The sequence below is a fragment of the Anser anser genome, assembly GCF_964211835.1.
Source record: "Anser anser genome assembly, chromosome: 3".
Taxonomy (NCBI): Eukaryota; Metazoa; Chordata; class Aves; order Anseriformes; family Anatidae; genus Anser; species Anser anser.
The window spans coordinates 96,891,162-96,963,250 of NC_139722.1; the positions used below are offsets into that span (position 1 = coordinate 96,891,162).

The 72,089-nt window shown below is 43.5% G+C and overlaps 1 protein-coding gene across 2 annotated transcripts; it reads right to left on the minus strand.

Moving 5' to 3' along the window:
* Positions 1 to 8,475: 8,475 nt before the first annotated feature.
* PKDCC (protein kinase domain containing, cytoplasmic) lies at positions 8,476 to 42,360 on the minus strand. Of its 2 annotated transcripts, XM_083831447.1 has the most exons (7): positions 41,503 to 42,360; positions 28,993 to 29,115; positions 26,002 to 26,273; positions 22,595 to 22,674; positions 21,556 to 21,663; positions 12,437 to 12,610; positions 8,476 to 9,712 (listed from the first exon to the last, which is right to left on the minus strand). In XM_083831447.1, the coding sequence occupies exons 1-7, from the start codon at positions 42,184 to 42,186 to the stop codon at positions 9,627 to 9,629; spliced, it is 1,527 nt and encodes a 508-aa protein (XP_083687573.1). In that variant the 5' UTR covers positions 42,187 to 42,360; the 3' UTR covers positions 8,476 to 9,626. The 2 variants fall into 2 exon arrangements, with proteins under 2 accessions (XP_083687573.1, XP_083687574.1); XM_083831448.1 differs by lacking the exons at positions 8,476 to 9,712; positions 12,437 to 12,610; positions 21,556 to 21,663 and adding exons at positions 21,684 to 21,901; positions 22,163 to 22,305.
* Positions 42,361 to 72,089: the final 29,729 nt, after the last annotated feature.

The following is a 72,089-nucleotide window of genomic DNA, read 5'->3' on the forward strand; positions in this document are numbered from 1 at the left end:
CGATTTCCTGCTGCTGTATGTGTACGAAGCCAAAGCTGAGGAGTTTATTTTCAAGGTGGGAGATACTGGATCTACCACAGCTACCAAGACAAATGATATGATGCTCTTATAGAGAAAGACTGGAGATGGTTTAATAATTTAACCTTGCGAAAATCCTGAAGTGCTGCTTGACAGAGAGTAGGAAAGTGTCAGAAGGAGGGCCATGTCTGTGCTTACTCTGGGTCTTTCCCTCAGGGTCAGTTGTTGGCCACTGTCAGATGCTGCAGATGGGGTGGCTGGCTTTGTGGTCAGACCCGTCAGGGTCATTTCAGAGTAGATGGAAGTTGCCTGAACAACAGACTCAGTGTGACCACAGTTATGCCATTCATGATTGCAGTAAAGGATACCTGATTTCACGTGATCCTTTGAAAGGCAGCAGGACCTATGGAAAGCCAAGTGATGCTCAGTGTGGGGAAGGGTGCTGGACTTTGTGTCATCTGTCCAGTTTGCTTACTGGGCAGCATTCAAAGGAAGTCCAGCTTAGCTCTAAATAATTCATGTGGTGAAGCTGCAGCATTCTTCTCACAATGTAAAACCAGGGCTGAGAAAGCTGCAGTGCTCGCTGTGGGTCACAGGTTGGAGAGAGAAGGGAATTAGAGAGCAAGGAGTAGGTGGAGCACTCTGACAGCTCCTCGGGGGCACGATGACCCGTTGAGACCCGTGCAGAGCCCCAACACATAAAGAAAGCCTTTTGCGACATCTGTGTAGGGCCACGGTGAAAGAGAGATTCAGGATGTTGAATCTAGTGCTGATCACTCTCTCACTGGTGCATTCAGCTCAGGCTCTGCACAGCACAGGCTTTAGAACAGTTAATTTATTTTTAGCCAGCTGGGTTATTCTCAGCAAGTAAAAATGAGATTTTATTTTGATTTGCAGTTTCCAGGGACTATTCCCCCTCTGACAGATAAACAAATAGGTATGTAGCCATTCACTAAATGAAAGTCCTCAGTTTGCCCAAATTATTGCACGTCAGGTTGCAGCTAAAGTCAATATTCTCATCTTTCCATCAGGCTATTTGATTTGTTATAAATAAAACCCTGAAGCAGACAAAGCCAGAAGACACTATGTCCCAATAACTTTCCCCAGACTGGCACAACTAAGTACTATGATGTTCACAAAACACATTTCTGACACTGAGCTTAACGTGAAGAAAAAATGGATTAAAATTTGACCGGAATCAACAGCGAGACTGTAACAGAAATGGGAGTGTAAACTCAGGCTCCTATTATTGTAACCTCAAAGTTTCTCTCAAATTCCTTCTTGGAAGTCATGCTTGCCCTACTTAGAAAGATACTAAAATACTTCTTATATAACTGCTCAGGAAAGGCCGTACATAGGGAATAAATTACTGAGCTGGCATTAATTTCATTTTACCCTAATGCTCTGCAATATGACATATTTTACATCAGCTCCACTGCGTAAGGTTCTTCTATCTATCAACTTAAAGAGAAAAGTTTGACATTAAATTTATTTCTTGGATAATATACTGGATGCTTCTGAAGTCTACACTGAAGCATGAAGTGATAGTGTCTGTTGAAGCCATCAGTTCTTATTGACAAGTCTGGTTAAATTATCAGGTTGTATGTAATTTTATTTGAGTGTAGGAAAATGAAGGTTATAGCCAAGAGCTTGGTGGGGTTTTCTTTCCTGAGATGATGATTTATTCATTTTGGCTTCAATAGCTACGGTGTCAGGCGTATTTTATATTTTTCCAACTTTGACACTTCAAACATTTGATTTCCCTTTGCAACTTCCAACCTAAAACATGTTTCCCATTATACATATTCAAGTGACTGCCTTGCACATACTGACTCATGGGGCTGGTTTTTATTTTCACAAAACATATAACCCTATTTGAATAAAATACAGATGGTGTCCAATACATTAAACACAGCAAATTTGCCATTCCTTCCTTCATCCCCTCCATGTTCCGTTCCTCAGATTTTCTGTGGCTCTATGAAATCTTATCAGCCTGAGCCTCAACAACTCAAGAGGGTAAGGCAACAGAAATTTGATGCCATTCATATTTGGCTTGCTACAATAAATAATGTGTTGTTTTAAAATTATTATTATTTTTTCCATAGGACTCTACACTCAGACCTCTGCTTTAAAAGTGAGATGCATGCCCCTCAGAAGGTATTGAACAGGCAGCATCACATGGTCCTTTGGTAGAGTTTGTATCAAGGGCACACAACATGGAAGATGCGGACGCTTGGCACCAAATGACTTTTCTTTCCAGGTGACAGCTGGAGCAGAATCTGTGGCCTTTTACAGCATCAAACAATTTGGAAGGAATAAAAAAAATGTAATATACTAATAGCACAGTAAATTACCTGAGTAAATTAGCCAGCTGAAACTGGTTGAAGAAAATTTGTTCCTGGTTTGCTATGAAAGTGTAAGAACCATAAAATACACATGCACAATGGTTATTTGGAAAGCACAAGATCTAGATTTTTGAATAAATTCTGTCAGCATCACTAGATGGCATTGGAGGGTGGTTTATCTCGTCATAGCAGAAAGGTAGCTTTTGTCAGCAGTCTAGAGTAAGTTTTGTTAGGAACACTGGTAGTTAAGAAATTTATTCCAAGCAAGCTGAAGGCATGTTCTATGCTACTTCGGTGAGTAAACTGCAACACAAAGCAAGAACCAAGGCTGGCTGACCTGTTACTGAATTACTGGAAATTCACAAACAAGGAGGCCACTACCTGTGAGGCAGAACTGGAAGAATGAAGCTCAGGCAGAAATAAATTGCAAGGCACTGAAGAAACTGAGAACTGATAGTACATGGGCTGGTGACTGCAGGGAGGTAAGAGTTAATCTGTTCCTGAGATTTAGGGTGGTATTTTGGTACTGCATACTTGTTTCTCCACCACACTAAATTTTGACCACCATACCAATATTTATTATATAAATGGTATCTCTGTTATATAGTTCCCATGTCTCTTTCTGATTACTTTTAGAATTATATATATTTGCCATCCTGTGATGTTTTTGCTTAGCATCAGCATCCACTTGGGAATTACTGTTAATTTTAGTCAATTGAATTAGGTGCAATTGAATCAGTTGCACCACAACTACAATGATTTCTGAATTGCATGAGTATTATTACACTCATACAGTTCTCTTTTATTCAGACTTTTTAGTAGTAGCTAAAAGGAACCAAAGAGAAGTCTGTTCTTATGTAACCACATGATTCAAGGAGCTTGGTCTTTAAGAAATGAACCATATATCAGAATAATTATAGGTCATGAAACATATGCTGCAATATAAGGCAGCAAAATGTAATTTCTTTCACATCTGCCACCTTGACCCACAGCCTAAGTCATTAAGCATTAATTCTCCAGGAGGAATATGCAGTCTGTTTGCAAACTCGTTGCCTATACAACAAAGCAGACATTATTTTTTGCCTCTGTAGTATTCTCTCTGCTTAAGATCTGTTATCTAACTTTCATCCTGAATCAGGAATCAGAGCCATATACAGATGAAAACCTGATGTTTAATTGAAGTGTTTTCATTCTTGAAACAGGCATTGGGTTTGCCACTCTTGGGACTAAAGGCTGGGACGGTAAAATACGTAAAAACAGTAGTGTTCATTAGTAGATCAGATCAGTAGCTTGTGTCCAAGAATGAGGTAAGATCTGCTAATAGGTCATACAAGGTTTTAATAGGTCACAAACTCACACAAAGCCAAGGTCTTGTATGAAAAGTGAAGTACATACACTTCTAAAACTGCCACTGTGCCCCTGGTCATCTATTTGTCTGACTGGCTGCTTCACATTCCTTCTAGTGTATTTATAGAAGCTCCAATTTGTAAATACTAATATGAAACATTATCTTCATACATGCTGGCTACTTCTGAATGTTGAAAATTGAATTGTTGTTAGGACGTACTTGAACTCAGCAGAAGGATGATAAATGAGGATGACTTTAAACCTGTTAAACGTAAGTGTAAATATGTTACTTACTCCTTTCCTGAGGTTATTTATTGAATAGTGTGTCCTTAATATGTTTAGTTTTGCTAAAGCTTCCACCTTAAGAGTAAGATTATCATTGTTCGACTCTCACGGAAACCTATACATGTGCACATACACATGTATGTGTACATATATAGGGGAAAAATCAGTGTATTTTTCCCCACTTATATGGTCAAAGCATTTAGATTCAAGAGACAGGTTTTATTTAGTTCCTACTCCATAGCTGCTCATCTAACAGTCTGATTCTGTTTTGTGAGAACATAAATCAAGGATTAACTGAATTACCCTGGTAAAATCAAGCTAAGTAAGATCAGATTCTGGCTTTATCATTTCAAGTAGTTGCTGGATAGTTTAGTCTTCCTTCTTAGCCTCACAATCATTTGCTGAAAAACTGTGGTGAGCAGGGATTTTTTGTTTACAAGCCACAATTCCTAATAAATGTGTTGTTTGGCCTCTGGCTTGACATCAAAGATACTTTCATAATCAGGATGGCTCCTACTGAATTATATTTCCCTTCAGCTTGCATGGGAAGTGGGGCACCTATTAAACAAAGGCAATTGTTGACCACATGCAACTACAAAGAGAAGAGATGTGATGCTTTGCTTCCTTCACATTTTTAAAAGGCAGCTCTGAAAATCTTCCATGTCAACTTGAAAAGAATTACTTGTAGTTACTTGCAAGCAACTTACCTGTCAGGGTTAAAATGCCAAGGTCCACGTCTGTGCTGAAGGATGGATACAGACCCTACACGTACTGGGAGCTCTCAGAGGCAGTCAGCCTGAGTCAGCCTGATGCATCTCACATCAGCTTGAAACTCTTAAGAGAAAAACACACTTTCTCTTAAAAAGAATCAAACAATCACATCTCAAAAAAAAATATTAAACAGACTATGATTGTAAAGTCTTCATATACTGCATGCTTTTCACAAACCTTCCTCTTCTTCTTTGAGTCCCATTTTCTTATTTCTGCGATTGATTGATGAAGATTTTGATTGAGTCTTTTCAACTCAAATCTGTCTGACTTCTTTCAACAGTGTTTCACATTTTGACCCAAAAGTTAGAGACATGATTACCTGGATAAAATTGCTGCTGCATTTTTTCCTTTGTTGTTGCTGTTCTCTGGTAGTAGGTTTTATTTAGTCTTTAAGTATATTAAGTATATTTAGGTTTTATTTTATTATTATTATTAGGTTTTATTTTAGTCTTTAAGTATATTAAGTATATTTAAGTATATATACAAGATAAGACTCTACATTGAAGTTTCTACACCCCTGTATTCATGTATTTCTCTCTGACAGGCAACATAACATGATCTCTGGTTGATCGCTATCACCTGTAATGCTTTGAATTACAAGTTCTCTAAATAATTTTCTTAATCTAAATTATTATCAACAGAAGTGTCTTATTCGCCCTAAATAGTAGCAGCGCCTGAAGTCACGGGGCCTTATAAGCATTTATAGGGTCAGCGCAGCGCAGCTGCAGGACAGCTCTGCAGGAAGCGCTCCATGACCATGGCAGAGAGCCCCCATGGGTAACTTCATCCTTCAGGATGCTTGTCCAGAACTGACTGGTTAATCAAGTCTGTACTGTTCCTCACATGGTATAAACACGAGGTTGCATTAACTTGTTGTTAACTGTGGTAGAAGTGGTCTGTTAGGGCCAATTTTGGAAGGAGAATAGCTCCTTCACCATGCGCTGTGGACCTACTATGGTCAGGTCTAGCTCCAGCACAGTGATCCCCAGCAGTTACCACACCACACGCAGTAGCTGTTCGTAGGAAGACCTGGCTTCATGCTGAGCTGCTGTCCTGTGCCCCAGTCTGCATGCCTTCTTACAAATCTTATGGGAAACTTAGTGGTCATGGCTGCAAGCAGCACTAAGGAAAATACCTCTGTGAAGCAGGAAAAGGCAGGGAAAAGTAAATTAGGCAGCAGTACTTGCACTAAATTCCTTTATTTTGTGTTGGAAGAATATCTGAAATTTTCATTGACTTTGCACTGCACATCTAACCCCCTTTACTCCCTATACAAACTTACCTGAGCTCCTCAGCTGACAACAGAGGCTTTCAGGCTTTTTTGTTCTCAGGCTTTCTGCCAGGGTGATGAACACTCATGGTCCTGTTGCAAATTTCACCACAGATTTCTCTTAGATGTGTTTTAACAACCTCAGTTTCTAGAGCTGAATACACAAGACCTCAGCTTTCTACTTTAAAAAAAAAAAAAAAAAAGATTGGCAGAAAAGCTTTGTGAAATGACGAGACAGAAAACAGTAGGCTCACAAATGATACAGTAAAATAGAACACATTCTTAGTCTGGTCTAAGCGAAGACCAAAACTCGTAAGGCAATTTTATTTCCCAGGAGACTGAAAGGGCCTGACCACTGGAAGATGGCAGCACCCTTTTCTGCCAAGCAGGTGGGAAGGTCCCACTGGTTCTCTTGGTGGGAAGGTCTCTCCTCCACGTCTTCCTGGGCAGTGTTACATACCGCAGCTGCCAGTGGCTCCATCCACGCTTTTAGCACGTCTCCACTACATCCCTCGGGATGTCAGGTCAGAGGTGATGCTGAGCAGCGCCTGCTTCATTGCCTGAAATCTGTTCCCAGCACCGGGGACAGTGTGACCCCTTCATGGGACCAGCACAGGGACCATGTGCACATCTTGGAGGTGCTTTGAGCTGCAGCCTGGCCAGGGCATTGCAGCCCCAGGCTGGAATGAGCGCTCAGCACAGCCCACAGAGAGCCGCGACTTCGTGGAGCTCTCACTTCTCCAGATGAATTCAACATCCTGTTTAGCACTTCATTTTGTACGTAGCCAATTGGTTTTTCACTGGGTAAATAATCTCTGTTCAGTGTGACACGGACATAAATAAATGTACACATACACACATGTGCATGCACACACACAGACATCAGTCATTTAAAGCTATGTGGGTGTCTTCTTTCATATTTCTACCTTGTGGCTGGAGTAAGCCAGGAAATGTAAAAAGCAGTCAAAATGTTGGGGGGGTGGGGGGGGAGAGAGAGAGAGAAATGCCTTTTTCCACAGAAAACATGGTACAGCTCCCAGGCTGAGGGGTGCAGACCTGCCAGCTCCTTTTGTGCCTTGCCTCCTCCTCCTCCGTGGCTTCTCAGGGGTTTCCATGCCACAAGCGCCAGTCAGGCACTTTGCTGAATCAGACCCACAGCTGCCAAAGACACTCTCCCCATAAATTCAGACTTTTACCAGTGCTTATTACAGCTATTAAACTCACTTACTGTAGTATCACGCCTCTCTTATTAAGATTTTAATCAGCATTTCCATTGGAAAGCCTTACTCTCAAAGAGTTATAAAATTGCCTGTATAAAGTTGATTACTGCTGTAATCCAGAATCCAGCTTCTTGGCTCATGGCTATGTTTCTTTCTTGCTTACTTGATCTCCGTTTGCAAAAGCTGATGTAAATTGGTTTGGCAAGTTTAATTCCAGAGATAAAAAAAAAATATCTGACTTCAGAGCTGTTTTTTTCAGGCGTGCAGAAAACAATGAAATGAAACTATCCTAAGTTACCTGCCTACAATATTAAGGAATTGCCCCAGATATCTTTTTTCTTTTAACTGTTGATAAATTTTATCTAGGAACGTAGCTAAAGGATTTAAGCCATCCACATTGTTTTTAAATGCTGAGTATTTTTGGAATGGTGTACAGCACTTAATGGGAAGGCAATCACAGGAGGTTAAAGACTTTCAAAATACATACCAGCACCTCAGTGCCAACAACCCAGATCACTTCAATGAACTGTGCAGTATGTGTTGGCATGATTCATGTAGCAATTTTAGAAGAATCTGTAGTGTTTGTTTATTACCACAGTGTGATTGATGGGTTCCTAAGTGCACTGCGACACAATCAGCTGAGCTATTACGGGGGGCAGTTTGATAATTTGTGAGTTACGGCCATTACAGCATGTCACTTCAGTGAATTGCCAGAAGTCGTTAGGGTATCAGTGACCTCGGAGAAACCGTGGTGAGACAAGACCTGCTGCCAACCGTGTCACTATCAGACCATCCCTCCTGCGTAATCACTCAGGCTATAACACTTCTTCCCGGCTTCCCCGCTCTCCTGCCATCCATCCTTCCCTCTCTCTTCTTGGTAAAGCGCAGCAAGAAAAACATCATTTAGCACCACTGCTAATTACTTCAGGTTCTGTTCTCATCCTCTCCCATTCCCAATGTTAAAAGACTGGTGCTGACATGACTCAAACCACAAAGAAAGGTTGCTGAGGCGTTTTATAACGGCCACTTGCTTTGTGACAGGCAAGCCCATAGATAAAGCTTCTGTGAAACCCATCCTTCGTGGAAGACACTGATGCAACCTCAGTTTGTTCCTGGAAATAGTATCCCATGCGTAATGTGACTTACAATGCATTATGGTTAAGTCTTCACTGGATTTCGGCATTTATTTGCAACACAGGAAAACTGAGTATGAAAGAGATCATATTTATCTTTTATTTATTTTTTACAAAAATAAACAATTTAAGAAACAAAAGCACATTTTTTCCTGGCTGTACAAACTACAAAACAGTATGACATTGGTCACTTTAGCATTTACTTTATTGCTTTCACTGAAAGCAAATTTTCTAGACACACCATGCCTATAAAAAGCATTTTATATAGAATTAAGGCTAGCATTCAATTACCATTATTGAGGTCATTTACTTCATTCACTCTAAGAATTAGCAAGCGGTGCCTTAGAAAACCAAGGATTTGATGATAAAAAAATATGAATAACTGCAAGATATTCAATAAAATAGTCCTGTTCAACCAGATGGATTGCTTTACCAGTCTGTCAAAGATGTTGCTTCATGAACAATTCAGACTCGATTCAACAAAAGTCTTAAGCACAGGCTTAATTGTAAGCATATGCTTAGGCCTATCCCTATTCAGCAAAGCACTCAGCGCTTGGGTAAGTCCCTAGCCTTTCAGTGGGACCATTCATATGCTTATGTGATTTGCTAGACCTACAAAATGGCTCTTTTAAATTAAAAAAATACGAACCTTTGTGATAATATTGGAAGCAAAAAAGAAAATTAGCTACAGTCTTGCAATTCTAAACATAACCAATTCCTTCATTTTGACAAACATGTTGCTATTGCATATTTGATAATGTTAACACGAATGCTGATTGTCTTCGGTAATGTTTGATACTTAGCTTACAAACTGATATGCTTCAGTTACTCAGTTGTACGTGCCCAAATAAATATCAATGCAGAGAATACAGACTTCTCGTAGAAATGATCAGTTTCCATCCCTGTACACACACGCACAGGTCAGAAAGGTCATGCTAACCTTGGTTAGAAAAGCTAGAGCTGCCAGCTGATTTGTAAGCAAAATTACATCCCAACAGTGTATCGTATTTTGTACTTTGCTTTGTTTTAAAATCACATTTTCAAAGTGTTGTTTTATTGCACATTCATCCTGGTCATGCAGGTTATTTCTTTAAAGTTTTGTTTAGCACTCTATAGATTAGAATGAGTAATAGTGCAATTATCTCCCCATCCACAGCCGTCCTATACATAACAGCTGCCTATATTTATACACAAACAGCTCTTGTCACTCACGCATCAGACCGAGCCACTTTAGCTGTCAGTCTGTCACTTTCACATACGTTATCTTGTCAGGATCAGGCATGATATGATTTGAGGCCGTCTTGAAGAAGACAAGCTGCCGACCTGCACGGAGTAGGAGAGGGGAGGGAGGAAAAAAAGGTAACTAGAAGTGATGAGCAAAAGGTTGCCTGCTTTACAGTACTGACATTTCATATTCACAATCAACCTGTACACCATTTAGGCACCCCAACACTGAACTTTTTCTTAACTTCAACTGTTATAAAACTGAAATGCTTTCACTTCAAGGTACACTGATCTCTCCTGGGCTCTGTATGTTTATTCTTATGTGATTATGGTCAAGATATGGCTGCATATAGCTAACAAGGTAAAGGAAAGAGAGGTCTGAAGATTTTAATACAAATTTAACATAATCTTTAAAGAAAAAAATGTCTTTAAAGACTCTCCCACTGATATAAATGGGCCTGGGTTCAGGGCTTAAATAAAGGGCAGACATTTGGTTGTACAGGAGCAGAATCATCTTTGCACGTTTGAATCTTTGCCGTACTGATCAGCACAAGATACATTAAGCATTACTTGCTCTGAAATAGCTCTTGTTGATCACTTTGTAGCTCTGGGTTTTTTACACATTCTGGAGCAAGGCATTTACTCCTCATACAAAAAATAAATAAATCCACATCCATTGAGAACCCCTTGGCAGTGCAAGACACCCTGCCAATTCCAGCGTGACTGATTTTAGTGAGGTTTCACTCACTGCTGTCCATGGGAGCTGCAGTACAGGTCTTGTACTTGCTTGCTGAACCAGTATCTTATTCACATCCCTATCTACCTGCTCTCCTTCAGACACAGCAGTTCCTTGGAGCAGAGGCCACAGAGGTATTCTCCACAGCTATTCAACCTCTGCCTTCACACTCTAATATTCAGAAGAAACAATTGCTCTTTACTCCCAGCCTGCCTCTCTAGGGGGCTCCCATAACACTATTTTCTTAGAAGTATCACATGGCAAACAGGATGCCTCAATTACTAACCAAATTTCCATGCTGCACATTGCAGGGACTTGTGTGCTTATATGTCAGGGATGGCACAGAAAAGGGAATGAAAAAATAACACTTGAAATATGGCTGCTATGTCTCATTTGCTTTTAACATCAAAATCTGAGACAGGAGCTGCTCTAAACTTCCTAGGAATTTCCATGTGACGTAAGAATTATTTTTTAGTATGTGAGTTAACTTCAAAAGTCTGACTACAGATAGTCTGACATGATGACCTAGTAGTCACTGGTTAGCCACAGGCAAGGTTAATATAAATTAAGTTACTCTTGGATCCATATAAGTCTCTGTTCAAATCTCTCAGAAGCAGAAGAAATACAGAAAGCTGTAGCAGTACTGCCTAAAACGCCCTGGTATGTGTAGTTTCTCTTTAATCGTGTTACTTTCAGAGCTGGAGACCTGCACTGAGAAACAGGCACATATACAACCCTGACTTTGGAGTGTATTTATGTTGCTCAGTTAAGTACAACCAAAGCACCCAACTGCACACAGAGTAAATTTTGACTATAAAGTTAAAACCTGCTGTGATCGCAGCTGTACAGACAGAGAGCTGAGTCTTAGAACCTAAATAACTTGCCGTGCTGAAATCTGTGGAACAGCAAGGCCTTAAATCAGCTTTCCCAAGCCTTGGCTCGCATCATCCACCTTCCTCTCAAACACAGGAGTAGGGTAATCAACCTGGCTCTAGCCAAAATTACTTGAGATTGCTCAAGCAGGAGAACAGCACTGTGTGCATGGAGAAGATGCAGAGCAGTCACAGGATGAGAGTCCACAGGACACACGTGCACAACCAGTCATCATGGGAGAAAAACCTCACACTGGCTTCAGTGGGGGCTTTATCTCATGAGATGACGACAGAAGAGCACGAATTTAGTCCAGTCCACCTTATACACACAATCATGTCTCTTTCTAGAAGGCACTTGTAACATTTTCGCTTCTTGGAGTGCTGTGGAGCTCCCTGAAACAAGCCTCGGTCTGGTTCAGCAGCCACGAGCTAGGATCGATGCTCCACTGATGTTAATCAGCACAGACTGGCTGCCTTCAGGGGAACCACACTGAGACTGCCAGGCCCACAAACCTTTTGGAAAGTGTATTTATCTTTTCAAGAAGCATATTCTGGTAGACAAGAAAATGAGTTGTGGTAGCAAATGGGATTTTCCCCTCGAAGTTCCTGTAGTTTCCCAGCTGAAATGCACTGGGCATTTCCACCTCTAACTGGTTTAAACCCTCCCCTCCTCACTGTCCTTCAGCCAAAGCCCTACGGGCAGTACGCTGTTCCCACCAGCACGAGAACATCTCTTACACCAGCCGGGAAGTCCCAGCTAGATGCGTGGGAGAACCTGTTTGGTTTTGTGTCAAACTGCAACAACGATATGGATTGGAAAGGTTTATGTAAACCCAGATGTTGCACCACGGCCTGCACATTTAACTGCAGAAACAGGTCACAGATTTCTGTTGTTATCTCTGTCGCTGTACTTCAAAATCAAATTTTGTACTCTACGGTTTGGAAACCTATGGTGCATATCCTAAAGCCCTCTGGTGCCTGCTCCTTTGGGTCTACCAGCAGATTCCTGCTCCCCTGAAGGGAGGCAAGAAAATGTCCCAGCAAAGCCCAAAAGACCTCCATTGAAGCATCAGAAACTCTTCTCTCTTGTTGCTGTCAATGGTGGCTCCCACAGTCCAGCGCAGCACGCTCCCCAAGTGGTACTGAAACGCTTGAAGCAACCAGCATACATGACTCAGCTGCTGCTGCTCCTCTTCAGCAGCACCTGTGACCTACCTGTCCAAGTCGTCTGGTTAGTCAAGACGAAAGCTTTGCACTGGGAGTAGCTGTCACAGATCTCGATGGCTTCATTGACGTCAAACACGGAGAGGAGGCAGCCTTTGTGATGGTAAGATGGCCAGCATCTGTAGTTCTCATCAGGAATAAAGGCTTCAGGCACCCGCCTGTACTCTGCAAATAATCAGAGTAAAGCAATCGGTCTGAAAGCTCTAGCAAAGTGCTTGTTCTTAGCAGGCAAGGTTATTTTAACAGCTTAGGAGAGGGGTATATATGATGGAAAAGGTGACTGTACCAGCCTCATTTCACTCCCAAACGTGTTTATAGCTCTGCACCTTACTTTCCTTTTCCTTTCTTCTCACTTTTTTTTCCCCCTTTCCAGAAAGTGTCTGTAAATAAACAGTCTGTGCACAAAATGCTTTCCCCTTCCCCACCGCACCAGCGAGGCTCTGGTCTTACCAGGAGTTTTAGGGGAAGAATGTCCCATTGAACCAAGAGCATCCACTCGAATGAACCGACTGGCTGTCCTACTTCTGCTCAGGGAGCGGGACTGCCGGCGGGGGGGAGCCCCACCAGGCGTCCCCAGCCCTCCCTCGCGCTCACAGCGGCACGCTATTTTCCTCCAGCCCCTTTATAGGGGGAAAGAAAAGACAGCCTTTTAATTAAGCAAACTTCTTTGTTTTGCTTGCTCAGATGAGCACAAAAGGGGAGTTGCTCGATGGGCCTCCGGGAGGAGGAGGGGAAAAAAAAAGCTCAGGAAGCATGTCGGCATGGTGGCTGCCCTGGCCTCCGCGCTGCCCGGTGCTTTGCTCGTCCCCTTGGCTGCCGTTCAGTCTCCCCTGCCTTTATGAGCTCCCCTTGTTCTCTGTTCACAGCTTCTCTAGGTTTCCCAGCCGCTTATGGGGGTTTCTCTAATGAATGCACCAGCAATTTAAACTAATCATTTAGACACATCTCTATTTAGCTTCCGGACACACAAACGGATGGTTCCCTCCTGTCTCTCTCCCCCACCCATCCTATTCAAAAAATAAATACATTCTATATTTCTTCTCATTGTATCTATTATAGAAACCAGAGATGGCTGCCCTGACTCACAGCCTATTCTTAAGTCACTTTCATTCAGGCATTTTCTTTCTGACATTGCAGATACAGCCTGCGAATATTTCAGACAGCACATTTTACAAGTGTGCCTGTGAGTCTAAACTGCTGGTATTTCAATTGGGAAAAGAATTGCACACCCACAAGTGCTCATTAATACCGCGCAGTCTGACACAGTGTGAAACAAATGCAGTAAGTACATTCTTTTTTAGGCCTGACTCATTAAAATTATCATAAGACACACTCACAAACAGGAAGCAAAATCAGAGCTGATCATGTCCAACTTACACCAAAGGCAAAAACCCCTTTCATTAATTCAGGAAATGCAGACACACTCATGAAGAAAAGAAAAGACTAATTAGTTTCACATTAGAAACATTCATTTCACCATCAAAAATATATATGCAGTCCTTTTGAAGAAATGTCGCTGCACGCATCAAGCTGCTACTGACTGGCTAGGTAAAGATCCCTTTTTTTTCTAATTGTTTTATCAGCCGTAGAGCAATAACCAGAACTGAATGTAAGTGAATAATGTTCTCTTATCTCTGTACGGTTACTGCTGAATATTGATCGGTGCCTTACAACCAAGGTCAGTAAAATGATGCGTGCAAATGAGATGCCAAAAATTGAGCCTGGTGAATCATTTGGGCAGCTTGTAAATGTTAAATGACAGAGGAGGGCCAGCAATGACCATAATGGCGAAAGCAGGGTCCTGGCTCACGTGGCAGGAGGGGATGCAACCCTCCCAGCTGGTACATAGGGGCCCAAGCAGCCAAGGTGGATGCAGCAGGACCCTCAGGGGAGCATTCTGCTGCAGAGGAGCAGGGGGCAGGACAGGTGAGGGCGTGCAGCCATTCCAACCCAGCCAGGTGCTCCTGCTGCCCCGGGAAGCCAGCACGGGATTCTTTCTGAGATGATCACGGTCAGAAATTACCCAAAACTCAACACAATGCCAGCTGAGTGCTGGTCTGTGGAAACTGCATTTTTCTCCAAAACTCACTTTATCTCGAGTAGGGCAAGGTAGCTGCCTTCACCCCCTGCACACCAAAGGCAAACATCCCTGGAATCTCCTGTTTACGCAGCCACAAATTAGGGAGCTGACCCCTGAACCCTTATTTGCATGAGTTGAGAAGAAATACGCTTTTCTCACATGAAGTGCAAGGAGAGGCAGGAAGGGCCCTCCTGAAGCATGTCCCTTGGTGGAGATGTGTCCTGGCAATCACCAGAGCCTCCTGCTGCTCCTTGTCCCCCACCAGCCCCAGCCAGCTGAGAGAACCCTCACTGTAACAGGTCTGCATCAGCTCCTCGCATTCAAATCCAATTTATACCAGAGGGAAATACGCTTGTGTATGAGAGACCTAAATGCACAAGGAACCCAAACATCAGTATTCATTGCATCAGTTTAAAGAGCTGTTCCCCTCTTACACAAAACCTGCTCGATAAATCACAAACAGGAACAAAGCTCTCCTGTGCAATCGCTATGCACTACCTTTTGCACCCAAACCCTTTCAGCCCTTTGTTTCTTGTTTTTGAAAGTCAGTAAAGCCTTCATGGTATGCCGTGCGATATATACCAAAACAAAAACATCATGGCACAAAATTGTCTGGTGTTACGAATGCAGGGCAAGTCAGATATCAAGGCCAACCACGCCAGATCCCAGTGATGGAGCTGGGCTTGCCCCACAGCTTTAAATGATCACCCTCGTTGCCCCAGTCCAGTTACTCGCTCAATTTAGCAGTTCCCCACTGGGTTAGAGACAGCTCTAGCTCAGGTTTTTGTCCTGCCAAGACCTGAAACTTGCTTAAATGGAGTCCATGGAATTTGAAGGCTCACGGCAGTAAATCACATCATAAAAAGGTCAAAGTTCTGGTCGATTTCCAGACTAATGGTGTTTAAAACCAATAAATACTTGCCTAATACCATAAATGCAGCCATAAATTTACACTTTTGCATACATATACATAGTTTGACACAGAGTATATAAAGTCTATCAAGGCAAGGAATAGATCAGAGAAATGCACGACACTCTTACTGCTATCACGATAGATAAACAAAAAGCCTTTTTTCCATCTACTGATTTTGTGACGGCTGAAGCAAATAAATGTAATGCAGTAAGCCCAATCTTGATGTCACTTATGACAGATTTACTCCAGCTTAACATACGGGAGCTGATTCGCTGCTCTCAGCTAGACAAATAAATCCTACCGGGAAACATTTTTCCTGCCACGTAAACATTTTGATAGTTCAGAATATCTTGCTATGCTGCATCTGGGCAATTCTCAGAAGTTTTGTTTTGCAATATTTTTAATAGTTTTAAAATATTTTTAAAAGCTTGCTCTAGACAATCAAAACATGCTGTTTCAATTGGTCCAAAATCTTCTTAAAATTTTCTTACAGGAATAGCCATCCCCACAACAGCCACAGCAGTTTTCAAAATGTGTGCCTTCTCAAGACAGGTAAGACAGGCAACTTAAAACACAATCTGTAGCCTCACTGGCCAGTGCAAGAGCTCTGAGAGAAAGCCAGCACTTGAAAATCTCATTCTAACATCTTTCCATCAAAAATCACCTGTGTTGTCCCAAAGCTGACTATAATCTATAAACATACTCATTTTCACTCTACTAGACTGAGTCATATAAATAACTCCACAAGTATATTATAAACTATGTGAAACCGCCTGTGGTTTCCCCCTTTTAGGTTGTTTGAGTCACCCTAAATCTGACTTTAATCAGTCCTAATGACCGTTTATTTCAGCCACAGCAGCCAGATTGCACTTTTACTACCAACTACAGCTACTCGTTGGAAATTTGCCCAGTTTTCTTTTCTAGTTATCACCTGCCAATACAGCATGGGTCAGCGACATTTATGCAGTAACGTTCATCCTTGAAAAGAAATCAGAAATCATGTTACTCCTTTTCCTCCTTCCTCCATTCCTCAACAATGGGAAAAAAAAAAAACAAAACACTGGCAGTCGAATCTGGATTTTCTTTTAATTGCTTTGCTTACAAGTAAGCAGAAAAGAGCCTCATCTTGCCAATCATCTCAGTGAAAACAGCACCGAGCAGTATTTTGCTACACAAACGGTCCCACAGATTCCCAGGGAAATTAAGGAATGCAGAATCAGATCCTAAATAGACAATAACGCACTTATGTTTTTAGCATGTTTCGTTTTCTGCTTAAAACTTCCTCATGCCTCAGTACCTCACATTTAAACATTGTTCTGACGAAAAGCCTCACGCAGCCTTACGTACAGTTGTGCTACGGAAAGCTAGTTTCTGCGTACCAGAGAAAACAGCCCGCTAGGTGTATCCTGCGTCTCTGTTTTTAATCATTTCTGACAAACCCCAACTGTTTGGAAGGACAGGAAGGCCTGCCAGGACACGGATTTGCTGTAAGACCGGGAGGTAGCACCGCTGCTCTGGCGTGCGTTTTCGTCCTTTGGCTGTTTCACGCATGCAGCCTGCAAGCTAACGCTGCCTCTTCACACGCAGCTATTGTGCTCACAGGAGAGCCATATTTAAATTGGTACGCGTGGTGTCACCGCAGCACAAGTAAATAAGAACGGCATGTTCTGTGACATTTTATTCCCATTAACATTACACGGTGGGAGTCATCCCTGCTACAGTGAGAAGCCCTGCTGCACCCACCGGCCCCCGCAGCGTGCACCGCTCATCCCGGGCAGCTCCTGCAAGCCACATCTGTCCCAACCACCTACGCATGCAATGAGGTTGGTGGATGAGCCTAAAGGTGCATGGGGTCACGTACGTCGGGTATCTGAGCTCAAAGCCAGGTGCCAGGCTGCCCACGTGACAGCCCTCTACAAGAGGGAGGCATCTTGCCTGTGCACCGTTCCCCCTCAGCCCACCACAAAGCAGCCTTGACATCCCTGGGAATGAAACGCCAAATGCACAAGTGCAAGATAAAGCAGGAATCCCGGCTGCAAGGACTGCCATATGTTCCCAGCTGAGCCTGCAAGCGCCGTCACCAGAATACTTTTGGTCTCCGCGTTTTGGCCTGCCGTAGGATATATGAACGGCCTCCAACAATATTCCAGTGACCTTGCAAAATTTCCCTCTCACACATACACATGTGCACAAACACACACACCCTGCTTGACTCCAATAATTCTTGGGTAGATTTACAATTTCCTAAGCAGGTTGCTATAGTGACCCTGCAGAATATTTTCTCAAAACACTGTTGTACTGTAAATGTTTACATACAGCGTAATCCTGCCAAATTGTCTTAAGACAAAGGAAAACACCGAGTGTCTTTGCTTTATGTCCAGCCTTCCAGCTTTTTTAGCATTGTGAACGTACTTTCAACTAACAACAGAAGCTAATTATGCCTTTCTGTGGACTTGCACACCCTTAGGCCTAATAATGGGTCATCTATTAGCTTTAATGAATAACAAAGCTATCGGATTTACTAGTGTTAGCTGATTTCACGCATTTCTGAGTAAATTCTGAGCTAACTGAAAGGCCGGGGCTTAGCTACAGAGCCAGACACCCAGTTGGTACAAATCAGTGTCACTCGACTGAAGAAATACAAATTTTGATATTGAAGCAGGGCTTTGCTGATGAGCATCAGCAGATTTCTTATAGTTTTCTTAATCTTGATAATTAAAGGAACAACTTAATCATTTTAGATAACATATGTCAGAGAAAATACATGGTTTCTGTTTTAATTCACGTTCTTCTGGATTCTAGCAGAAGAGACCAAGAGTCGGCAGAATATTAAAAAAAGTATTTGCTCACAGCGTTGTTTTAAACACTGTAATGTTCCTGTATCAACATTAACAGTAGCGTGATTTATGATTACAGAACACATACGTAGCTATCGAATGTCTCCCGTGCCTCTACTCTGTTTCTTAGATACTAAAGCAAAGTCCAGAGCATAATATAATTTACAGCACTATAAAATGTTTTACAACTGGAGCACAGTGAAAGCCTAATATCCAAGACCTTCTGTAATATGACTATGTCATCTTGTTAAACTTTCTTTATGGGAGCACTAGAGTTGAGAACTTTCTTCGTGTCACTTCCCCACCAATTATCAGTATCACCTTTCTCACTTCATGTTGTTCACAGGAAGAGATCTTCCTTTCAAAAACATAGGTTCAGATAGATAAACTGTTTCCTAAAAGTTTATGTTTTAGTTACAGCCTTAGGTCATCTGCCCAAGATCATGATCTCTTCTTTCCTAGTTAGAATTTACAATGTCTCATCCAAGACAATGCATAATTCAAAACATTTAGACCTAAGACAAATTCTGAAGCACCATTACTTGAATCGTCTATGGTTTCTTTTTTAAACAAGCAAACAAGTTGCAATTCTTGGATTTGAATTCTCCTCTAAGATTTCAAACTAGATCTTACACCCGGAAGACCTTCTTTTGTCACAACCCTTCAGATGCTGGTGGAGACCAGCATAGTTAATTTTTATCATGTTTATTATTTGAGAGAGTAAAATCCTCAGGAGACAGTTGCCCTGTGAGATTTTCATCATGTGAAGCAAAATTGATGTGAACTTGTGCCTGCCAGTCTTGGCATACCAGCATACAGATGCAAGGCTCTGATTAACTCCGATCTGGCCTCAGAACCAAAATCTCTAGGTTTTATCTTAACCTGGCACTGGATTGAAAAACACTCTCCTTGAACTTTCATTATGTTGCAGAACAAGACGGAAAAGGTTTAAAAAAAATCCCGTAACCTCAAAAATATTTTGCTTTGCTTTCAGAGAATTATACAGGGTCCTCCTAGACCCCAAACAGGGCCAAAGCACTACCTTAGCTGACAACGTGGGAGATTGTCGTGGTTGTCCCTTTCCACCCATCTTCCCCTCCCCTACCCATCAAGAGTTATACAAAATATTCGACCTGTTCCACCATTCAGCCCTTGTTTTGCTGGTCAGGAAGCCAGCTCAGCTGGGAATGCCTGCCCGTGGGAAGAGGACGACCACTCGGACAGCAGTCCTTCCCAGCACCCCTATCATACTCTTCTGTAATTCCACTGTACCACAGAAGAATTCCTCATTTACTGAATAATCCCTGGACTGAGGATATTAAAATGAATTAAAATGATATTAAAATGAATTCTAGCATGGTATTACAAGTCAAATATTAGTTGAGGGAGGAATGTGGTCGGGATAAAAGGCATACGAATGAGGAGGTAGAGAGGGGTATTTTCACCCTCACAGTATAACTTCTTCATACTTTTCTGGCAAGGAAAAGGAACCTTAAAATAGAAATAAATTACAACTCCTTTTCTGTTTGGTTAAAGTAGCTTTAGAACAAACAAGAAACAGGCCTGCACATCTTAAAGACACGTCAGCTAAGGCTGAAAACATATCTCATCTAAATGTAATTTCCACCAAGATATCTGATTTCTCAGGTTTGCCATTGGTTGAGATCTTTTTCATCTCAAAGAATTCAATATTACACTCATGGTCTTTAATTTAGTGCCCTTTTAGACTGGCCAAATACGATACACAAAGTATCTACGGATTTTCAACATCCTTGCTTATGCTGCAGAGTGCTAAAGGCCATGAGCAGTGTCCTAAAAATAAAAAGGGCTACTTGCACAGAAGGGCATTACTAGCCATGAACAAGGATAGTGGATTCTGCATCATATTATCCAGGACTCTATGGAATTAAACTAACACAAAATATAGTAGCCAAATACACATGGAGTGCTTCTTCATATGAGTAGAAACTTACATTTACTAGTGCTGTCCTAACTTCTCCTCCCTGAGACACTTTTATAAACATGACAGACCTCTAAAATTCAAAACTTCATATTGTCCTGATATGGCAGTTAAATCTGGAATCAACCAGCATCACAGAAAAACTTCAGCCCTCCTGGCACTTCTTCAACAAAGGACGTGTTTGTACTATCGATTGTACTGCTGAAAATAATTTTGCTGTGTTGACAGGCATCACTCAGCACAGACCATGATGAAAAGCTGAAAATTAGAAAGTTAAATGAACACCTGCAACAATTTTCCTGCCAATTTTACAACAAAATAAATATTGAATTATTCTGATAAGTGGGTCAAATTCATCCCTGGTGTCATGGCCCTTTGAGGTTAACAGCACTAAGACAGGAATGAATTTGGCTCCTGTGTCTCTTTCATAGAGAAAATGCTTCACTGAACTTTTGAAACCCTCTGTGCCAACATTCATCTTCATTTAGAACCCATCTTTCCTTCTTTACTGTGCTTTTGCAGCAAAACAGCAATTTTTCTATCAACTTGCCGTCAATTATGCTGACAGTTTGACATGAATATTGTACATACACAAAAATAATTTGCAAAACAGATTTTTCAATTGTTATATTTAACAGTAATTTCCTTCATACATAATCCTCTTTGACATGTTCAATTCCACAACCTATTCTTCCGGGAAGAACATGCATCCCTACATATCCCAGCTGTTTAAATTGCATCTTATATACCTGTGGTGCTGCAGAGATTTTATTAGGGAAAAAAAAATGCTATATGCAACTTCATTTTGATCCTGTCCTTTTTTATCTTTTTTATTTATTTATTTTTATTGCAAACAGTGCTTTTCTCTTGCGCAATGAGCAAGAACTTTACTCTTCCGATCTACAAGTGCTTAAGTTGCAAGAAACTCCCGTAAGTCTCAGGAAATCCACAAAGGGTTAGGGTATCTTTATGGGATTCCTATTTCAGTCTTGGTGTTTGGGTGGGTTCAAATGCTCCAACAGCAGAGAATTGTGTGGGTGTGATGAAACACATTTTCTGCAGACCCACTATGGAGAGCCATGATCTGCTGGGTTTCCTTTTCCCCATATAGCCTCCTTATTCCTATGGATGCCCAACCACCTCAATCAGTGAGAAGGGCTTCAGATGGCACCAAGGAAGCATAAAGTAGACAACTGATTATCATGTGCATGATTTTAAGGGCCTGTAAGCACCCTGTTTTCTGCACATTTTCCCTTTCCAACCTCAAATACAAGACAAAGCAGAGTCTCTGTTTTCAAGTTTCAAGAAAGAATACTTTACCAGCTTTCGGTATCCGGGTGGTGTTCTGTAGGTACTCTCCACTCTTATACAGATTCAAAACTCTTTCTAACTGAGCAGCTGTTTCATCTATTCCCCAGTGAAGTTCTCCTTTAAAAGCACAGAAAAAGCATGATTCAGATGAGAAGCAGCCTTCACAAGGTTAAAGAGAGGCTGCATTCAAATAAAGCCCTAAGCATCAGAGCCCAGCAGTGCCCTACTCCATGACAATGTTGTGATGTGGACACGAAGTCTATTAGCTACTACAAAGTGACCACCAAATTGGATTTCATACCTGACATGAGCTAGGCATGTCAAAGGCTGGCTTGTCCAGATGGGAAGCCCAGGCCTGCAGGCGAAAAAACGCTGTGGTGAGCTCCCAGCACGGGATGAACCTCAGCCAATACAGGGAACTCCAAAGGATTTGCTTGCTAATTAGTTATAGCCTGGCATCATATAATTCCCCGTGGAATACACACAGTGCAAGACACAAAGCCCCTAGAACAATGCACCAAAAGCCCTCAAATCAGAACTGCAGGCGCATGTGGCTACTCTTGTCCCACAGGCACTACCTTGGCTATTAGTCAAGGTCTATGGTAATTTCACTTGCCTCTGGCCTCTGAGGTATAAAAGCACCAACAGTACCATTGGCAACGGGGAAGTATCGTGTCTTTATAATTACAATTCCTCTTGCTAGAGGCAGGGACTCCTCCAGATGCCACAAGGAGCTCCACACTAAGGACCGAGCTCTCCCTGTGGGATGGAAGAAACACAGAAATTGTGCTCTAATGCAATTCACTCCTGTGCAGAGGTGTCAGGAAGAAACACAGACATCTGTGAAGCGTAGTTAAAACCTCAAAATTTACAGTTCTCTGGTATATAGAGCCCTTCTTGCCTTCTCTTATGGGGGGAAAGTTACCCTGGATATAAAAATAATCTAATTCTCTTACAGGGAACACAAAAACAGCATCTTCTACATCCCCCGTGTGACACTCACACTGAAAAGAGAAATATTTGGCATTACCCCATTCAGTGTGATTACCTGTGGCATTGACTATCTTATCCAGCAATGGTCTCAGTGAGGATGGCGCACTGTGTGGCAGAAGATACGTGAAAAAAAACCTGCAAAGGAAAAGTAATCCATATTGAGAAATAAAGAGATTACAAACATGCGATAACTACCAAACAACATCAGGAATAAAATTATTATTGCTTGTAAGCTGTTGACCTATACAGGAAACATAATCATATTCTATAGTGAAATAAATACATAGCTGAGAGTATTCACACAGCTGTCTGGCATACCTAGACCATGCTGTTATGTACAAGGCTGCCTTGTAACTATGTGTAAATGTTCCGTTAATGCAGAAATTTGCTGTGAAGGCTCATGGATTGTGATTCTTTGCAAAGCTGCCTGTACCTTGACATGCTACAAGGATGCCATGAATCTCACAAGCCTCGGGGTTTTTTCAAGGCTTAAAAGTGCATAAATCAGATTTCTGCTCATTTCAAATAACTGACTTATTTTCTTTTCTAGCGTTTTTAGACTGTAAAAATTAACAGTCAGGAGAAAACCTGTTGTTTCTGTGCCACTGCAATTCAGAACGTCTTCTCTGTCCTCATCATTTATCTAAATTCAAGACACATTCATGTGGATAGCCGTATTTGGATGTATACTCTCCGTTTTAATATTTTTAATTACAGACAGAAAAACAATATGCCTTTATTTCACATCACTGAAGTATACTTAACTACACATTGTTCCTTTAAATTTCTATTACTCTTCCAGTATTACTAACCATTGCAAACTCAGTGTCATAGCAACGTAAGATAGAGATGGACAGTTCAGGATCTGACAATATAAACAGAACTATCAGACATAAATATTAGGTAATGAGCAGAACAGTAACACAATTGGGAAATTGCCCTGCTTTACATCTAACCTGCAAAGCAAAGTAAACGTTTTTTCATATACAGAGACCACATTGTCAAACAGAAACCTACAGTGACTCATACTCAGGAGCAAGACTAGCAGATGTCTTACACAAGCACAAATTAAAAAATCGAGTTACTGATAGCAAAAATTGATCGCAGACAGAGGTATTATTGAGCTGACATAGTTCACTTACACAATTAATATTTCCTTGAGATTTTAAATCCCTTTTAATCCCTTACAAAAATAATATTTATGGTTTTCACAAGCAGGATTATCCCCAGGTAGGTTTTCCTAGCCATGAGTATGAAACAGCCAATGTAAATAGACATGGAACTCTAAAGAGCAACATCACATTTGTAACGAACAATTTATCTAGCAAATTTAACCTCATTTTTCTGCTTAGAGAGTACCCATAAGCAGAGTCCAATTGATTGTGAACAGCTCTATGCAAAAACTTGGTAGCTGCCAGTTATTTTCCTAAATGCCAAATAGATGCAAGTTGCGGAGCTCACTGTTTTTCTGTGGCTATACAACTTGTCCTAATGCAAACACCCACATGTGAAATTCAGAAGTGTACAGGCACTGGCGCCTGCACAACTTGATTACATGAACATTTGTTATTCATAGATTGTAGGGTCAGTGGCATCATTTGTGATCTGCCTAACACAGACTGTCAGATTCCTTTCAATCTGCTCCTACAGCCTTTTCCTCATTTCTTTTTTCTTTGGAGAACTATCTGATCCTAATTTAAGAATTGTCAGAGATGGAGAATTCATCTCAGCTGTTGGTCAATAGTTCAAAATATTAATTATCCTTACTTTTAAAACTATTCAGTGCTTTTAGGATTTTTCCCCTGGACATTTGGGGGAAAACCCATAGAGACATGTTTATGACAGAAGGTAACCATCTGAAAATTAAGACAGGCCAAGGCTTGTAGAGTTTTTTCTTCCCAAAATATTTCCTCTCTTTTAATTATTTATTTAAAGAAATTGAGTAGGTAGCCTAATTATCTTTTCAAGGCTAAGGCCTACTATATTTTAAAATTACAAGGTTTTTATGCATTATTTGACAGACTTGTACTTTTGACTTCTGCCTAACAGCAGCTCAAGGAACCCTTTTGCTGAGCATAGGCAAAGAGTACTCTTAATTTCCACCCATACAGCCACAGAGTGCATGAAAATATGGAATCTAGTAGCCTACACCTAATCAATTAAAGATTTTGCCTTCTAATACAAGTGCATAGGGTCTGTAGCCAATGCTTCATCATTGACAGTTGCAGCCTCCTATAGCCTGAATCTGCTGTTGAACAAAAAACGATTGTCTCCATCACATGAAGTAAAACCAGGGACTGAAACCACCGGGATACTTTGTGCTGCATGCTGATGTGCGGTTCAAAGGAAATGTGAAGAGCTGTAATAGGAAAAGACTGCTTCCTTCAGTGAGGCCAGCAACCTGCCCCAAGCCCACCACACCGCAGACATATCTCCATTTAAGTCTGCGATGGACTGATGCCTATTTAAGGTTTCTTAGCCAGACCAGTAAAATGGTCTTAACCAAAAGTTAGCTAGCTAAGCAGGATCTTTAAGCCAAGCAAATGGAAACGGAAAATTTTGCAGGACACACTAAAATCTGCGCTGCACAACTGCAGATGGCTGTCATGTGGTGCAGCCCATTTCAGTGTGGTCAGCTAATGCAACACACATGCTGGTAAGCACCCTGGGACCAAAGCAGAAGACTCTCTTTGGAGAAGAGTCTCCTCGCTGTGGTCTGGCAAGGAGTGAATGGCATGATACTTGAAAGGGAAGTCAGTCTAAGAAATGAGCACACCATTATGGTATTGCTTTGAGATCCTCCATCCTCGTATCTGGATTCCCTTAAACATGGAAGATGGATGCTTCAGCCAAATGCTTTCTTCCATGCAGCTGAGTGGTCCAGCATGAATTGTCACCTCTGCACTCCCATGTTGTAGACACTACGAGCATGTCACGGAGCCCTGCCCAGCATGGTGGCACTGGGGACTGTTATCACCCTACCAAAGGCAGGCTCCTGCAAGGCAGGGGAGCACCGAGACAAAGTGCAAGATGACAGCTGAACTCTCACTCTGCCTCTGAAGCCAGCCCTTTCCTAAACTGGTGGTAAAAAATGTGTGATAACCTTTATTAACTCACACCAGAGAACAACAGTGAGAATTGCCTCACTACAGAGTTAATGGGCCCCCATCTCTACAAGCACCTCGGTTGTACTCATAAAAACCTCTACTTGTATGAAGAACTCAGTGGAATTAAACCAACATAAAATTAGACTAAGTGGTGAATCACACTCAAAGCATGCAAATATATTCCCAGTATAAATGCTATGTTATGGTATTTTCCCAAATGAAACGATTATTCATAGATCTTGGATAATGGATCTGAGACAAAATGTATTTATTGATGTGAATAACCATAGATGCTGCTGCAGGCTTTTTACCCATTTTTAATTCCATTTTACCTTATAGAAAACTGATCAGGTACCTGTAAGCATTGTAGAGATTCCTCTTTTCATTCATGTTTTGGCACCGACCCTCAACAGAACAAGGCAGAGTGAAGTTTCTTGCAGGGAACTCCATAAAGCAGTCACTGTTACTGGTGCAAGAGCTTTCTTCAATACTGGCATCATCTAGATCTGTCACCTTCAGCTCCCCATCCACGATCACAAACTGTCGAGGGCGAAAATCCAGCAATGTCACAGAGCCAAGAGGAGAGTGAGCCAAATAATGCAAAAGCCGAACTAAGCTGAGACATATCTGAAATACAAAAACATGAGTACCTTGTGTTATTTTCTCAGTACAAAGTATATAAATGAAACTCCTTTAGCTGAAGATAGATTCATAAATACATGACTTAATATGGGCATTATAACTTATCCTCAACACTGAACGTTGCAACTAAGGTATTTTTCATAGGATTAACATAGTTGATTGTAAAGCCCTTGGAGACTTGAAACAAAAATAAGCTTCTTTACCAGTGCTTTCCCACACTATTCATGAGGCATGGCTCATTGTTGCTATTCTTACTTTTAATAGAAATAAAAGCCTTAACTTTTAATAACACATTACATACAGGTCCTGACCATGCAGCCTACAGTTCTGCTCTGTACAAACTCCAGGTCTGGGATTTTGGCCCAAGTGCTCTGCTCCTGCAGCTCAGGCTCAGACTGCAGAGGGTGTCTGTATTGCCTCCCTATTGATCATGCCTTTTGGCTGCCATTGTAATTGTTGTCTCCTGTTTTCCCTCGTGTTTGTCTTTTCCAGGGGAGAATGAAGCAAATACCCAGAACAAGCGGCTCCATGGCTCCTCTGTAGCTCTAAGGGTGAGCGTCTGTCACGGTGGACCCTCACATGCCATTTTGAGGCTGGGGTAGGAGCTCTGCACTGACACTGCACTTTTTAATTGCAAGTTGGGAGCTCGAATAACTATTATCAGACAGCAAACTTAATGAATGCTGAACTCAGTTCCCTTACCAAAGTACTGTTTCCAATTCATGCATTCCTTTAAAATCCACTACATAATATATTAATGCAAAAGTAGCATTAATGTGAACACAGTTAAATACTGGAATTTTTATTCTATGTATTACACTAATAACAGGTCTTATTCGGTCGAGCAAGCTTTTTGTTGTTTATATATAATCTTTGTTTTTGGTAAAATACACTGCCAAGGCCACATATATTGAAGTAGTCAAATCAAAATTCGATCTCAGGGCATAAATGATATGCTCAGAGGAGCACCTAAACACATACTTCATAAGAATGCAGAGGCTGAACATGTCTGAAGTTCCACCTCACAGACCGCATGTCTGTGGGACATTAGGACTATCCCACACTTCCATAATCACCTCCCTGCTTGACCAGACTGGAACGATTTTATCCTACTTAAATGATACCAAAGTTTACATGGCGATGCCTGTAGTGTAAATGAATACAAGCATAGAGATGAGATGCCAGACCTGACCTTCCTTTCCTCCCTCTGGAAGTACACCAAATTCCTGCACACGCTATCCCACAATACGTTGTATATAAAGGCGCATCTAGCCAAAACTAACCTATAATACACATAGCTTTGACTGCCAGCAAAGCCAGAACTTAGCTTGAGTAAAAATACAGGTTGTTGTCTGAAATTATCACCTTTTCTCAAACACCAAAGAGATGTTGGTCCTGCGCTGGCAGGCTCTCTGACCAGGCTGACCCCCTGTGGACTGATGGCCTGCATACCTATTGGGAGTCTGGAGTGCGAAAACCTCTGTACAACAAGCCTCGAGCAGACAAGTGAAGTCTGTGCTCTGCATCACACAACGGCTGAGGGGAGCGGTGCTGCCCTGGGGACAAAGCTTGCTTCACAGTCCTCCAACACCAGGAAATTATTTGTAGGGATAAAGTCAAGCCATTTATTTAGCCCTTTTCAGGACCTGGCCACCAATATGTCTCACGTATCAAGAAGATATGATTTTATTTCCTCTTTCTTCTCTGTGTTAGTTGAGACCTAGACAAGCTACTGAGCATGAAATTATCTAAGACAGCACACCTTCACCTACCTTTGCAAATGCTTGCTCAGAAATATCCACGCTAAGGGAAACATTTATTACAGATGTATTTCTTCCAGGAAGAGGGAGCTGAAGTTGAGCTCCCTTGCCTTTCCCAGACATAATTCGGAAGGCAGCATGGCCAAAGACCATGCCTGATAGATATCTTGCACATAGCCACACACCCTTGAGAGAGCACCAAATTTAATAGTACAGATACGGGCTGTAGCACGCTGGTTAGTCCCCAAGCAGAGTCAGGGGCACTTTTCATTTTCTGGTACAGATGTAGCCATACAGCCCAAAGTGTTTTAGATGAAAACTGCTTCTGCCTTGAAACTTCTTGGGGAGTTAACCTCAGCCGATTACACATTTCAGTATACAATGATTGAGACAGCACTGTCTTGATCAAAGCATTGCTGCAGTCTGGCTTCATTTTGGACAAATTAAGTGTGACCTTCGTGCTCATGGTAAATTGCCAGCGTGGTGGACAACCTGGCTTTCAGATTTGTGTACATTGATTTTACTCTCCCCCAGTAAAAGACAAACAGAACAGGAAGTAGTAGAAAACAATTATAAAATCAACCTAGGATAATGATCAGGGTAGAAATGTAGCATACTTCTATTGTTTAAATTCCAGTTGCAGAGCATTATGCTCAACGCCAAAACTGCTGGGCCTCAAGCTTTAGAAAGTAAGAAACATTTACAGATATAATATAAATAGCATATACCAGCTACAAATAGATAACATCGAGAGACAAAATAGCACAACATCTTAAACACTAGAGAAAGGGAGTGTTAAATTTTGTTTCTAAACCAAGATGTAATCACAAGCAAAGCAAATGCTTAATAAATGTGAATTATACTGCATTGTACATACCCTCTGTTTCATGCTGGATGTTCATCACTCTCTTAAAAGACCTTTTAAAAGAGCAGTTGTTACTTACTCGAAATCTGTCTTCCCAGGAAGTCTGTAAAAGCTGAATCATCTCTAAAGGCGAGCCTAGTTCAGTGATGGTCGTCAGTGTGTCTGGGATGTCATTGCTATCTTGGTAACAATAGCCATAGAGCTGAAAAAAAATCACGATGCAGTATAAGTGTAACATATCTTGGCACGCTTTTACGTTTCTCAGTGGATGAGGTGCAAAATAAACATGTCTTACAAGGCATTTAATCGCCTTGAAGTCCTCCCCAATAGCTTTTGTATCCTCTCATTTGAGGAACACTCCCTTGAAACCCCCAAAGGAAGTTCCTGATTAGCTAGCGCAGCCTCTGTGGGCATCACACAGCTCAAGGCAAGCAAAGTGGCCCCTGCACACCCTTCCATACAGGATTTTATCCCAACAAATGATTAAGAAAAAAAAAAAAAGTCCATTAATGCAGAAACAGAACTTTATGAGAGGAAAATTAGGTAATCCTACGCAATACCTGACTAAATAAGTTAGATTCTTAATTTTTCTTTAAATAAGTGCTTAAAAGACATCACAAAATATCTTTTAATTACATTTCTATAGGACTACTATTTGTGCACATAGTGGCAACGTGTATTTCAATGAAACACAGCTTGAAAAGCAATTGAAATGCCAGAACTTATCTTTTGCCAGCCAGAAACTGCTTCTTGCAATACTTGATGGACTTTCATGTGCAGTACCATTAAAGAAGGGCAAATATTCCAAAACAGTACCTGCCAGCAGATCCTTCAATTTAAAAGAATTTAAATGGCAATTTCGGCCATGCTCCAGCAGCACCTTCTTGCATTTACTCTCCAAGGGCATCCGAATGATTAATTTTCACTTGCACAAATAATTGCCCAAGAAGAACATTTAAAGGTTGTGGGGAAGCAATTTCTTGCTTTATATGGAGTGGGACAGTGTCTCACACAGCTATGGGGACAGGCTTTTACGCACTCCTTGCCAATCCCTGGCAGAGAGGCAGTTAAAGGAGACTGATAAGGATCTGATTGCAACTTTCCAGCCAGAACAGAATGCACATGAAATAAAATTAAATGTAATCTCTGCCCCCAGTCAAATATACCTTACAGTAAAAGAGTCTGTGTGGGGAAAAAAGCACTTTAAAGGACGCTTTTAAAAGTGTCCTGGTTCTATTCATCCCTGGCTTTCTCTGAGTAATCTCTTTTTCCAAACCAAGAAGGTTTGGAAAGGGAAGCTGACAAGGGTCTCCTGTGAGCTGGGAGTATGTGGATACGGCCCCAGAGAAGTCAGGCTCATCCAAACAGCAAACAGAGCAAATCCAGCAGGAAAGCCAAGAGCCAGAAGAGTGAGTGCAGCCACTGGATAGAGCAGGCTGAGGCTGGCAGCTGCCACTGCGAGCAGGTTTGAGTATTGAGCACATTCCTACAACTAGTGACCCTCACAGACAGAAAAGCAAAGAGAGAGGCTAAAGTCAGCAAATACATGATTTGTTAGGAACCACACTGCTAGCTCTGACTATAGCTGTCTGCATTTAAACGAAAAAAAGTGTTCCAAAAATGCAAGTGAAGTAAACAATTTTTCTTTTTGGTGTAAAAATGGCACTGTATTTCAAAACAGCTGCTTAAACACGGACATTAACCTAAACAAAAAAGAGCTAGAAGATTTTATCCTAAAACATGCCAAAAAGATTTTGGCATCGATGCAGAACAGAGGATTTGTGATGGATGCTGATAGGAACATTTGAAATAGGAAAACAGACCTTTCTCTTCACTGCCCCAGCTATGACAACAACTGCAACAGCAATAATTTTTTAAGCTAGAGCCATTCATATGGGACTTGAGTTTGTTCCTTACCATCTGTGACACAATTTTTGTGCAGCTTATATTCAGAAGTTAGAAATGTGTGTGTGCAATCACAGATGATCACAACGGCACAAGTCTGCTTAAACCTTCTGAATTAAAAAAAATGGAAATGAAAATATTTAACACACTATATATTGTTTCTCAGAGAATTACAAAATTTTCAGCATGGAGGGATCATGAGCTGGACTGTGCAATTTTTACTAGGTATTTCTCTTCTTTCATGTGTGAGGGCAGACAAAAATCGCACTTAAGAGTGTCAGAATCTAACATTTGTTCCTCTATCATCTGCAGAGATTAGCTCTTGTCTGTAGTACACAATACTACCCATTGGGAAAAAAAGTCACCAGGGAAATGAGGGATACAGACTGGGAAACAACAGTACCTCAATAAATGTTGATTCACGGTAACAGTGAATACCAAAGAGTTACCAGTCTTCCTTAACCACTCTCAATATTTGTGAAAACTACTCCATGAATAGAAATAAGGAAGACAAGCAGAAATTATACATTAATTGAACTATTAAAAAAATACCGTATATATATACACATGCCCATACAAACAAAATAGAGAAATCATTCTTATTATCTATTTATGTGCAGATGATCACAAAAGTAGAAATCAATTACAGTACCTATGTGTATGTATTTTATCTCAATCCATGAATTCCCATAGTTATAAAAATTTAGACGTTCTCAGGGAGCTGGAACTTTGCTTTAAAGTCTTTCTTTCATTTGGGTAATCAATTTGTACCTTGGCAGAAGTCCTCACTGTCTGAGTATCTGAGTGCTTGGGGTATATTTTACTATATTATTGCCCACTTAATCATTTCAGTCACTGTGGAAGCTTAAACGAGCTGGTCCAGTTTGGGTTCTTTATTCTCAGAAAAAAAAATTTCTTGTGCAAGTACTGCTGAACTTCATCAATCTTACAGCTAAAAACACAGCGCTGAGTAAGTTCATGTAGGTCTAATTCAAAAAATATATAATCTAACCTGAGCTCTTTATTGCTTTTACTTAAGTGAAACCTCTCCAGATGCAGTGTTATTATATAATTATACAGAGTTATAAAAGCACAGAAGTTTGAGATATAAAGGATTTATTGGGCCACATTTATACTTTTTCAAAATGAAGTCCTGAAACTAAATGCAAAAATGCACATGTAATTACATGGTCATATTTGTATGTGCAATTATCATGATTACAAACTGGGCATGTCCCAACAGCCAATTAAGCATCTAAAATGGTTACATTCATCCCCTCCTGATGAACCACCACCCAGAACACAGACGCTACAAAATACAGAATATATATATAGATGCAAAATGCTCCAGTACTTCTTAGACCATTCATTTCAGAAGTTGGCTTATTAGTACACAGACACAACACATAGAGAGGTATTACCCAAAACCCTTTTTTTTTTTCCTTTTTGTTTTTTGTCCAATCCATTTTAAGGTCTGAAATGAGACAAAATGGCTTGTGTTCCAGACAGTGAAGTAAGAAACAGAGAGCCAGATGCATAGAATAACAAGAAAAATAACCACATGGGGAAGCTGAATATAGTTGGAAGCAGAAGATGATCCAAAATATCTCCTCTATCTGAAATCCCGTTAGGCCGGACGTCAGTCTCAGTGTCGCAAAGCTACACTTTAGATATATTAGAGTGATGGCTTTCATACGCCTTTGCAGCATGGTTCCAATTAAACGAGTGGAAAGAAATACAATCCCACATCTTTTTGACATATCAAGTCACTGCATTTAAACACCACCCCAATATATTTTTGTGTAGAATCTAATAGCAAACAGTCACAATATCGGGATGCCTTGCTTTCTGTTTAGAAAAATGGAAGCCAGATATGAAATGTTTAACTGTTCTCACATCACATGCCGTAACTCATTTAGGGCAGTTCTATTCACCGCATTCTTCCCGAACTGTTTGGGTTTCCTCGCCACACAGGCCCAATCCCGCACGCCTCCATGCACCCGGTGCTGCCACAGGCCTCAGTGGCTGCAGCCATATGGGGACAGCCCCCAGGAAGCTATAGGGCCCCCGGGTAGGAGCCCACAGCCACCCGGCTCGGGTTCACCTCCCTCCACAGCCCGACGTGGGACAGGGACAGAGGTGCCCCTCTCAGGCAAGCCAGTGGGGGAGGCAAAAGCAGAGGTCAGGCCCTGCACAAAAGCCGACAAGCTTACTGAATAAAAACACAAAATAAAGGAGCTTATTAAGCTGTCATCAGTGGGGTAAGTATAGGCAAACAACAGACCCTCCTGCATCAGCGTAGACACCCTCACTGGGCTTTCAGAAAAATAAACACCAGGGCAAAGCCTCAGCCAGAGTGCTATGCGTCACGAACTGAAGGTGCTCAGCCAGGACAGATGCCACCAGTGACCTCCCAGCGAGGTCCCTGCTGGCTCCACTCTTCCCAGGTCAGGATGCATAGCTCCTCCTATGCCTTCCTAGTTTTCAGCCCTTTGTGATCACAGTTTTTAGATGATTTTTTTTTTTTTTTTTTTTTTTTTTAGAAAACAAAGGAAATTTTCCCTGCTTTCCCATATCAAACACAAGCTCTTCTCCACTGCAGGAGCCATAACCTGGAGGCCACCTCTGCCAGCAGTAATACAAGTGACAGGCTCAACTGCATTACACCAGAAGCAATTTCCGGAGACTTAGTTCTCATCTCTTTCAAGAAGGACTTGCTCAAACTCACAGTAGAAAAGTGCAAAAAAAAAATAAATCTCACTTTTACGAAGAACAACAGCAGCCAACACTTTCCACAGCCTCTGTTTTCCAAAACAAAGAGATGCATGGTTACCTAATGATGCTGGTTGCATCAAGATTACATTTTGCAGTGACTTGGGGCCCTGGGGAAATAAAAACTCCCACTGACACTGGTAACCATTTGACGAGCTGTTTCTTTGGGCTGCTACATGTAAAAACGAGAAAGGCAGACTTTATAAGCTCTTGCCGCTTCACTGCTATCAAAATGAACATAATCCTATTGACTCAACCAATTCCTGTATTCACCTTTCCTTCCTGGAGCACTGGGACAATCCCTGAAGAGCACGACACAGGATTTACCAATACATGATCTGAGACGTTTATGTCACTCTAAGACCTAGTGATCGCTCAAGGTTTTAAATGCTTCTATCTATAGCTGACTGTACACACACATATAAAAATATATATTTTTTGTGTGTACATATATAGACATTTTTTCTATATAATATATATGCATGCTATTTGCATTTCTATATTTATATTTATCTATATTTACATAAATATGTATTTGCTACCCCTGCTCAGCCCAAAAGCATTTACAAACCTGTAACATGCCTCTCCCTAAAAAAAAGGATAAGTTCCCTTGAAGTCTTAACCTTTACATTAAATTTTAATCTAATGCCAACCTTGCTGTTATGGGATACATAGAGATGCATGAGAAATTAATTCCTTTTCCTCATTGAAATCTAGAAATCAAGTCCTAATGAGCTTCTCTTGAAAAAGACGTTTATACTGAGAATGCTCAACATCACTCAGGACCATCGCACACTGGGACAAAAACTGTATGCTGAAAGCTGAGAGGCAGAATTGCTGCTGCTGCTGGACACTGAAACTGACAGCAAGCAGGGGCAAATTTTAAATATTAACTCTAAATTCACAGCTCTGCCTAGGCTTTTATTTATAAATGTGTTATTATTAATAGCACTGAACTCAGAAGAGCTAGAAGGTACAGGAATTCCATACCTGGTTCTGTTACTAAACATGGAAGTACATTAATAGAAAAACTGGAATGCATTATTTAGAAATACACACATTTGTATATCTGACCGTATCTACTGGTATATCCACAGATACCTCTATATATTTTGTAAGTATGTGTGTGTATACGTATCTGTATATACCTGCTCATCTGACATATATTATACTGGTTATAATCTTAGGATTTAGTAACGTTATCTCCCTTTTACTCTCCCTGCTTTCCTTATAGCCTGAAGTGGAAAATTCTTCTACTAAAAACATTTATAGCACTTTGAATTTGCATTGCACTGCATAAGCTCAAGGCCCAACCCTGCAAATATTTAGTCACACAAGTAGTCTACTCTTGTAAAGCCTTCCAGTGAAGACAAATAGATCACTCATACAACCACAATTTCAATGGGAAGGCGCTGATATCACTGGAGGCGCAGTTCATTATCTTGTAAATAGCCAGACCAGAATCTACCCTGACCTCCATCCACAGCAGCTGCATTCAGTTCCACTGCCCCAGAAGTTTAACCCTTAATTATGACATTATTTTGCATTACAAAACTATCAAACAATCTCTGTGCACTGTGTGTTCAGAAAAGCTTGACTTGCCGGCATATTCATTAGACCTGCCTGTGCAATTCTTCCTTCTTAGGTGTCTGAGGCATATCACTGTGTACTTTGCCACGGTGAGTTTTAAAATTAGCTTAGGGTCTATCTGTAGCTATACAGTCCAGGAAAAATCAACTCTGTCCAAAATCCATTGATCCAAATGTGGCCAAAAATGATACAGAGCATGCACGTTCAGCGTCTACTACCTAACTTAACTGGTTCAGCTGAGCATGATGAAAAATAACAGCTCCTTCAAAATTAGTCCAGAGTCAATATTAGTATTAGCATAGTGCTCATGAGAACCAGTTCTTGTCAAGCTTTGCATGCCCATCACGGAAAAGAAAAATTGCAATGGGAGTTAAGATACCACAGGGCACCCATCTGAGCTAGCAGATGACTGCATGTGTGTAAAAACCCATGAAAAAGACCGGGGGGGGGGGGGGGGGGGGGAGCATGCATATCTGACACAGGTACTTCATAAACCAGGGATGCAGCACTTTGAGGCGTGGGTCCACCAACACTCTCTATGTCCTTGCAGCAAGCAAAGGGCTGGCAAGCACAGGTTTTCCAGGAATCTGGGGTGGTCTAAGTCTTTAGCTCAGACAGATTCCATATGTTACCTTGAGCAAGTTATTTATACCTCCTACATCTTGCACTCACTGTCTATAGTAGAAAAGGAACATGAATACTTAGCTTACCTAGCTACCCCTTATTTGGGGTGGGGAGAGACAAAAACTGCAAAAACTACACGCTTTGCTTTGCAATTCAGGTGGCACCACCCCCGTCAGAACTGATTTCCAGGGCAGGTTATTCCAAGGGTAGAGTGGCCTTGCTGACTCCCTGCCACTCCTCTGAAAAAGGCGAGCAGCCAGAGAGAACCTGGCCACATCCAGAAAGCCCAGCGGTGGCCACCCATCTCCCCACACCACCATGCTGAAGGAACAGTGCTGGGCTCCCCTGAAGGAAACCGGATGAGGTTGCAAGTCATCAGCTCCCATAAAGGAGGCAGAAATTCAAACCAGAGTCTTCTGGAATGATTTACATGGCACATAAAACAGAGAGGCAATCATAGAAATCATTCAACAAATGATTGGGATTAGTTTTATGAATGCAGTCTTCAAAAGTGAGTGAGGAGGATGTAGCCCTTTTAACTAATTTGGCGGCATGTGCTCTTGCCTTATGGAAATCCCTTCCTGCCAACAGCTTTTGCAAGTTGAACAACCTCTGCCATCCCATGCAATTCAATGGGAAAAGATGGGTTTTGGCGACTCGAGTGTCAAGACGTACAGCTTGCCTTACAGTGACACGAACGGTTAGAGCTGGTCTGCAATTGTATCAGCTCTGTGCTTCCAGCAGCTCTGGTGTTCTTGTTAACAGATCCTTTCTTCACTCTTAAAAGTGCAGGATAACATCTGGGCCGTTTGGGAAGCAGTCTTGCAATAAAGAAGCACTTTGTGTAATTCTTCTTTCCTCGCCAAACCGCATCTGTCTGCTCCCTCTGCCCTTCTCCACTCCACCCCAAGCTCCTTGGGGCTGTGGGGACATGTGTTAGCGGCAGCCAGCTGTCTCCACCGAGCCATCAGTAGGTGGCACTGCCTGCTTTTCTCTCTCCACCCATACAAATGTCCAGTGCTGACATCCCAAATCGACCAACACCAACGACTTCAAAAGACGCCCAAGTGACTTAGAGGCCTCGTCTCCTGCCAAGCACGCCTTGGAAATGGCAAGCAGTGACACTGAGAGGACAGGGCACGATGCAGCTCCATCCCTGCTGGGATGAAGCAGTGGCAGCAGCTTTCCAAGGAGAAGGAGGTGGTGAGCAGCAGTGGGAACCTCCCAGCCACCTCACCAGGATTCGGCCTGCCCAGGGCCTGAAGATCCTCCGATCCTACTGTAGTTAAATGGATGGCGTCAGGCTGGTCTGCCATCGTGTGCAGTGGCCTCACTTTAGTCAATATGTCCTAAGAGCAGCTCAAAGGAGCTGCTTTAAAAAAGCATTAGAGGAAAAAAAAATCTCAGCCCCACATTGGAAGGTTAATTCCCATTAGGTATGCTGCCAGCAATTGAGACACTCTGCAGCCTCACCCCAAACTGAGAAAGCCCCAGTCAGTCACCCACCACTTGGCAGCAGCAGCCAGGCCAGCCATCCCCAGATCTCCCATGGTTAAGCTCCAGCCAGCTGCAAATAACAGGCCGGTGGCTGGGCATCCTGCACCATGGCAGCAAGGTTTGTCATCCGGCTTCCTGCACCATTGGCACCACAAAGGGGACGTGGTGCCCACCCGCAGGTGACAGGGAAGAGGTCCCTGAGCAGCTGTTTTCACCGTGGCTTCATGGCTCGATGTCCCCTTCCCCCTGCATTTTGTGAAAACAACGGAGTCATGCAAGAAAGACCATGAAGGACCAGACCCTTCAAGAGTCTTTCCTATGCAAACGTGTTTGCTCTGGAAATTAACTGTATATTGACTTTCTTCACACTTGGAAAGACTGTCTACTTCCACCTGGAATAAGCAAACTTTATACAAAGCTTCGCCACTTGAATTCTCATGCTAAAAATAAGACTGTGCCCTATCCCACTGACCATGCATATGTATAGGGAAGCCATCAGGGTAAAAAATTTGTTAATTATCACTTGTAAGGAGAAGAAAATCAGATTTTAAATTAGGTATTTAAAAATATGATCAGCTAGCACGTCTTAAGTGCTACTGAGCTCGGCAACAGCAAGTGGCGTGTTATTTTTAGTGTTATTTTATTCAGTGAATTTTCTAGGACGATAAATATTCTCTCTGTAATCAGGGCCGTTCAAAATCAATCAGTAACAAATGCACTAGTCGGAACGGAATCAATTCGTATAGGAACTGCTTTGACATCGGAAGCCGGCTGGTGACAGCGTTGATGCCATCTCAGTATTCCACTGCTCACGTTAACCTTAAAGGAGAGCTAAATAAGCCAAACGAAACGGCCCTGCCTGCGCAGGCAGCAAACTGCAGGATGTGTTAGCAGCTGTTTTCTCCCATTGTCTTCAGACAAAGCCAGCACTTTCCGTTGAGCTTTTGTGTTTGTTTTTAAGAAAGTGGTAGCTCCTTCCTAAATGAATCATTGCGAGCCTTCGGGAGAAGTGCTGATAAATAGCTGTCAAAAAAATAAGCTTGCACTTTTCCAAACGTCTGCAGTTTCAAACCTTCCTTCCCTGCTCTTCTGCTTCAGCAATGCAAAGGAGGAAAGAATTCCTCCAAAGAATAGCTTCTGCCCATGAATGGCAGCACCCTTAATTCTGATACTCCGGGGCTATAATTACATTATTACAGCAAATCAAACACTGCCTTTGTGTCTTTACAATCGCGCCCATTGTTTGGAATTAACTGCAAATGGTTTGATTTTCTTGCCTTCCTCCAATACGGGCAGGGAGGAATTAAAGCGCACTAAATCATCTTTCGCACTAAACGCACGGAAAGCCGGGCTCCGGGCAGCAGCATTTGAACTTCGCGAGAAAAGAAACCGCAGCACGGGGGGAAAGGAAGAGCTCAGGCACCGCGTTTGACACGGAGCGACTGCAAAGCAATTAGCGGGCCGCTAAATCCTCTGGTACAATAAATCAGTGACCCGCTTCCCCCTCTTCCCCAATGCCCTTCGTTAGAAAATCAACTTAACGAACACCCCTCCCTTCCCTGCTCCCCGGTAAATGCATTTCCACCGCAGCCTGCACCTGCGCTTCCCAGCGGCTGCAGCGGGGCACGGATGCTTCAGCGGGAGGGGAGAGGGATTTTGGGGAAGAGCAGAGCACGTAGAAGCAGAGAGGAAAGCAAGCTGCCCCTGCATCGGCACTGCCCGGTGCGAAACCACTCTCCCTCTCGCCGTTTTTTCTTTGGATGGACTTGATTCACCACATCTGCTGGGGCTGACACATCTGGCTCCATCCCCAGGCGGAGGGCACGGTGGATATGTCAACATGTTGTCTGGAGGTAGTGGTACGTTCTGGAAAGAGCTCTTCCCCCCCCCCCATCGTATATCGTACAATAATCAAGTGTTTTAAAAGGATGGCTGAAGGAAAGAAAAAAAAAAAAAAAGCTGATTTTGACAAGAGACAGGCCAGAATGGGAACTGCTGAGACAGTAAAGAACAAGTCTGTTATCTTACAAACTACACTTCAGGCTGTCAGCTGCCAGAGATTTACAGGAAAAGCCCCTTTCCTCGGACAGAACCTACACGAAACTTCCCTTCCAGCACGAGAAACTCACCGACACATTCCCCCAAATAGCCCTGGCCCCCGAGCAGGTGGCAGCGGGCGGGCAGGGAGCAGTCCCCATCCTGCCCTGAGCCGAGCCGAACCGGGCTGGCTTGGGGGTGGCGGCCCCCTGCCAGCTGTTGGGAACATCTGGCTGGTACCTGGGGATGCGGGGAGCCGCCGGGGGGCGGCTCGCAGGGGTAGGGGTGAAGGCAGTGAACTCCCGGGCTGCGCTTGCCCTTGTCAAAAGCCAGAAGAGAGGGGGTGAGATGGTTTTGGCTTCTGAACCCATTTTCTCTCCCTCAGCCGCAGACCCCGACAGTGATTTCTAACCCCAAACAGGGCCCTAGGTCGGCTGAAAACAAGGAGAGTTTCAGCCTTGAGGCCAGCAGGTCCCGTCGCCTTTCAGATTTGAACACAGCCATCATCAACAGATTTCCCGCTGCTCGTCGGTGCCCATTTTCCTCCCCTTCTACCTCTCCAGGATGCCACCAGAGACCTATTCCCGGCCCAGAAAGCTGCCCCAACCGTGCCCAGATCCCACCTGAGTTTTTTTAGCGTCCTTCCAAGGTAACGTCTTCTCAAACAGCCAGCCCCGGCTCACACCGCAGCAACCTCGGGCTGCCCTACAGCGAGATATGGCCAGGGGAAAGGTCGGTGATTTAGGGGGCTCCCCGCTCGCCCCCGCCGCGCTGCCTTGCTGCTCAGGCTGATGGAGCCGGGGGGGGGGGGGGACAGAAAAAGAAAACGACAAAATCGCAACGAAAGCGAAAAAAAAACGTGTTTCTGATTTAAGAGTAATCTATTTTTAAACAGGGTGGCATGTAAGTATGAAGCCCTAATTAACGAGCACGCGGGATTGCTGCCCGCTGCAGCGCTCTCCCAGCAGGGAGCCCGGGCGCGCTTCTCCCCCCGGCGCCTCCGGCAGCCCCGCTCCAAGCCCACCTGCGGCAGGGCCCGGCCGCCCCTTTTCGGGTCCCCGCACCTCGCCTTCTGTCCAACGGGCAAGGAGCAGCAGCTAGTTATAAATTAGTCTCTCCAGAGCAGAGATTTACCCCCGAGGAGGACGCGGAAAAAAACGCAGCGTGGCCACGGATGCCTACCCAAATGACCCGCGAGTTTCAAAGCGCACACACCTCGACCCCAATCGCTTGGCACTGAGCAAGGAGAACAATTTCGGGGAAAAATCCCCTCGGTTTTACAACGATGGGGCGTACCGCCTGCCACCAACTCAGTCCGTAGGGATGGCTGCACCCGACAAAACTCATCACAGCAACAGAGGAGCACACCACATCCTCACTGGGAGCGCAGGTTTTTGTAGATGGACTTATTGTCTTTATGCACTGGTTAGAGCTGGCACCGCACGGGAAAGCATATGGAAATGGAAGGAAGGAAGGAAAAGGAAGGAAGGAAGCAAGCCTAATATCTATTTTCTTGTCGTGGGTAAATCACGACTCCCCTCACTTTGAGCAGTATGTGAAACTCGAGAGCTTTGATCGCTGGGATCTGAAGTTCTCGTGGGGGAGCTGGTACTCCTGCTGCTGCTGAAGAAGAAACACAAAACTCCTTTCCTCGATTCTGTTCAAAAAGCGCCTACTGCGAGACCGCCTGCTCCAACGCTCGTTTTCTGTCCTCCTGCAGCCTTCGCGCTACGCGGAACGCAACGAGGAATTTCCACGGCAGCATTTACATCCGAATGGACCCGCGGAGCTCCACGCCGACTCCTACCAGCCCAACTACGCGGCGTCTGGGGCAAGGGGAGCGGTGTCAGCCGGGAGCCCAAGGACCCGGCCGGGCGCCGTCGGGGTACCCCCTCCCGGAGGCAGCGGGCTTGCCTCCCCGGCGGCCTTTTATTCCCACGTGTGGCCAGCGCTTTTCCACCTCCCCGTCCTTCCGAAGCCCTCACCCACCGGAGAGGACAGTCACGGGGAAGAGCGAGAGGGAGGAAAGCCGGCAGCGGGGTCGGCCCTACACCCGTCGGTGGGGTGGGACCGCGCCGGTCCCTGCGCCCTGCCCCGGCTCGGGGGCGCCCCGTCGGGGGCCGATCGCCCCCGGGGAAGGAGCGGGGGGCCGCGGGCGCCCTACCTGCAGGACGTTGGCGTGGCGCAGCCGCTGCAGCAGGATCATCTCCTTGACGATCTTGTAGGCGGCCAGCCGGTAGCAGTCCCCCAGCGCCGAGAACTGCCGCACGCAGTGGGCGACGTCGTGCCCGCCGAAATCCACCGCCTTCAGCGCCACGGCCAGCGAGCGGTTGAGCACCGCCTTGTACACGGCCTTGGTGTAGCCGGAGCCCAGGTACTGCACGCCGCTCACGTCGCGGATGTCGCGACAGCCCAGCAGCGGCGGCTCCAGCGACAGCTCGCCCGAAGCTCGGCCCCGGGGCTGCCCCGCCGCCGCCGCCCGGCTCCGAGGCGCCCCCGGCCGCGGCTGCTCCGCCGAGGAGCGCGGCGGGGCCAGGTCCATCAGGCGCCGCTCCCGGGGCCGCAGCGCCCGGCGCCCCCCCGCCGCCGCCGCCCCCCGGTGCTGCCGGTAGCGCAGCACCTCCTCGTAGCGCTCCTGGAGCTGCCGAGCCAGGGCAGCGGCGGCAGCGGCCTCCTCCTCCTCCTCCGGCGGCTCCGGGGGGGGGCCCGGCGGGGAAGGGGGCGCCCCGTCGCGGGGCGGCGGCGGGGGGGGGTGCTCGGAGCCGGGGATGAAGAGCACGTTGAGCAGGGTGCCCAGCAGGAAGGCGAGGCAGCAGCCGGCAGCCACCGCGATCTTCCTGCGCCTCATCGCCACCTCGCTGCCGGCTCCTCCAGCCTCTCGGGTCTCCCTCCTCTCGCCCCTTCCCCGCGAACCGGCTCCGGGGGTTGTTTTTTTTTTTTTTTTTTCCGCCCCCCCCCCTCCTCCCCGGTTTTGCCGGGGCGCTCAGCCGGACCTCACCCCCTTACGGCGCTCCCGCATGACACTTGCCTCCCTGCTTTTAAGCCTCCCAAGCACTTATTATTAGCGGGACCGGAGGAGGGCGGGGGGGCGGGGGGGGATCCCCGGCTCGCTCCCCCCGCTGACGCTCCCTGATTGACAGCCCGGCCCCTTCCAGCCGCCCGGCCGAGCTGCAGGGGGGCCTGGGAATCGTAGTCCCCCGGAGAAGCCCCGCCGGCCTCCGGCTAGCCCGGGAGCCGGGACTACATCTCCCAGGCTCGGCCGAGCCCCCCGGCGGGGAAGGAGCGGGGCGGGCCGCCGGGGGGAGCGGGGCGGAGCGGGGCGGAGCGGGCGGGCGGCACCCCCCGACGGGAGCCGCGGCTCCGGCCCCGCTTCTCGGGCTGGGGTCGGGGTCGGGGTTGGGGTTTTTGGGGGCTGCGGGTACTTCCCACGCGTGGCGTGGCGCCGAGCATCGCGCCGGGACGCGGGGGATGCTCCTGCTGCGCCCCGCCGTGGCTGCGCGGGGCCCCCCCGCACCAGGGGCCGCCCGTTTCCCACCTCTTCCCCCCCTAAAATAAAGGGGCCGCGGCTCCCTCCCGGCACCTCCGGCGGCAAAAGGGCCCGGCACACGGCCGGGGCTGCAGCTACAAATCACGGCCTCGCCGGGGGGTAGCCCCTGCCCCGCTGGAAATGTGAATTGCAGGGCTGAGCGCTAATGACACGGTTATCCATCAAGCCCACATTACGATGCTGTTAGCAACTAATTAACAAATACAATCAGCCCGAGAAACTTCCACAAAGGCAAGTCCATCAGCAAGAGAAAAGCCGTAAAAGAGTCAGGCGAGGCAAAGCTCGCCACAATGGGAGCGGGAAATCATTTCCAAGAAGGGAAAGGGCCGAGCCATTTAGGTAATACACATCGGGGACACACACACACACAATCAAAAAAAAGAAAAAAGAAAAATCGGCCCGGAGGCTCAGCCTCCGCGCTGCTCCGCGCCCGCTGCGCGCCGCCCCCGGCCTCGCTCCGCCCGTCGGGGCGGTGCCACCTGCAGCCCTCGGGGGCCGCCGGCCGGGCTGCCGTTATTTTTTTTTCTTTTTTTTTTTTTTTCCTTTTTTTCCCCTTTTTCTAATGGTTTCTGCTCTTATCTAACGGGAGCAGCGCTTTGCCGGTCAGCCGTGCCGGGGCGGCTTCTTCGCAGCTTTCCGCAGCCCTGCGGTCAGTGGGATTTCACGGGACGGGTGCATTTTTTTTTTTTTTCTGCCAAGTAAGCGGGTTCGTAACGCCGTGAAACGCGCTTCCAGAGAAGCTGGGCCACCTGCAGCCCTCCCGGTGTTGATCGGGACCCCCCCCCCCAACACGCCCGCGGGCGGCGGGAGGCTCGGGTTGCCTCGCCGCGGCCTCGGACATGCGGCAGACCTCCACGGTGCGGAGGCCGCCCGGCCTCTCGGGAGGGGCCACTGGGCTCCCCCGGGGCCACCGGGCTCCCCCGGGCACCCCGAGGCCACCGGACGATAGCATCCAGCCGGTCATCGCCGTCCTCCCCGTCGAGGCCAGCTTGGGGAGAGGGGAGGCTCGGCCGTCCTCCTGCACCCCCGGGTGGTTTGGGGGTGAGCCCCCCCCCCCCCGTCCTGCCGTGCCCGCGGGACGGAAGGAGAGGGTTTGTCGGCTCCTTGAGGAGGTTTTTAAGGAGCCTTCCCCTGCCCTCGGCCTCTCCGCCGCCGGCCGGCCGTGCTTGCGCGGGTTACGGCAGCAAAAGCCGACTGCAAAACAGCTGCCCCCGGCGCACATTAAAGCGGGCCACCTGTTTTCCACATCATGCCTCATCTCAAAGCCGGTTTTCTTCATTATATCGCTCCCGACAGATACCATGAAATACATCGCTCATTTAGATATGGGAGCCGACCTCTGGAGGACGACTTGCGCCGAGCGCTTTGATGTCGGGAGCCGGATTTCAAAAGACAGAAAAAAGCCGCTTCCATGGTTCTAATTACCCCGCGCCCGGGCCTGCCGCTGATTAGGGCGGCACGGCTCGGCACGGCCCGGTTAAAACGCGCCGCCCGAAAAGAGCTCGGCAAGCAGCCCCTGTGGGCCCGGCGGGAGCCGGCTGCTCGGAGCAGGGCGGGCAGGAGGTGTGGGAGCGGGTGCCCCCTGCTCCTGCCCCCAGGCTTTCGCAGGATGCTGCCCCGAAAGCGTTTCAGGGCTCGGCACCACTCGGGCGCACGTGCGAGCCTCTTATCTGGGCAGCGGGGTTGGGAAAGCTGAGTCCCTGCGGAGGGAGTGGGGACGAAGGGGCTTTTTTGTTCAGTGTGCAACAGGCTGTGCTTGATTTGATCCTCACAGCCCCTATTTCTATCGATATTCCTAAAGCCAAGGGATCAAACGCGGAGAAATTAAAACCATGCTACCACGCTAAATAAGATTAAGGTCGTGGCAATATATTGACTGCTCCCAGAGGAAATCGTTCTGCTGCTGCAGCAGCCAGAGCCCTCCCGGAGGCCAATCTTGTGCTTCAGGATGGTCAAGAGCCCGCATCGAAACCCTGCAGGGGGTCACGTTTAGTGCCTGTGCTCCTGTCCCCCTGGGCTCCCAGCCTGGCTGGCTGATGGAGGCCATGAACTTGGCCAGGCAAAGCCCAGCCATCTTTGTTTTCAGGCTCCCAAGCTGGTATTTGCAAGCAGGTCCCACTGTTCATCTCGAGAGATCATAGAATCATAGAATATCCCGAGTTGGAAGGGACCCACAAGGATCATCGAGTCCAACTCCTGGCACCACACAGGTCAACCCAAAAATTCAGACCATGTGACTAAGTGCATAGTCCAAACACTTCTTAAACTCCGACAGATGTTGACTCCAGGCCCAAAAAATAGGAGTGCCATATTTTCAAGCATGGGTAGCTTCGGGATCTCAGTTAAAAAACACAACTGGAAACATGTTTGTGGGAGCTGGGATCTGTCAGAGCTTCTGCTGGGGAAGTTTGTTCTTCCTGAAGTGCTACACGGTCACACTGCTCCCCTTCAACGCTTTGGAGTTAATTTTGTTTTTTGAAAGGACTTCATAACCTTTTGAATTCCTGGCCACCTGTTCTGGCTGTTTATGTGGAAGTGGAGCTTTTTTTGGAAAGCCCAGCCTCAGCCGTGAGGCCCGAAGTCCCTCAAAAACACAAGTCCATGTCCTCATGCCTGTTCAGTGAGGGCCCTTCCATGTCCAAACGCTCCGTCATTCCCTGCTCTGCCAGGGTCTTGTCAGCCTTCAGCTCAGGGTGGAAAGCCTCTCATTCCTCAGGGATACAGGGCCAGAGGCAGGCCTTTGCACATACATATTTTGTAGACTTTAGTAAGTGTTCTTACATGGCAAAATCTTTATAATGCTCTTTACTTTAAACAAGATCTCCCCCCCTCTCTCTCTCTCTCTTTTTAAGTGCTGTTTCTTCCTTTCCTCTCAGGAAACCCACTCCCTTGTATATTTGGAGCAAGCTGAGATGCAGCCAATTGTATTAGTTCTGGCTGGAACAAAAATGCATAATGAAACATTGAATGTGTGGTGTGAGTCCAAAATAAATGGTCACTAGCAGAGCCAGCAAAAACCTGCAAGTACAGACAGTCTGAGAAAAGGAAAAGCTTGGACTCTACCTGCAGTGCTCTACAGTTTTTCCAAAGGGAAAAATGAGCTCTGGCTTTTAGAGAGCTTCGGAAGAGATGCCGGGGCGCTGTGGCTTTTTGGATTGCATTTATCAATGGTGATGATTCTTGCATTTTTTATTTTTATTTTTATTTTTTTTGTGTGTGAATACAGCATCTGTAAGTGGGTAAAGGTGTTTTATCTCTTATCCTGTATTCTCAAAGTACAGCAGCTTGGTTTTTATGTGCCAGATGTCAGTGTGCCCTGATTCTTTACCAGTCAGTCAGGATTAAAGCTGCCCTGTATCAGAGAGGTGTTACGAGGATAACTCTATTAATGCATGTGGAAATCTGGTACTGCAGCAATAAAGGCCCTGTAAATATTTACACAGACAGAGCGAGCTCATGGAAATTTTACATTATTAGCTTAACTTCATTACAAGGAAGTAGTTTAGAAAGTCACTGGTATATGACATGCGCTTTTATTTTTAATTAAACATTGACAACATATTCGGTGCTGTTTCTAGCCACAGGACCCAGAGAGCTGCTTGCTGTTCTAAATATTTTACAATCTGCGGGGAAATATCAAGTCTCAAGGAAAGGAAAGAAGTAACATAGCTGCCTTAAGAATAAATCTTCCCAGTCAGACCTTTTACACTTCTAAGAGTTAATAAAATAGCAGGTAAAGGACAACCAGAGGATATAATTTATTTGGACATTCAAAAGCCTTTTGATAAACACCCATACAAGAAACTGTTAAGGAAACTTGGTAACCACAAAGTGAGAGGTAAAGTCCTGTCATGGATAAAAATCTGGTTATGAATGGGTATGGAATAAATGGCCAATTCTAGTAGGGAAAGAGATTAATAATGAGGTGCCCCAGAGATCAGGGCTCAGAACAATATTGTTTAATGCTGCATTAATAACCTGGGGGTGAACAGTGGAGTGGCAAAAGTTGATGTCAATAGAAAAGCAGTTAGCTTAGGTCAGGAGCAACATCAGAAGAATTTAATAAAATCACAGGACCATGTGCAGAAGTATGAAGGCAGCTTGGAAAGTACCTTCAAAACTTACAACAGCACTACCATTCCTCGCGGTACGCTGGCACCATCCCCCATCCGTACAAGGGTGAGGGTAGGTAAGCTGGGGACAGGCAGGTGTTTGCAAGTCTCCAAGTCTGCTTTTTCACTCCTCTCAGTGGCTGCCCAGCTCCCATAGTTTGTAACGCCAGAGGAACACCTGAGCTCCTGTATGGCAAGCCCCTCTACCAGTCTGTGAATAATGTCCCTGTGAGCTTCTCCAGCAACTGTTTTAAGAAAGGTCGTGTGAGTTCCCATGGCTGATTCTTCCCTGAGGACATGCCAAAGGCTCTAGGTCACTTCTCACTGGCATTTTAAGAATTACGTGTTTGGTCCGATGAGAGTGGCACGACAGCAAGCTTCAAGTCCGCTAGGTCTACAGACATCAGCTCCTGGATGCTGCCTGGCAGCGAGGAAAATGAAACCCAGCAGCACAGCTGGGGTGCAGCTATCTGTGTGCAAACAGCAGGCCCATCCTCTAGAGCTACGCAGGGTAAACGCACAGGCAGCTGTCTGAACTTAGAGCCCCTGAGCTTTCGGGTGGGTTGTTTACTATGTGGCTTTTTCTTCCCACTGGTTTCGCTCTTGCGGTGTGGCTGCGCTGTGCTACCCCTCGTTGCTGCGAACTGCAGCATCCCAGCCTAGCGAAGGCCTGAAGTCTCACTGCACGCTGTTTGTTTTGAGTCTGGTGCACAGACAGATGTACTTACCAGCAGTCTGGACAACATTTGATGGTATCTTTGTGTATCCTCATTGCTGCCAGTCCTCTCTTCCAACTGCTCTGTCTTCTCTGCAGTGCTGCCCAGACACAGCGCAGGCTCTGATGGCTTTTGAAGGCAATGACATTCATGGAAACTCAAACTGCTGTTCTTCACAGGGCTTTATTATTGTTTTGTTTTTAACCAATGGGTCATTTCCAAGGATACTATTCTGGAAAAGAAAGCAACTCATAAAGAAAGATTTTTAAAAATCCTCTTGATATGACTTGTAAAGTGTTTTGAAGTACCAGCCACAAAATAAATTGTTTTTAAATCCCCTCTTTCAGCTGATGATTTACGTTACATTAGAACTGCCCCACACCCCATCATCGGGACCCGGCTGTAGTTGGTGGGGCGTAAACGCAGCTCACCGGGGGCTCTGCTCCCAAAGGGAACTAGAAGGCATCGCACCCCAGGGGAGAAGCGGAAAGTCCATGTGCCGGTGAGAAGAGCCTTGTCTATGACCCTGCAGCACCGAGGAGGCAACCCAGGGCCCCTTCCTCTCAGTTCTTGTCCCTGCCAGTGATTCCCACAGTCTTGCCTTGTGCAATCCAAGCTCTACATGGCTTGAGTGCACTCTTGGGTTTCTTACTTTTGCCTTTTTTTTTTCCCATAATCTAAAATAATAAATAATAATAATAATAACAACATACAAACAGACACATAATATCTATTCAGCCTAATTAACAATAACCCCCTAGTTCAATGCAGGGGAATTGGCTCCAGTTGTGAGTAGGCTTCATTTATGGAGCTTTATGAACTGGCATCAGCTGAGGACCTGCTCAGAAGTGAAGGAACAGCTTCAGCAGCCCTGGGGCTAACGACCCAGCATGTGTACACCAGTGATGCTGCCAAGGATGAGGTAGGAAAGGAGCTATGTGCCAGGGTTGTGTGTTGTAGTTGCTGCCAGTCCTGGGTCATATTTCTCTCTAACCACATATCACTGTGTTGAGTTATTATGGGAAACAAGACGTTCAGGCCACGGTGTGATAAGTACGGTGCTACACGAGCAGTAATGCAAGCATGAAGGTCACTGAATGTTTTGGGATTGCTGGTTTAAAATTAGTGTATTTTACCATTTGCACCATCAATTTTCTCCATAAGATCCAAAGAGAAGCTTTGAGAACTTGTTTGGAGGAATCCAAATAGTCCAGAGTCTGGGGCAACTCGTTGTTCTAGGTATGCTGCAGCCTTAAAGTAAGAAAACAAGTATTTGACCTCAAAACGCCGAGGCAGAGCCCTGGTGTTTCCCTGGAAGTGGCTGCCCTCTGCCTGCCTCGCTGCCCCGGTGCAGTGGGAGGAACTGCTGCCTCGGCTCTGCTTTTGTTGCTGACCTCCCCAGGCTCCTGGCTGGTCCAGCTGATACCTCCCCTTCACGCAGGCTTTGAAACCCTTTCTCGCCCAGCTCCTCCATTGCAGCCTGCCTGGAGGTGCGGGGTTCCCCTGCCGTGCCCGTCCCGCAGTTCGCCACAGCCATCCATCAGGGGCACCGCCAGCCACCGCTGCTGCTCCTTCCTCCTGCCAGCTGAGAAAATAGGAACCATTTTCAACCCCAGCCTCATCCTCCAGGCTTTGAGGACCACGGTGGCCTGAGCCACTTCCAGCAGGGCAGTACTGATTCATTTCCTCCTGACCCCCAGGACAACTATCAAAAGCTGGCATTTTGTTAATCCAGGCGTAATTAATCACCACCAGTGTTTTGATTTTAATTACTCTGTTTCCATAGTCTTTAAGAGCTTTAGGATCTGTGAGTTTTTATATGTGGTTTTAGAAGATACCAATGCTGATATTTTGCCAGGCCATAAAATCCTTTGCAGCAGTAGTAGTTTTTTAGAGGGCCTAAAGTGTTTTGGATTAAAATCAGGACAAAAATGCAAGGGCCAGACTGAAGAGGTACAGAAGGAGGTTGTCTGACTCTCGGTTGTTTCAGCAACACAGAGCAATAGAAAGGATTAGGAGCAGAGTATTTTGTGCAGAGAAAATGATTTCTTGCAATCTACCAGTTTGCAAAAACATGGCAAAAAAAAAAAAAAAAAGACCTGAATCTGTAATTTCTTCCTTTGCCTTTGGTATCAACCAACCCCCAAGGATGCTGGAAGGACAATTGCAGTAGATTTTGTCAGAGATTTGAGTGTCATTATGTGGTACTTTCTATGAGAATACCCAAAACTGCACCCAGGAAAGATGTCAGGTCATTTCACAGCCTCTCATTTGAATAAACAAGACATTTGAATCGTTTCTCAGAGTCACTAAAAAAAAAAAAAAAAAGGCATGTGAAAATGTCAGAGAATTTCCTCTTTTCCTTTCCCACCCAAATACAAAATCAAATAAAAGCAAACACATGGGACACAAATATAGGAGCAGCCTCCTCTGCACATATTCTCTGTGATACACAAGCTGTTTCCAGATGTACGGATTACAACTCAACCAACTGCTGCTTAAAGATCAGCCTTAGGATATTGATAGAATGCCTCACCAAGTCAGAAACTGCTGTGAAAACTGATGTGCTTGGTGGTCAGGCTCCCCCCTCCTGCAGTGATGCTGCTGGCTGCACCCGTTTGGTGACCTGTTGCCGTCTCTTCACTCCAGCTAGGTGATTTTCAGGCCTCCCAAAGTATGGATTTAAAGTCCCTGGAATGTAATTACACATTAACAATTAAATATGGGATTTTTTCTTTCAGTTTTCAGTCTGAATATTTTTAAACCAACTGTTGCTCTAATGTAGGAAATGTATAACCCTGACAGTAAGAGCAATGAAGGATACTCATGATAGAAAAAAACCACAGCATCAACTCTACAAAATGTGAAAAACCAACTGCCTGCTAAAGGCAGAGTACTTAAAAATATTTCAGGATTTGCACACAAAAACAGGTCAGGATTTTCACACATCATGTGGATGCACATCTCTCATAACTATTTTTGCTAATTGGACATTTCTGTGTGCAACTGGATGAGACTTTTCAGACATAAATACTCACACAGTAACACTGATTACATGTGCACTACAGCATCACTGTGCTTGTACAGGGCTCCTGCCCTAGGCTGTAGTTGTTCTTACTGACTTAACACAGTGCTTAATATTTCTGGAATATGCTTCAGTGCTGGTCCCATATTTTTGAGTGATATTGATCTGAACAAGACTAGAATGAGGTTCTTGGGGCTGTACAAGAGGCACTTTGGCATTGCAACAGCCAACCGCACAGTGTACTATCATTTGCAGGGTTTGCATCTTCATGTCATGCACAAGAAGAGGCTGGATATCCTAGGAACAAGAATTGCCTACAGAATGGGCTCAGGACAACCACTAGGCTGAGAAAAGAGCTGCTTAATGTCATCAGCAAGAACAGAGAGCAATATAGAGCTAGGTGCCCTGTTTATGGTTAAAAAGAGATGTCTCTGCACTTGGGATTCAGACCCTGAGACACCCCTGAGCAAGTGGCTCCTGTGAAAAATCAGAGATCAAGGCCCTGGACTGTGACTTTATCGTGTCACCTGCAATGCAGGAGACCCGCATACCTAAATCCCTCTGCTGCCTGACCAGAGTCTGTCCCTCATCCATCTCCTCTTGCTGCAGTGCTCTGCAGGAGAGTAACTACTCGCACATGGGATTCCCCCCATCATGGCTACTCAGATTGGACCCTATATTAAATATTATTACAGAAATTATTCTGTACTGCAGTGTTTTTTATCAGCTGCTGCATAAGAGAATTTGGAATCGGTCCCCGGTCCAACAAAACGTTGAGCAGAAGAGAAGACACAGAGACACGCAGCGCACGCATTTTCAGCAGCTGTGGCACATCCACGTCTAAGAAGACAAAAGATGGATTTGAAAGACAGTTTGCTGATGTCGGCTTTGGGAAACTAAGTGCACTGACTCATGGACCCAGGGGCAACACGGCACTCCGTGTGAGGCCGGCTGAGCCCTGAGGAGGGTTGCAGAGCCAGGCCCTCTCCACGACAAAGAGAGGCAGAGGGATGACAGAGCGAGGCAGCAATGCCGGGTACTCCCACCTGCATGGGTCTGCACGCATTTGGCTGACAGAGGCTGACGTGCCACAGGGTTTAGGCACCCCTGGGTTAAGGTTCAAAAGGATTTCTGAGGAATTTTCAGACCATTAAACAGCTGAATTTGGGGAACTAGTGCTTAAAGATGGGGGTTAATGACTACATCCCTCTATGGAGGTGTTTTTGTCAGAGCATTTTGCAGATGCCTTGTGGGTGTATCCTCAGTCAAATGCAAACTTTGCAGGGTGCTTTTCATGGCAGTCTTTCTCTAAATCATAATAACTACCAGCCAATAAAGTCAACAGTGTTGTTTTGCAAGTAGAAAAGCTGTCTACTTGTTCAGCAAAACACCTCATCTTTCCTTCATAAAATATTCCTTGATGATTTGTTTCTATCTGTCCTGAGATTTTTTTTTAATTTATTTTTTAATACTGTTATTAGGGAAAAAGAACTTAAAAAATGTTTTAGTCCTCAAATGTAGGTCAAAGTCTGGAGCCACATTTGAATCTAGCACAGTCATGTTATCTCAACTGTTTTTCCAGAAACGCTGAGCATTTTGTATTCTTTGAGCACCCCAATGGGCTGAAAATATTCCTGAGAGATTAGTAGGCTCTCAGCTACTGCTCCAATTCACAGAAATTAAACCTTCCATCATCTGGTTTTTATATTTGGAAAATGTCAGCTATACTTCCTATCACGTATATTGTTGCTTCAATGCACTGAGCCTTCTGTGAATTTCAAAACACATAACTCAGCTCTCAAGCATTTCTTTTGTAAATATTGATAATGGTTTCAAGTTCTTTATTAAATAACTTTTTAATGAGTTTGAGGACAAAGAACTATTTTTTCACAGTCTCATGAAGATAAGAATCATAACATATCTTTCTGTACCATGGAACACATGGTTCTCAATACCTCATTGTATAGCATAGGTTTCCTCACTTTAAAAAAGCTTACTTTAAGAGGAAAAAAAAAAAAAGGTCCAGAATTATAAGAAAGAAAATCTGACCAGGTCATTCTAAAATGTCTGAAATCACATGCAAATTCTGTGTGACAGCTTTGCAGGTCACTGTGTGCTGCCATTTGGAGCAGCATTGGAAGGTCCCTTTACCCTTTAAATCCACCAGCAAGAACAACTACAAAATGCCACAGTCACTCCTAATGTGGTTCAGTGCATAGACCTCTCTTGCTGAGCATTATTTATTGCCTGCGTTTTCACCAGCAAAGATCCCTGTGCATACACACAGGATCGAAGACAATAAAATATTATGGAGAGGTTCAGCAGGGGAGGTTTCCAGGGAGAGGTTTTTTATCAGTTTACAGGCATGGCCAAAGTACTGCAGGGGAGTTCCTCTTCAGAACAGGCTGTAAACAATTTACATTGGGTAGGTAATAGGAAGTCTTTAGAGTGCCTTGAAAAATATTAACTTATAGGAGTTCTGACCTCTGTCTTCTAGACCTGGTCCGGAGGACTCCAGAGGACTGGTGTTTACTAGTAAGCATTCGGCTTTCTAGGAAACTGCATGCTGTCAGGGAAAGTAAGGTTATTATTTTAATACATTTCAATTAAAAGTTGGACTACGCAGAGGTATCCTAAATCAAATATGCTGTACAACTAATTTTCTTTCAAAAAAAAAAATGTTTACCTTTGAACTTAAAAATGTTGCCTTCAGGCATATAATATTCCAGCCAGCTGTAGTTTAAATGCATGGTGCGGGTTCCATAGCTTGCTTATTCATTCAACACTCAAAACCATTCATGTTTCCTAAGCAGAATTAAAAGCCAGCTAGGAACAGATTACCGGTCCCCTGATATTAGCCATTCTTCTCACACATTCCCTTGAAGACTTTCAGGTCTAGTAATAACATTTTCCTGTGCTGGTCCTATTGACAGCTTGAAACCTTAATGATGATCCATTTGAAATGTAAAATACTTGATCTTGTTTGTACATTTATTCAAGGGAATTTGTATTGAATTATATTGCTGTGACTACAAAGAGAGATGAAGAGACAAACAAGGAATCTTAGGTGATTTTAGAGGGCTGTCTTAGGCCTGGCCCACAGCTGGAGATGTTGTCAAAGTTGTACTTTCCTAGAAGGCTGAGAGACATCTCAGTCTTTCCATTCTCCTTAGTTTCCACCTGGGGAATTCTTGTTCAAATGAAGTACAAATGGCATGCATTGGTACTGTTGGTTTTGTTTGTTTGTTTCCGCAGTTGGGATGGTACCAAAGCCACAGGACATCTATTAAACATGTAACCCAAAGATAAGGGTTGGAAAGGAGCTGTTGTTTACTGGCTAGCAGGTTCTTATTTGCATCTATTATTTTAATAATGCTGAGGCTTGGCTGCAGTGTTTAGGATGTGTTTGGGCACTGCATGCATTCCACAGGTATCTTTTCAGCCATTTCCAGTTAAGGAGTATATATTACTGGTTTGTGAATTAGAAGAACCATTCCAACTTCCATCTTTGTCATTGTGCCAACACATGGGAAATGACCTTGTCCTAAGAGCTGAGCACCTGCAACTCTCGTTAAGATCCTCTTAAAGTCACCCATTGCTTTTCAGAATCCTAAATGGGACTCTTACAATCTACCTGCTTCAAATTCCCTGATGATTTATTTGCTCAGAACACAGATTACTTGTCTTGGTATCGGGGATTTCCTTTCTTTTTAACAGGAACATAAAAACACAAAGAAAGCCTAAACTCAAGTAATGTGAAAATGTGTTTGATTCCAACCCATACATCCAAAGTTACAGCTAAATGTCTGACTTTAACTTGAAATGTGATGCCTTAACTCTGCATATGATCTTATGCCATATAAAATGTTTGGACGCCTTTGAAAAAATAGAGATATTCTTGGCTTTGGTTCACTCTTATTATGCTTTAATACATTTATATATTGCTCAATAGATCTTTACATTTATCAAGCCTGGGCAGCAAGTTTCAGGACTCATGAAATCTGTGTCATTACTGATTGCAATGGTCATGCACTGTCAGAAGTCTGATGTGCACTTTGCAGATGCTGTGTCTTTAGATGAGAGGATCCTGCACAAAAAAAAAATGCTATAGTCCAAAAGCTTTATCCAAATCTTCCTGAAACCCTTCTGTTCTGTTTTGGTGACATGCAGCACTGAAATTTATTTCGGTGACACTGAGCTGTTCTTGGTGAGCAGTAAAGTACAGGCACCTGCAACTTTGCACTGGCCTGACGTTGCCCTACTTTTGCCCTTTTAAATTCAGACAAAGCAATAAAATTTAATGTACACGTGCATTTACTGAATTAAAATTAATGGTTTCATTTCCAGACTTATTACTGACCATGAGCTTAAATGAAATTAGTTCTCCTAGAAGAAGTCTAAGTACCTGTAGAAGTGAATACTGTTTTTTAGACATAGTAAAAATGTAACAGAGAACAATGAAATTTTTCTGCTCAACATGCTCAATTGCCTTAGTGATCTCAGGCTTTTTTAATAGATCCTGGCCAGAAACAATCTCTAAGCTACATTCAGCTGACACAAGCTCGAACTAAAAGAAAAACATCAGTCTTCTTGAAAGGTTTAGATGTAATCCTTTCTAATGAAGGATATCTTTCCATTGCTCTACATTCCCCTTTAATTCTACCAGAAGTCTTCTGTGAGAATACCTAAGCAACTTTATACATATCTTCTTTTAAAGAAGATTACATGTTCATCAAGCATTTTCAGAAATGTTCTCCTAGGGGTGACTTGTACATTATGAGAGTAAAACTTTAAACCATGTAATTAATTAGTGGTAAGAGCTAGTTGGACGTCAATGGAATTAGAGAGCTTGCAATCAGACCTAATTAATGTACTCATATAGTTTGCAGAGGCTGCAAGCTTATGCTTCCATTCAGCCAGATGCTGTGTGACTCCTGGAAGGAGACAGTCCCTATCCTACAAGCCTGTTAATTAAAAGAAACCCCTTTTCATTCTGCAAAGCTATCTTCAAGCATTTTAAACAGTCCAAAAGCTGATACTATAACCTTTTTACTGATCGCTCTTTAATCAGTCTACTTGAAATGCATGGAATTCCTTCGAGGCTAAAGTGGCATGAGCGTGTTCTCAGGTAAGACTTTAATCATTAGGAAAAAGCATCTGAACTACAAAGTGACTGGAAAACAGTGTCAAATAACCTTAAACCGTAGTTTCACTGAGATCCCATAAACTCGGAAGTCAAAGTTAGTTCCACTGAATGCTCCCTTTGCTTACAGGCCGATTCCAAAGTTGTCAAAGTATTGTTGTTACAACTAGTCATAGTGAGCAGTTAAAGTGTGACTGCATACTTCATATACATAGTTCATCTGTAGACTGTTTATTCCACTTGCAGCAATTTCTAGAGCAGCAATCTTTCCTCAGTTTGCACTCATTATATGTGCTAATAATAGATGAGCAAAGTTGCAAAATGAGTTGTGTATCAATCTCCCCAGAAACATAAAGAATACATAGGCTCTCCCTGTGCATCTTCTGTCTAACATGTCGATAGACATACAAGCAGACTACATCCTTAGCAATCAACATCTAGCAGCCTTAGCAAGTTTAGCAAACAACATCTGGAAAGTTGGCTCGGGATATGGATTACAGCTTTTTTGTTTTTTCACAAGGTGTGCAATTGTCCTAGACAAATAAAGCCCTTAAGCCCCATAAGGAGCTCTAGAGTATGCAATTACTTTAAAGGACAATTTAAAGGACACTGAAAGCCTCACAAAGTTTTACAGCCTGTATGGCAAAATCTTCTGGCTCTTAACTGCCAAACTCAAACAAATGATAACTGTTTGTCTCTTGGGAAAAAAAAATATCCTGATGAATGTTCCTAATCCTACATATAGTTCAGCACTTGCAGATCTCTGGATAGAAGAGTAGAGGTATTTTTCTGTACTTCCTTCCATTAGTTACCTGTCAGAGGAAAAAGAGTGGTACAGCTAACCTATTTTCCCTCTTATTTTCTCCCTGAATATAAGCTCCACAGTGGTGCTGGAAAACAGAAGTGTCTCTATTTTGTAACACTACAATGAACTGAAGGACATGTTCCTGAACCTAATCACCACATACGTGTAAGAAAGGCAGCATTTTAGCTAGGACCCAGAGGAAAGAAGCCCACAGTTATTTTATAAGCTGTTTTTGTGTGGAAAAGATTCAAAAACAATGCTGCTGAGCAGCTAATGCCTTATTTACTTTCCTGTTTTTGTTTTAACCCAGACTGTCTTACGTAAAAGAAGACTCCAACACACTCATCCAGCATTTCTTGCCTGAGGCAATGAACCTAGCAATTTCATCTATCAGTTATACCAAACCACAGCACACTTTTCTAAGCTTAGCTTGTTATTGTCTTTCGGGCTGCAGAATAACCCAGGGCAATGGAACAGTTACTGGCTCTATAAATGTTTTCAGACACTGAAGCTAGTAATATGCAACCTTATTTGAATTAAATTACCTCTTTAAGAGAGTCTGAAACCGGATGACTTCATATAATTCATTATGTTTAAGAAGGTGGTTTAGTGTGGCAAGTTAAAACCCATTAAATTGCTCTGTAGTTTTCTTGGCTGTGGTTGTTTTTCTTAAGTGAAAGTAATTAAACATAAATATTTACTAATATCCCAGGCTGTGAAACTCTATAGCCAGTAACAAGAACAAGGAGAACCGACCCAGCATTGGCTTCCTACATTAATATCCCACGCTGGCTGAAACTTTCCTGCTGACTTTTCAACAAATAGGGCCAGCTGATGTGGATTCCTCTGATGGGGAATTCAGAAGCTGGGCAGTTAAATTTACTTAAACGAGGGGAGGAAACCACTACTCGGATGCAATTTATAGATAGATAGATACATATACAGGATTAATGCAATGGGCTGTAAGACACCACAAGTAAATTAGCTTTTTCCCCATTGATCCTGTGTAAAGACCCGCTCCCAAAATCTGTTGATGTCAATGGAAAAAGTCCCACTGAGTTGCATGGGCTCTTCATCACAGCCTCACTGTAAGTGAGCCCAGCCACAGAAGCAACATTGCTTTCTCCTGCCCTGGCCACCCAATCTCACTATTGCTAAACCATCTGCCTCCAACCAGCACAAGTGATGGTGTAGCCACACAAGGAACCAGACCATAGAACCAATACCAGCAAATAGTGGCCAGAGATGGTGCTGCCAGGTTAACCGAAGGTTTCTGCTGCTATAAAACAAAAATTTCCCCTAGCTAAGCTACTGGTAAGCTGGTGGTATAGCAGACACTGGCAAAGGCAGCAAACCACATCAGTCTAAATAGTATAAATATGCAAACAGGTATGTTTTTGATGGGCCTGCCAGGATGCCAAAAAATGGTGCAGACAGCCCCGAAGTGCCCGGTAAGCGTCTCGGCTGACGCTGGTCCAGATGTGATTTTCAGAAACAGGTATATAGGACTTAGCCTTGCAATAGTACTCTGTACTTTCTCTTTGCACTCCGTTGGAAACCAAGCAGCCTCTTATAACTATTCATGACTCAAAGTTAGCAGAATTAAATTATTTAGATGCCGTGGTACCTCACTGAGTTGATTTATGGACAGATTTTACCATTAGTATGCATACCAGGTCTGTTTCATGCTTATAACAAGACTTTTCTTCCCCAGCATCTGATGAAAGGACTGATAAAAGACCTAAGCTCTCGTGTTGCCAGAAAAATGCAAACCTGCTAGGTGTGAGGAAAGTATCAATGGTGGGCCAGGGGCACTACTCCCAGAGTGAGACACCATGCACTGTGAAAAAGAGCAACAAACCCTTAAAACAGATGGCCCAACGTGACTAGGGATGGATATATGCCTGATCCTAACTGGGGTCATATATGGGGGAACAAGGGGCATGCAGGGCTGGGTGGCTCGTGCTGGCCATGTGCAGGAGGGCGCCTCAGGCCTGAGGGTGGGTGCTGAGCTCCATCTTCCCCCATAAACCATGCCCTGCCTGTGGAGGAAAGGCAGCACGAGCAGCAAAGCTGCAGTCCTCCCCCCACCGGCCCCTTCACAGAGGCACTGCAAAGGTCCACGTCAACCCTGGCCCAGCATTTCTTTGCATCTCCTGCCAAGCGGGGTGCCAGTTCATGCAAAGTATGCTGCTGAGACACATGGTGTGTTTCAGCCATCGTTAATTCCAAAACCTTTTGCCAAGAAAGAGCTTGTTAAAAGCTGCTTTAGTCAGAAAGATGAAATGCTAAGCTGCCTGCCTTTGCAAGACAATAGCTCATGTGAGAGGCCTGCATTACTGAAATGCAGACATTTTCCTTTGGAATAAGCTGGCTGGATCATTTCAGTCTTTTGGGGGTCTAAAGCGCAAAGGAACTGCCAAAACGATTAAAACCTGAGTTATATACGTGGCTGGGAAGCAATCTGTGTGTTCTGCTGGAGCAGATCAACTCGCATGTGCTCCCAGCCCTGCCCGGATGGCCGCCAGGCCTCGCATCAGGCCCTCACAGCTGCTCAGCCCCCAGCAGCCACGCACAACTTGTCTCAGGCAACACTGCGGCAAGGGGCTAACTTTTCTGCCAATTAATATTGATAGCAAATAAAACATCTGACATTTGCTGACTCTGTTGGGTTATAAGAAAAAAGTTAAAGCTGCATTTATTGAATGAGCAGGCCCTTTGCTAATTTATAAATTAGTCAGTCAGCAACCTTCAGCCATACTACCCCAGACTGGATTTGTCAGATTTTTATCATCAATTCAGTAGAATTTGATCAAATTAATATCTGGAAGTCCAATTGCCAACAAAAATTCAGGTCTGAAAGTGGTAATTCAGTAGATGGCATGTTTCTGTCTCAATTAATACTAAGCAAATGAATACCCAGAGTCAGGCTTAGTTTTTTTATTTGAACTCTGGAGGCAGCCTTCCAGAATCTGACAATGTAGTCATCTACATTGAGTATGCAGAGGGCCCCTGGCACGTGAGATGCTTCACTTAGGACTATACTTAAATCTTAACCATTCCTTTTCATACAGGATAAAGATACAGGTAGAATAACCTCTGGCCAGCTCCCAGACCCATGGAGCAAGCCTGCAGCTGCCCTAAAGCCTTCAGCAAGTGTCAGGACAGAGAAGACTTGCATTGAGCTGAGCCCCTCGAAGTCTCTGTAAAAGCATGGCATAGCTGAATCACCTTGCAGGGCCACCTGCAAGCATAGCTGCCCCCTTGTCAAGGAAACTGTTATCAGGGGGCCCATCCATGTCCCATTTAAAGCACTGTGGTATTTCTGGACAGAACAAAGACAAAAGTCTCTTCGATGTCTGAGAAGACTTCCTTGCACTAATGTACCAGGCAAATATGGTTCCTAATGCTGTAGAGAGAAGCTGCTTGTTTTGCTCATATTATCATCCAAAAGCTCTAGCAAACTCTTGCTAGATGTTGTAGAAGTTCTGATGACAGCAAATGATTTCTATACTTTCAGGGATTCTTCTACTTGTTTATCCTTTTCTTGTGTTTTACTTGCTCTGAGTGTTTTGGTTCCCAATGTATTTCAGCTAAGCAAAGCAGTGAGAAAGATAGGGAGGATACACATTTATTTCCATTGCACTTAATTAGGAGTTTCCCCACAACCTGTGTGGCAAGTAACAGGCTTAGTCTTATTTGTACAGTAACGCTTGATTTACTTGTTACTCCCCTTCAGCCTTTCTCTTACCATGGTGGCACATTATTGTTTCAAACCACTGATCTTTGCTGTGGTCTGGTTTCCCACAACTTGCATTGCTGGGATGTTTACTTCCTGGATTTAATTCTAATTTAGCTACTACACTAATCCTTAAATAAATCTTTTTCAGTTCAACTCTTTCCCTTAACCCTATACACCAATGTTTACTCTGATTTAAATAGGCAGGATATTAGATTAAAGTTAATTGAGGGAGTCAACATGCTAGTCCAGTTCCTACAGGTTTACACGCCTGAAGAAAATATTAAGAGCAACCATATAGATTAGCTTTTCTCATAGGATGAGGGAGAATAAGTTTGGAGAGTGTCTTACTATTAGGTTTTAGAAATCCAAGTAACTTGTATCACATGTTTCTCAAATCATCAAACCTAGGATAATATAAGACAGCACATGCAACTAAGCTGAATTGTCACTTTTTTTTTTCCACATTTCAAGGCTGACAGTTCAGGAAAGCATTTTGAGTAAAGCCTGAGGAACTACAAGTTTCTGTGAGAGCAAATGACAGCAAATTATCAAAAAAACAACAATCCATATAGTATTTTGAAACAGTACAACTAAAATGGGGAGGGAGGGGAAAAAGAGGAAAAGAAAAAAATTGAATGACGTGTATCAAATATTATATTTTCTTAAAGATGCAAAACTGAATTTTAAAACAGTTCATCTAGTATTTCAGTTTCCAACTTACAAAATATTTATACCAATATTTGTTGGTGCCAGTTTTTACCCATAATGATATGCAAGTATAATCTAAAGTATATAAATATCTAAAAGCTAGAACAATAATATCTAAGTGATTAAAATATTATCATAGTTAATACAGACAAATAAATAACTAAAATCCAAAGCCCACTATCCCAAACTTTTAAAATTCTATCCATAGCTTTTTAGCTTTTTTTTTTTTGTTGGGGGGGAGGGTGTCTAAAGATAAGTTTACTCATCTTTTGGCTGTGCTACAAGCTCTAGTTATTTTCTGTCATTGTGAGGGAATGAAAAGCTGTAATGGTAACATTTTTGCTAGTTATTTTTTGTGATTTAACATTGGCTCTGAGATAGCTACTTCAAGTAATAACTTCCCTGTGTTCTGTATTGCACAGGCATATAAGAAAATGACCAGGTATCACTGCAGCTGTATATTTTGTTTCTAGCTATACAAGATTTATCAAAATGTGTAGAAATTGAGAGGCTGCAGAGCTACACATAAAATATAGTCGATTCTACTCTATAAATAAACATGGAAGAAATTTCTCCTTTTGAAAAATCAAAATTTACTTTTGACTACTACAGCATGGAGTAGTTCTGGGTTCCTAGAGCTGAAAGCCACACAGAGTTACACTGCTCTCCTTTTAAATTCCAGATGTCTACCTTTCTTTCATGATCTCTCATAGCAAGCTGGGTGCTGACTTAAACCCATTAATAACAAGATCCAGGGTGAAAATCAGCTTCGAAGGGCAGCAAAACTGTTCTGAACTCCTTGTATCAATTGCTTGTCCATAGCCCATGCATAGATTTATGCAATAAATCCAGTCACTGTACTGTGCTGAATTCTGTTAAACTCCCAGTGCTCTGGGGCAGAAGTTGTAGCTTTTCCCTGCCAGGTAGGTGTTTACGAGCCTGGTAGCACCAGAAGCGTTTCTGGAGCCCACAAACATAATTTAGCTGCAGTAATGTGAAATTACTGAGTCTGTCTCGTGCCGACATGTGTTACATGCAATTGTAAAAAGGAAAAAAGTTTAACAGCTTAGCCACAAAGGAATGTTTATATCTGATTACGCTAACTGCTAATTTAATGGTAGTTAATCAGTGGCATGTAATACAAGCCAAGCAGCCCAATGGATTTATTGATGAACGGCTTTTAAAGTTGTTAGAAAACTGGTGCATTTGTTACATTAAACAAGCAAGTAAAGAGCCCAATGAAACAGTAGTATGTTTGCTAAGGGTAAATTTCTGCTTCAGTTACTATGGTTCAAATCCCAGGTTACTCCAAACTCACATTGAACCAAAAGGCCAGCATATGAGCTGCAGGCCCAATCCTGCACAACACAGAAGAAATTCCTTGAGGGTGATATCAGTAGGTGCCACCTCACTGGGACACACTCTGAATTTTCAGGCAAAACCAGGAACCATCCTGGAACCTGTGTTTTGCTCTTTACCTAAATTCAGCCATTTAGAGGAGAGAAGAAGAAAAAAAAAACACACTGGGACTACAACTCGAGGTTTAAATACTGGAGTGGGATTTTTATTCTGTCTGGTATAGGTGTGTCTGCGCCCTTGCACACCAGCTACAGGTCTATAAGCTGCAAGGAGCATGTTTCCTTCCCCCTGAAGTCAGCAGGCACTGAGAAATGGATGCAGCACCAGCAGCTGCACAAAAACATCGTCTCAATGTGTGAGACTGTGTACACATGGGTTGAGGGGGGCCGATTTAGGGGAAAGGAAAAGAAAGGTACGGCCGCCTTATCCCCTCTGGCAAGCATTCATTTGCCTGGATGCACACCTCACCTCCCCAAATCTGACCCACACAGCTGCCACTACCACACAGCTTGTTTTTCTTAGAATGAAATATGAGCGAAGAGAGTCAGCAAAGCAGAGCTGGAAGCAGATCCCCGCAGAGTGCATCCATGCCTGAGATTAAAAAACTGAGCAAAAGCTTTTAAAGAAGATCAGGCTGAACCTTCTCACTCACAGGGGCTTCTCTGAGTGGCTGCTGCTCTCTGCTCCCCCCAGAGCACTGCAGCATCCTGCCTCAGCCTCCTGACCCTTAGGCCAGCTGTAATCATTGGGAGTTTTTACTCCTGACTTGGCTGGGAAGAGGCCAGCTGCCAAGTGAGAGGCATCTGTAAAGGAGTAAAAAGTTTAAAATTATGTCAGTTATTTATTAATGTGAGACAGTTTACTGAATGCTGCCAAAATTTAAGAGCTTCTGTTTCTCTGAGAGCTTCAGTTCCTTCTTGTGTAACTGTCAGGAGCGCGTCCAACATTGCCTATTTCATGAATAACTTTCTTTTATAATTTAACTGGTAGATTTCAAAGGCAGGCAAAGAAAAAAATAACTACTACATTTGGGCAGACCTGGCAAATGAGGTGCCTCATGACCCAGTGTTGTAACTCTGGGGTATTCAAGTAAGGTTCAAGTGAAACATAAAACCCAGCCAAAACTTTGATACCATATTAAATTCACCCCAATGATATTATTGCAGGGAAAACAGACTAACTAGTATGGCAGTAATTTCTTGTTCAGAATTAAGTGTGAGCCAACCCTTAGAGGAGGCAGTTCATTGAACCACCTCTCAGCTTGATGGCAAGCATGGGGAGCCCCAGTAGGCCTCCAGTTCCTGATGAAAATAGTATCAGCTATGCTAAACCAGTTGCTCTATTAATAAAATCTGTCATTAACATTATGATTCATTTGATCCTGCATGACACAGGTATAGAAATGCACATCTGGAAGCAACAAACAAGATACAGGAGGCAAAGGGGAATTAAGTCTTCCAGGCATGGGAACACTGCCATACAGTTTCCAAGTGGCCCTCTCCTGGTGGCAGGGTTGGGCACAAGAAGTAGTCCATTTCTGTGTTGAATTGAAAAAAAAAACAAAAACCACACCCACAGGAGATACCTATTCTCTTCACCAGCCCTTAAGAAGACATAGGTGACTAGGCTCCAGCTAGCTTAGCTGACAAGCAGTAGGGGCAATAATCCTTTTTTGGGTGGGTATTGCTTAACCCCATGTCCTTTCCCTCTGCACTCCTTCCTAGGACCACAGCCAGGAAAGCACAGGCAGCTGAGGCCCAGAACTGAAAGAAAGTCAAAATTCATTTGGAATTAAAAGTCAAACACATACAGAACTGATGAGGTGAGTGAAAGATATATAGAACTGAAGATTTAAGTATCAAGACTGCATTTTCCAGAAACAGTAAGAGATTTCTGATTTCCCAGAATCACTTAGAAGAGAAACACTCAAGCATAGGCATCTCTCCATTTAGCTAGGGATCTGAAGCCAGCTACACTCTGAGTTAAACACACTGCAAATCTGTATTTGCAGCTGAAATAGACTAGTTAAGTGCTTACCAACATGTCCTTTGCATCCCCTGTAGATGGAGACAAACATCAGCTTGGACTGCACCCTTTCTCTTCCACCCTTCCCCATCATTTACCATTCACGATGTGCCAGGCTAATTCCCCATGCTGTGTATTTTTGAACATACCATTAAAAAGTTATGGTGCTGGTCATTTCTCAGGCAAGAGGGAATACTCCACACATAGGAGGGTTTGTTGCTTGTTTATTTCCAGAGCTGAGTTTTTATTTCTTTCCAGCTCTGCACATATAAAAGATCAGCAGTGGTAGACACAGACCATGCTGTGGAATTTGTTGCTGGTCTGGTATAAACAGCCCGTCCTGTGTATTGACCTAATGTAAACAGCCAGTAGCCTGTATAAACAACCAGCAGTTGAGCTCAGGCTAAACGAAGCCCCAAAGTATGTTTGGGCAGCAAGAAATCAAACATCAATACATGTATTTCCATCTTGTAAACTGTTGTTTCTTGGCTTGCCAGAGAACTTTTTGCAAATTTCTTGGAAGTCTGCGTGTCAAGTAGTTTGCAGTTTCCCTAAAGGGTAGGGCGCCAGGGGGACATTACCAGTGTCTCACAGCCTTGTTGTGCACTCAGCTGAGCATCTCCCAAAATTAGGCTGCTGGAAGGAGGAGGAGCCCAGAGGCAGGGGCTGAAGGAGCCTTGGTAAGGGAGGATGGCACAGGTTCAGCCCCAACATCCTAAAGAGGGTTCTGTGAGTTTCAGGTCTTCCCACTGGAAAAATAAATAAATAAATGACTGATTTTCCAGAAAGCATTTACATTTATTATTATCCATAGAGTCATCATCTTTAAAGAACTGGACTGTTCTGAGAAGTTGTCTAATTTGTTAGAAGACTAACAAATAGCCTTAGGGTCTAACAAATAGGGGTAGGAGTCTGAGAAAACAGCAGTCTCTGAAATGCATTTTTTCCTCCTTTTGTGAGAGGGGCAGCTCTCAATTTCAAAATCCCCATCATTCTTAAAGAAATGTATTAAACAGCCTTTAAAAATTCAGTTCATAGGTCAAGATTAATCTTTACTGCAGATTTGACTACTTAGCTATTTCTCTGTCTTACTCACAGGCAAATTCTGAACTGAGCTGGAATTAAATGGAAATGGTGAAAGAGGTGAGAGGTGCAAAGGGCAGAGTTCTAGAAAAGAGGACTAGAAGGAAGACCCTCACATAGCTATACTTAGTAACACTAGGGAAGAAAATAAATAGTTATTTTGGGTGGCTGAGAGAAACTACAGAAAGAAAAACCTTTTATCTTGAGATACTCCATCTGACTTCAGCCCACCTTGGCAGATAGCTGTTTGCTCTCTAGGAGAAAGGAACCAGATGGTTCTCATATTTCTAATGGCTGCATATCTATATGACAAACACCATCACGAGGTTAGCAGTAACTGCTGGAAGTTCCATCGGTGTGTGTGGGGGCAAATGATTAAAAGAATGAGCATTTCCCTCTTCCCCTCCCCCTTTTTCCCCATTTTCTTCTCTTCTCTTTGTTTTTTCTTTTTTCCACCAAGGCAGGCTGGGATGGGAAACACCCTCCCAACAGGGGCTGGGCATCAAACACACAGGCTGCATCTTTCCCCTGGCAGAGTGGATGGAAGACTCCAGTCTGGCGTCATTTTAGCACTTTTCACTACCATCGAATTCATCGCAAGGATGCAGGGATGGTCCACAGACAAGCAGTCTAGTGTAACTATGCCTCTTGCAAGACTCTTGAGTTTTCACAGACATAAGAGTGAAAATCTTGCAGATTTCAGCCTGAGGTGAACCCTACTGGGGCATAATGCATTATGTTTCTGTACTGCTGAACCATGTAATGAATCCCAGGGTCAGTGCTAATGCAAAACTAGTGGTGATGTGCTAAATGGTTTAACTGCTCATAAAATGGTGGCTAACCACCTGTCCAGTTATTATCGGGCAGAGGAAATTTAGCTGTAGTAATAAAAGCGTACTATATTGAATTACAGCTTTGCTTAAAAGTGGCTAGCTATACTAAACAAAAGAAGAAAGTTAAAATAGTTAATTAAAATAACTATGTTAGAAATAAAGACTCAGAGAAAGTAGACTGAAGTCTTCCCCTTGTTATCCTGAAGGGGACAGGTTCTCATTCAAGAGAGGGTGTCCACAGTAAAAGTGATACTTCGCACTATTTTAAAGCTACCTTGAACTCTGCTTAACTATTCATAGGAGGAGATTGGAGTAAGTGGAGTGAATGTTAAGAATTCAGTTACCCTCAGGACTGTCCAGACAGCTGCACACTTCAACCTTACTTGGGGTAGTAACTGTATTTTCATTCCACAAAAATAAATAAATAAATAAATAATGCAAAACACACAAGATTTTGCCTTAGATTGCTGTGCAATCTGAAAGGAGTGCTCTGGTGGCTTTCAGAAGTGGAAACCCATGACCATCCCACTTTAGTTACATTTTCTTAAAACGATAAGAGAATGTACTGTTAAAATAAGCTTACTAGAATGTTAAACAATTGGGAGGGGAGGGGGGAGAGGAGAAAGAAGGATGTCTTAACAAATATGAAGCCTCACAGGAAGGATAGTTACTGCCACAGTAAGTCTCAGAACTAATAAAGTAAATTTGAATCTTTAGGACAGAATGAAAATTAAGGTGTCCACCATATGTAGTACTAATGCTTCTTTCTAGCACTTCCTATACCAGCACCCAGTAAGTACATTCCCCTAGGTATACAAAAGAGAAAGCTGCATTTGTTTATGAGACTCTGATTTCCTGGATCACTTCAGATACACTAAGTTACTTTTGTGTTGTAAGAAGCATCAGATACTGAACTGCAAGGTCATTAATAGAAATTCACTTAATTTCATTGCTCAACACTTCACCCTAGTGTTTCTTAAACCACAGGTCAGGATCCCCAACAGACTCAAACATACCCACAAAACTTCAGAAACATCTTACAGTTCATGTAGCATTACACTTTTGTACAAATACTAGCTATCGTTAGGATCATTTATTATCATAAAATTTAAAAAAGGAAAAAAAATATTTGAACTCTTACTGCCAGCAGCTCAGTTCCTCAAGGTCAGAGAAGCAAAATACCAGCTGCAGATACTTCTGTAAATACCTACACTAACCAAGAAGCAACCACACTGCTCTAACTGCTAGCAAAGTCTAGCCCTTCAAGGCCAGTGCAGTGAGTATATAAATGCAGATCTATTAATTACAGCTGCTTCCTGTTTCCTCTACATGAAAAGATATCTAAAAATAGCAAGCTCCCAGCAGGCTAATAATAAGGGTCACCTGAGAAGAGATACACTCCAAATAGGTCACGTTTACAAAAAAATTAAAAAACATCAGCAACAACAAAACTATCAACAAAATCTGAATCTGAAAACCTGCATGCTTTTTCTAGTCAGACTACTAAAATAATATATATTTTGTAGTATTAAATAGTCCTTCAAGGATTTCTTTGCCAAAGATTAGAAATCTCAACCAGGACACACACCCATACCCACACCATTCTTGAGCACGATGCAAGAAAATGACATTTCACCCTTCTCTTTCTATGGGGCACTGTGGCCAGTGTCACTTCTATGCCCGTGTTGTCCTCCCTTACAGGACAAAGCACTGTTCTCTGCACCTATGGTAGGGTTGAGCCGCTCCAGTGCCAGCCAGGTCAGGATCTTGGGCACCAACCTCTCTGACCAGTCTGGTACCACAAGTAATTACCCCTAAGTATAGCAGAAGTGCTATAAACTGCTTTTATTGGAGCAAAATATCACAGTGGCAGGGGCAGGAGTTTGACCCCAGATGTCTTAGCAGCACAGGCATGGCCATCTGGGTCCCTGACCATGGGAATAAGCTAGCACAAGCAAGAAATTACCATGTGTAAAGATAATGTTGAAATTTCCTGCTTCTAAGTTGGTGGGGTCTGTGGGTTACTAAATTCCAATGCTCACCTCAAGGTCAGTAATTTGGCATTACCAGAGGTGCCAAAGCTTCTTTCAAGCTGAGCTGCTGGCTGTGATGGTGGTAGCTGTCCTCGGGATCTGACCACTCACACACCATCATACCCATCCTCATTAATAGCCGCTGTTTTCATAAATTCAGAAACTAAAAATATTGCAATGGTTAAGGAATACTTCCCATCAGCAACATAGGGGGTTTGAAGGTCTCCTTCTCCATTTTAGGAATCAGTGTTGTGTTACCATGATTCCGACAGCTTTAGAGTGATGGACATACAACAAAATATAATTTAGAAGGAGAAGCTAAGTGGTGTGAGACCAGGAATAACTGAAATTGAAGTTCCAGTTTCACTAGAAAAGCAAAACTTTTATAATTAAACTCCTTTCAGTATGATGGATGTTTTTGATTTGCATAGACAGCTCTATGAGTGTACATCTGGGTAATACCAAACTACTGTCCAGAAAACATGTCAGATGCTTTAGATTAGGGATTATATTTTTAGTCTTTCCTTAGGTCCCTTGTTATACATATCATTTCACAGCAGTTGATTTGCCAGTTGCCATAAAACCTGTTTAAATATTCTGCGTGTCTAACAATATCACCCAAGGAAAGCTGAGCACTGAAAACCACACTGGCCCAGCATGACCTTTTTTCCTCTGGAGAGCCAGCAAATGCAGCTCTCGTGGTAGCAGCACCTTGCCCTGCTGTGGACTTTACAGAACTGTTGTACCTCTAACAGTTCCGATGGTTCAGATCTGGTCGTGTATGCATCATTTCAGAGGTTTAAATGACAGATCCAAATCTTGAAACTCTATACTGAACATGATGCTTATCATATGGCAAAGGAGTAGAGACTATGTTTATTATTAAGAGTAGCCCATATAAATACAAGTCAAGTACAGTCAGAGATGCTGCTCCCCACCCAGCATTTCTGTAGATTACATTTGCCTGCTGCTTTTTCCATTACCATTATTCATAGCCCTCCGTTTTGTTCAGCTATGAATGATGGACAGAAATGGACAATGCACGACAGTTTGGAGTGTGGATTTTAAAACACGTGGGAAGAATAGAAATGATATATGTATGGACACTCTCTCAGAGGGTCTCAGCTCTAACACCACAAAAGAGGGACTCCAAGCAGTGAGTTCTTTCTGGCAAGGAGGCTGAGGGAAGCAGAAATTAGAGTTACACTCTTGGAGACTCGGCAGATTTTCACTTGGCAGACACATGGGGCATTAATGCAAGTCTGGCCAATGTTATCTGCCTAGCTGTGTCTTCCACCTTCACTGCAAGGAAATAAAGATATATTTTGACCCAAAGATATATATGCACATGTCTTTATACATACACATACATACAATTAACCCATTGTCTTCCTGATGGATAAAATACTGGTTTTCAAGACTAAGCTTGACCCCTTTTACTGGGCACTCTACTTCATCCTTTCAGGAGCCCACAGTTTCCTCTGAAATATTTTTTCTTCAAAGGACATCACCTGAATTTATACATATTTATGTCTCTAAAAATGTATGTCTCATTTTTTTCTCTCTACATATATATATATATACACCCACATGTATTTAAATGGTCTTAAGTACTTATTGTTAGCTCTTTAGTTTATATGCACCACCAGCACAAGCAGTGGAAATGAATTCTCAGTATCTCATGAAGATCAGACCTTTAAGTATGTAGCTACAAATCCAATTCACCTTACTGAATTTTATTTTTATAGGACTCCTATCACCTAATGATGATATATCTGAATAGATATAATGCTTTGAGATAATAAGGCTAAGCTACCACAGTGAGGAATGCATCTAGATGGGCAGAAGAAATAGAATGGGTTTAATGTTGTTTTAAAGCTAATGGAAGACAGGAAAATGTACATCAGTAGCTTCCAAAATAGTTGTAAAAACTTCCAGGTTCAAAAAAAAAGATGGTGTTCTTGCTTAGTGGCCTGTCTCCTTTCAGCCTTTCTGTGTGTAAATGTTATTGTTGTGTGTGTCTTCATTAGTCTCTTTTGAGAATAACCTTTAAGCTGTCAGTGTGTTTATATGATATTAATACAGTATGCCTAAAACATTTGATATTCTGTTACTTATAGGAATGGTCGTTCTGATGGGTAAACATTTTAGGCAAAACACATAAACTGGATTTTGTTGAGCTAGCAAGCTGCATCCAAAAAAGAGGATGCTTTGAGAGACAAGCTCAATGAAGATTTCGTACCTTAAAATTCCTTTTATTTGTAGCCTGTGATTTGATTACACCATTGGATACCAATTATTCCAGAAACTAACGAGCTGTGTAATTTCCCATAAAAGAACAATCTCACGTAAAATACGCCAGTAAAGGAAACACTATAATTTGGGGGAATGTGCTGTGTTTGTTTTGCTGTTGTTTCATGAAATAAACAAAAGGAAATAATTTCAAAGCACTATTTTGAAATTACGTATAATTAATAATTAACTATGCAAAGCCTCTCAGCATGAGATAGACTCTCTAAGGAATGGTAGCATGAGGAGGAAAAATCCTCTCAGTTAAACAGAGAGGGAATTACATCCAGCAAATGCTGTGGCCCAGACTCCAAGGACTCTCCCAGGAAGAGTGGGATGCCGTGTAAAAATGCTTTCTGTCTTCTCCCATGACCTTTTAGGCAGCAGGTCTCCAACAGCTGCAGTTCCTTCCTTTCTCTGAAAAGGAGCTACCATCTTCTCTACATGACAAACCCACACTGGAATCCATCTGTTTGCTACAAGACATGCTTTTGCTGTGCCCAAGGTGAAATAAAGTACACCTGGGACTACTTTTCTCCAAAACTCCTCCCACCGTGGGCAGCTGTGCACCTGCTGCCTGGCACTGTTGCAGATGTACCCTGAAAGGTGACTGCACCCCAGTCCACCAGCGCTGGAAACAGATCACTCAGCATTGGTTCAGAATACCTTACCATGTATCTGGACATTTTTAAGGTAGTAAATTACATCCATAATTGCTGTAGAGAAAAATCACCAGCTTTCTTCTCTGGATAACTTATGGGAAGGGGGTTGAGCCAAAGATGCTCGGATGAACAGAATGCCCGGAGTACACAGAAGATAATTTTTCCCATTCAAGTGGCACAGACCAAAATATTCTCTCAAGCACCTCATTATTCCTATTAAGGTAACATTTTGATTTGAAACATCTGCGGGTTCTTGAGGCCTGAGTGAACCTGACATTCTCAACCTTTGGCAACTGTATTACGCATGGCATGTATTTCTGCATACGTGTGCCTTAAGGGAAACATAGGGAAGGATTGGAATCACTCTCCAAACTGCTTCTGAATGTAGGGTAGCAGCAATATTCCAGTCCATGGTCCACAGCAAGTTTGAGGAACACAAGCTATACCTCCAAAAGGATAGCCGTAGAAATCCTTCCTGCCTTTTCACCCAAAACAGGCTACTACCCTTCCTTTACCACTGCAAGATGACAGATCCAGGCTGAAGCCCATCTGGCTGCTGCAAAAAAAAAACACAGATTCCTGCATTTCTTTCCCAATTATAGCAGGTATCTAATATTATCCTCCTTTTCCAAGATAACAAAGATTTTAGCTGCAAGCAGGAAAAAAAGA

What these genes read in the sequence shown, in the direction of transcription:
- PKDCC (XM_083831447.1), bottom strand. Translation starts at nt 42,186, where the DNA reads ATGAGGCGCAGGAAGATCGCGGTGGCTGCCGGCTGCTGCCTCGCCTTC. An exon ending in GCCACGCCAACGTCCTGCAG is followed by an intron (nt 29,116 to 41,502) that starts GTAGGGCGCCCG and finishes ATTTTTTTTCAG; the next exon opens with CTCTATGGCTATTGTTACCA. An exon ending in CCTGGGAAGACAGATTTCGA is followed by an intron (nt 26,274 to 28,992) that starts GTAAGTAACAAC and finishes TTTGTATTTCAG; the next exon opens with ATATGTCTCAGCTTAGTTCG.